We start from the raw sequence: 72,089 nt of genomic DNA on the forward strand, positions 1-72,089 counted from the left end.
AAGCACATGGGCCTCACTTTGAGGCCACGCGTGAGCATAAAGCACGTACTCCTTCAGTGCATTGGACTATCAATGTGGTCAAACGTGCTTTGACCCGAGCTAGGAAGGAAATTCCTTCCTTTTGATTTTTCCTGCCCGGCTGCGATTTAACCGGAGCAAGTCCGTTTGAAATAGCTATGGCCCACCATAAGAGATCTAAACTAAAGATCTGAGTAGTCCATCATGATCAGAGTAGTGGGCCGAACAAAACCCTGAAGTTCCTACGTGTGAACACATCCAAACGTGTGAACAATCTCATCTGCAAGCGGCGTTGCAAGCGACTGTTTTCTTAAACGGGACTTTTCTGTTTCTAGCACTATGAGTTGGCAAATTCGAGAACCTGTACTCAAATCCTGATCGTGCATCCCAAAAGACTCCCAGCCTTCTAAAATAGGTTTTTTAAAAAACAAAGAAAGAGAGAGAGAAGTTGTAGAAGGAATATTCCTTGTGTGTTGTTAGCATGATCCTAACCATCTGCTGACTCCTAGGAGTATTTGGATTCATCTCAAACATCCACATTAGGGCGCTCCTTAAGCTAAAGAAAACCTCGCCCGAGATCTCCTTGCGGCGCGAGTCATCTCATGGGCAATGGGAAAATCTCATGAAACCACTAGGATTTCATCATGGTCTTCCAAAATATGGGTCCCACAGTGTCTAGTGGCCCAATCAGAATCGTCAATGTGTAGCAGATGACAAGATCAGCCATTGAACGAAGATCCAACATTGGCGGGTGGATCATCTTCCTCAAACGATGGAAATACCCACCTTCTCTAAGTGGGCCCCACCTCCGGATCTGAGATGTTAAATGGGTGGATCAGGGTCCCATAAGTGCATCCCTGACTCTTAATTGAAGTCATGCAAGCTTGACCCAATTCCATGGCCATAAAATGCTATAGATTAAGTTAGCTAAAATCGTAACTAATCAGCCAATTAAGGGCCGATGTTTCTAGGCTTCTATAAGGCTATAAATAGCCACCTTCATTTTAAGAAAACATGCTCCAAAAGAGGAAAGTGAGAAAAGAAAGAGAGAGAGAGAGGGAGAGAGAGATAGAGAGAGAGGAGCGTCGTTACCGCACCAAGATGGGTCAACTTAGTTCGAGTCACGGCCAAGTCCAGCTTCCCATTCGGGCCTTCCATCAGAGAGAGAGAGAGAGAGAGGTAGAAGAAAGAAAAGAAAGAAGAAAGTCCAGAGAGAAACAGAAGAGGAAGGAGAGAAGAAAGTGAGGAGGAGAGGAGAAGTATAAAGAAGAAGACCTGTGAGAGAGGGCATGTTGGTGCCGCACTGAGTCAAGATGACTCCGCCCGAGTCTAGTTCGCATCAGAAAGTCTGCTGGACGTTCTAGCAGAAAAGAAATAGAAGGAAGGAAAAGAAAGAAAGAGAGAGAGAAAGAGAGAGATAAGGTCAGACTCTCTGACTCGATTGAGTCGCTGACTCGTCCAGCCAGTGAGTTATCAACTCATTGGATCTGGCTTGAGTCCGAGCTGTGTATAAGGCCCAAAAAGATAGAGAAAGAGAATGAAAGTAGAAAGGAAAGAAGAAGATGATGGGGAGTAAGAAAGAGAGGAAAAGAGGAAGTGAGGTGAGTCACCGAGTTGACTCGGTTGAAAACGAGCCGAGTCTCTGACTCATTGTCTGGTCGGGTCCGGACCCTAGTAGAAGTGCATGACAAAGTATGAAAGGAAGAAGAGTGGAAGAAAGAAGAAGAGAGAAGCTAGGAAGATGATGTGATGGTGAGCTGAGTCGACTCAACTGAGTCAACATACGTGAGTTGCCTTTCACTCTTTTCACAAATCAGATTCTTTATTAAATAGCTTTATTATTAATATCATTTAAAATTAATAGTTAGTATCATTTTATTACTATTGCCTAAGATTATAATTGTGGTTACAAAGCTATATTAGGTTGTATACTAACTAGTGTTATTATTAGTAATCTTCGTTGATTATAACCTCTACTACAAATTTTCATCTGTTGCACAACCTAGATTTTAGAATTCCTAAAATGGATAACCTTAAATGTAGGTTGGAGATCAAAGCCTGAGGTTAGATCTTAACCATAGATGGCGTGTGGAACTTAGATCTAAACCATCCAAGTTGGATTCGTGCTTTGGAGAATTCATGTTGTAACCACTTAACTTAAAGGTGAGGATTACATTCAAGCTTTTTCTACATCATAATAATTATCTTAGTTCATGTATTCCATTAATTACTTAATTGATTTTTTGGTAAAAATGATGATGCATGCTAGTTTATGTTTGAGTGAATTCTTCCTAAATGACTAATTATTGGATTTACATTCAAGTATCTGCACATGTTATAGATCATAATTATCTCTATCCTGGTTTAAATATAACATTGTATATGAATACGTGTATTGAATTTGTTGTGGCTTGTTTTACCACTTGTGATTACTGTATGGATGCTTGGAGATCCTCGTGCTAGTGGCTATTTCGTCTTATAAGTCAAATGGAGTTTTTGTTGTGGAATTACCATCTTATGGACCATTTATTGCCTAAGAGGCTTTTGAGATAATCTTCTTTTATTACATCCTTAGGATGGATTATTTGCCCTGTGTAGCTTGTATTTGCCCTTGTGGCTTTGATTGGTTATTTGCTCTTTTCAGCTTTGATAAGCTATTTGCCCTTTGTGGCTTTGATTATGTAACGACTTGGGAAATTTTTGTGCTAATCTTTCCTTAAGTAGTTGTTTTTGGGGTAATTAGCGCTATACTCGATTGCTTGTGAAATTCGCATCAATCACTTTAAATTGTATCTGCATGACTCTAAACTTGTAGATTAGTTAGCGCTACGTTACTCTGAAACCTGGGATCCATCGCTAAATCTAGTTGTTCTAGGGAATTTTTAGAAGATCTGGATCGGACCGGGACCGCGCGTCGAAAGTCCGATAGCGATGATCTTAGGCTGTTGCGGTCACCGAGTTGGGCTTGACCATCACCTCGAAAATCAAGTCTATGTGATGTTCTGGGTCGATTTGTTTGAGCTCGGAGTGAAGAGTGTGAGAACGGTTGGATATTTAATATGTTTTTATGAAATCTGAGTCGTGTCGCTTGTGCGATGATTTTAAGCTATCTGACCGTTGGATTCTGACCCAATTTCTCCCTCTGATCAGGGAAGGTAGCCCAGGCATATCCTAGTGCTTGTGGACCTGATCGAGATTCCGTGACCGTTGAATTGAGTGTGGTCCGCCACGGCTAATCTGAAGAGCCGGTCGCTACGAAAACTCAGCCTGACCTAGATCCATGGTTAATGAGCTTAAGTCTGACCTTTCGTGGTTATCGGCCCACCAGAAGTGCTTCGTTGGATCACGAGAGTCGGGTTTTGGTTATACCCTAAGTATACCTTGACCCTGGGGTTATTTTCATCAATTTGAGGCCTATTTATAGTCCTTAAACCCTAGCTCTCTTTTCCATACGAATTTTCTCTAACCCTAGCTTGGAAAGAGAGTGGAAAGGAGAGAGAAAGTGAGAGAGATAAGTTGGTGAATCATCTTGGATTCTACCTTGTTCTTCTTCATCTTTGAACCTTCACTTTGAATCGTTCTTTTGACAGTTCTGAGTTCTTTTTGGGGTAAGTTAATCTAACCCTAACCTATGTTAGAGCTTAGATTAGTCTTGGTGTTGTTGTATCTCATTTCTATCCTTGTTTTAGGGTATTCTATCGCTGTTGACGAAGACAACTCGTCTAAATCAGTTCGGTGGTTCTTTCCTTGCTTAAGGTGCGGACTTTAAGTGTATAGGTTATGGTTTTCAAGGCTTTCAACGCCAGTTAGTGATTTATTCTTGTTATGGATGAGATTTCACATGCCAAATGTTGTGTTTACGTTGCTTTCCTGATATGCATGTGTTATATTGAGATTTGTGTATTCTATGTGTATTTATAAAGTACCGTATACGTATAAAATATGCACTTGTGTTTGCCATGATTATTTGTCATGTATGTATGCTAGATGCATGTATGACAACTCCTTGGTAAAAGGAATTGTCTAAATGCATGTATTTCAACATACGTCATGTATGTTGTTCCATGTATGCTAAGTGTTTGTAGAAATGCATGAATGATCTAAAGTGTGACTTATTACACTAATTGCGGGCGTTGAGAAGTGATTCTCAACACTCCTATTGTTGCGCATGATTTCCTTTATGCAAGTTACATTCCATGTTATTTAAATTCAAGCATTTCATATGCTTACATTTATGTTAAGTTGAGATTCTTCAAATGTCTATGTACCATGATTTGAGTTATTGTTCCATTACTGTTTTACATTCAATATGAACATCTGTAGTAGTGTAATGTGTTTGGGATTATGCCTTAGTCCCGAAAATCGGTAATCGACCCTATGTTAGTGGCTGAGATTGCTTTCACCACGTAGGACGTATTAGATGAACCCGAGTCGTATTAGAGTTGTCGGCAGTGGTTTGGCCACGCGGAGTGTTTGCGCACTCTATGTCGCTCAATTCAACGTGCGCTCGTGCTAGTCGAGTTCGTCAAGTAACCCGATTGTCCGTTGTGTGTTCAACATGTATGGATGCTACCGCTTGAATCTAGGGTACCGAACTTACTAGTGAAATCCTAATAACCATGGTACCTTGATCCGCTAAGACTCATGAGCCGAGCATTGTGGTATGGGACACCGTGGTCGAGCTGTCAGCCTACACTGGGGTGACGAGCCTCCCCGTAGTGACCAGTGAGCAACCAAACTCGTGAGCCGATTATGGTGGTATGGGACACTATATTCGTACTGTCGGCCTACATTGATTGGTGACGAGCCCTTTGTAGTGACCTCGAGCATACCTGGATACCGCAAGGAGGTGACGAGCCGAACTGTGGTAGTAAAGGCATGAAAGGCGTGCATTGATTGGTGACGAGCCCTTTGCTACGACCTGAAACCATATGATCGTATGAGATGTCTAGGACTGACGACCCTAGAATGGATCACTGTTTGGATGGTAATATGGGGAAGGTATCTTAGCTTCCCAATCCTACTATATGAAATGGACTAATAACAACTTGGTAAGCATATCCATGCACCGCATTTGCATGTGCTTTATAGATGTGGGGCACTTTGAGGCGATGTCATGCGTAGCGTAAGATGAAGATGCTGAGGGTGTACGCGTGAGGGCATGCATCATATTGCATACATCCTTGCATTAACAAGAGTACTTAGGATTTATTTAATTGTTCTGCTTTATCATTACTGTTTGATTGAACTGATAACATGTTAACCAGTGCCTTATTGTTCCACTGAGTTGATCACTCACTCCCATGTTTCTGGGGCGGTGTTAAACACCCACCAGACTATCTTAGGTTCTGATGTTGCAGATGTGGATGCGACTTTTGAGGCAGAGCGGGAGATGGATGATGAAGAGGCTGCCTTCTCTTATATGCAGTTTTCAGACGGGTTCTAGCGAGCCTTGGTCTGATGCGCGGGATTATGAGATTATTTTTGGGAACTTAAATGATGTAACTTGATACTTATAATTTTGTTAAATAACACTTTCATACGACCTGGTTTGTATATGTACTCAGGGATTTACACTTGTACACATATTTTTCTATAAGTCTTCCGCTTGCTTTATTCACTTATCCCTGAATCATATCTGTGTTTTAGCGTAATATATTCCATGTTTTATGCACTAATACAGTCAACATACATCCATCATTAAATATGTTACATAAGTGATGTTTTGGAACTCGGGAGTTGAGTTATGCTCGACCCCCGAATTTCAGGGCGTTACAGATTAGCTACTTGCCTTTGCACTTTGATGAATTATTATTAAATAACCCTTTGATGCTAAGTTCCACTCGTCGAACTACGATTAGCCACTAGTTAAAGTGTTTACCCTTAAAACGTCTAAATTGTTAGTCTCATGAGCCAGGGATGGTGGAATAGGACACTATGCCTGAGCTATCGGCCTATGTTGGGTGACTGATTCTCCTTGGGCGATCTATATATTATGTTCTTTTCCAGGTGGCTATTTCTCCTTGGGCGTACCTTTGTATACTTTTCAGGTGACTAGTTCTTCTTGGGCGATCTATATTTTATGATCTTCTCTAGGTGACTAGTTCTCATTGGGCGTACCATTGTGTACTTTTCCAGGTGACTAGTTCTTCTTGGGCGATCTACATATTATGGTCTTTTCCGGGTGGATAGTTCTCCTTGGGTGTACCTTTACATACTTTTCCAAGTAGTTAGTTCTCCTTGGACGACTTTTTACCAGCTATATGTGCATCACCAGGTCTGTGAGCATGTGCATGCATCCATGCATTTAAACAAAATTATCTTATGTGATTTATTTAATGAATGCATGTCTGATGAACCTTATCTGATTTCCATGATAATCATTGTGTAATATTTGTTATATACTATCTCTGATATCTATGCTTAATTATCTTAATGATACGATAAATCTTGGGGGTTATACATCACTGGATAGCCATTGACACTGTCAAACCGTACTAAGTGTGCAGGTGACACAGACGACACGCATGTTGGCGTTCATATGGAATTGGAGGAGCCAGATGATCTCGCAATTCTCTATTCCTGACTTCATTTGTATTAAATTGTACTGTCATGTTTTGTAAAATGTTAAGACATTAGTTTGTATACATTTACAGGCAACCACTCGAATATTTGATTTTTGTATATTTGGACTCCCTCTTATACTTGATTATTCATATTTTGGTAGATTACTACTCTGATAAAAAGAAAAAATGTACGTGATATTTGAGCCACCGTGAAGGCATAACACGGGTTTTTGGAAAATGAGTAGTGTACTCGGGTTATGGGAACCGGGGTGTTACAATGTCCAATATTTTTTTATGTGGCTAAAATTTTTATCTCAACTCCTCTACGTAGATTCTGTCCCACTTCCTACAACTAAAGTCCTTTGTATATTTACTATTAGGAATGGAAGGATTGTAGATAATATGTTTCATTAGAGGATTTACATTTAGTTTGAACTTTGAATATATCCTCTGCAGAAATAGAGAAACTAGAAAGGAAAAATTGCCTTTGTATAGAAGGTAGGCCAAATCATGTAAATGCTCTTAACTATCCTAAAGCCAACTTCAAAATTAGATCCAAAGACCCAATCGGTAACCAAAAATGATCAAAAAATTAGATACCAAAATCCACATCCACTGTTTGGGAATGGAGGTGTCGTGTCATTTATAAAAACCTTACTTAATACCAAGCTGGTAGAATGGGTTTATCTTATGGAGATCTATTGTATAAAGCATCAACGGAGGTGTCGTGTCATTGATTTGGCCAAATACTTTCAATGGTTGTCTTATTTATGGAATGTATTTATGATGCCACTTGAAACAATGGATCTACTTGTTAGGAAGTGCCAATCTTGCTATGCTAGATTTCAAAAATATTTGCATTGGATTTAAGAAATTCACAAAGGCCCTGTTCGGGATCAAGGAAATGAGACTGGATTTGATAAATCTGTGAGCTAGTCAAATTCATGAATTTGCATTGGATTTGGATTTGACAAATACCAAAATCCACATCCACTGTTTGGGAATGAAACTTCAAATATTTTGATTTGTGAACATTTACGGCAATGTCAAAGCATTTAATGCAATGGAATAACTTATATTGCTTTTAAGCATGTCTCTCCTTTTGTGGATTTGCTAAGTCTTTAATTTTTTGGGGGATTTGGATTTGGGAAATCCATGAGTTTGACAAATCCTCAACAAAAAACAAATAAGAGAGGCTTGAAATTCCTAGCCTTCACAAATCCTTGAAATTCCTAGACTTCACAATTCTGTAGGAGGTTAATATGAATCATAGTAAATGAGTCCATATCCGTAACATCAGCGTATCTTACAAGTTAAGTTGTCTAGACGATTGTGATTTAAGTCATAAGTCACAACACCACCATTTTAATGGGGCCATGCCCATTTTTTGTCATCTTGTAGACGGTCCTACCATTGTTATAAAGAGCAACATTTAGTCTTGGTGGATCCCTTGTTCTAACATCTATATCCATCCCTGTTATGGGCACATTTTTGCATGTTGGGCACTAGGACATTGCAAATCATGGAATCAGAAAAAGGTTAGGGATTTTATGAACTTTTCCTTTTTCCTTGCTGTAATTGCGGGTAGGTCCGGCGAATGTTTGGGTGTAGGATGAGCTGGCTTTATGGGTTGTTTATATATATATATAGATCTAGGTAGAAATCTGGGATGGATTTGGCTCAAGTTATGAACAGTTTATGGTTGGAATCTGGGAAAGGTTTTTGGTTGAAATGTGGTACAGTATGGGCTCTTTTGGGGGTAATTGATGGGATAGTTTTGGGGACTGATTACAGTGCAACTTATCTGGACTGTTCTAGTTCAGTGAATTGGACTGCAATGGGCAGAATTGTGGGTAGATTTTCAGACAGATTTCCAAAGCAGTTGGTTACAGTTTTGAGGCTTAAAATTCAACAAGTCAAGAAATTATTATTTAAAAAAAAAAAAAGAGGTCACACTTAAGAGATGTTTGAAAGCAAAGAGACAGATTTCACATGGAAATATGTGGTTAACGATCCAGATTCGCAATAAAAAAAACTCATAGGAATTATGCATTTTGTAAATTTTATCATTTTTTCTATTATTTTACTTTAAAAATATTAAATATCATGTAGCTTATGCTACACACCATAGAGGCCAAACACTACACTATATGCTATGTGCTATTTAAAACACTGGGTTCACCTTTGAAGCCTAGTTGAATGAGTAGGAGGCAAGTTCCTATCAACAAGAGAGACATACACCTTTAGTCCCAAGGCATTTTTTTCAAGCTGATGTGCAACTGAAGTGCATTGGTAATTACAATTGTTACATTCAGTATATCAAATTTGTTGCAATTATTTGGTTCTCATTCTACAAAAAGAAAAAGTTGCACGATAGTTTCAAATGAAGATATTGGGCTAACAGGTATGTGGATCTCAACCAGATAGGCAATGCAGGTGGATCCTCAACCGCCAAATAAATCCATTACATTTCCAGGTATGTGGATGTTGACCAGATAGGCAGTGCTAATGATTTCATTATTTATCTATTTATTTGAAAAAAAATATATGAATATAAGCAGATTGTTCTAACTCCTGATATTTGTGTAGGCCTTGGCACGCTTTCAGGAAGTCACCAACAAATATTGCTAAGAAAAGAAATCTATATGTTTTGATTTGCCCAACATCTTTCCATATACATTGTTTTATAAAGCATAATTGTATTAGAAATTGGAGTCTTAATTTAGTATGGAGTCCTGATGTCACTTGTGATTATCATTTGGTTCAAACCAGAAATTAAATAGGAATTCGAGTTGTTAATGGAAATGTGCATTTAGATATTGCTTGCCTATAACATTGGACTTGCTCTGGTACAGACATTGTGCCGAATGTTTATCATCAATGTTGGCCTTGGTTTTAGGCTATCGTGGAGCACAATGATGTCTTTTATCGATCCAAAAACCACTTCAAAGATTCATGTACTCTCAATGAGACTTTTCTTCTATTTGTATTTAATTAATTAATGTTGTCTTCTAGAAATACTGTGACAATGTGTCCACCAGTAGTTTTTGACATGCTTCTCTAATTTGTAAGGGTAGGGTTCTCAGAGTTTGATGAATATGTTCCCATGGTAGACAAAGCTGTGGATTCAAGCTAGGAGGAAGAAGTGTCCCATCAAAAGCTCCCGTCTTCTAGAAGTATGCAAGTATATATTAGATTTCATTAGGGACTTGCAGGCTTTTGCAAGTCAATGGTTATATGTTGTTATATGAGGTATCATATTTAGTAGATCCCATTTATGTGCATGTATTTATTATATGAGGTAACATATAATGCTTTGGCAGGGAGTTTTTTATTTTCAGTATGCTTGAACTTTTTAGTTTGATGAATAGGATTCTTATTAAACAATCATGTGAATAAGATTTATTTTGTGAATGGAATTATAATTAAATAATCGTATGAATTATTTTTTGAATGACTATCAGGTGTAAGATTCAAAAATAAAAAAAAATAAAAAAATCTAACGATATTTTTTTATTCACAGATATTTTAGCGACGGACCAAATCCGTCGCTAACTTCTGAACATTGAAAATCAACGATAGATTTATCTGTTGCTCTCATCATATTAGCGACGGACCTTATCCGTTGCTAATATTTTTAATGACTAATAATTCAGGTGGGTTTTTTCAAATTTTAGCGACGAATTTTTTATTTTTGTGACAGATCTTATCCGTTAGTAATCTACAATGAACCTTATCCATCGCAGATTAACGACGGATTTTATCCGACGCAAAAAAAACGACCTAGCAAACAACCATGAACCAAGCGATGGATGAAATCCGTCATTTGGTTTTATGACGGATTTGGTCCGTCACAAATTCGCGATTTGTTAGTCACCTCTCTCATCCTTTATGCAATCTACTTCAGAAGGATTTACTATACGAGTGGACTGAACAATGTCGAGAAGCTTTCACTAAGCTCAAGGGCATGTTGACTACCACACCTATCATGCAGCCACCTGATTAGAGCATTCCTTTTGAGATTATGTGTGATGTGTCTAACTATGCTATTGGGGTGGTGTTAGGCTAGAGAAAAGAAAAGAAGCCCTATGTTATTCACTATGCATGTAAAACTCTAAATCTTGCCCAAGTGAACACTAATACGGAGAAGAAACTCTTAGTCGTAGTGTTTGTTTTGGACAAATTTAGGTCCTACTTGATCGGATCCAAGATCATCATCTACACTGATCATGTGGAGTTAAAGCACCTTCTCTCTAAGAATAATGTTATGCCCCGCTTGATAAGATGGATCCTCCTACTTCAAGAATTTGATTTGAAAATACGGGACAAAAAGGGAGTAGAACGTAGTGGCTGACCATCTTTCGAGACTTGATCTCCCCAATTTCCTTGAAACGCCACCTATAAACGATATATTCCCTAATGAACAATTGTTTAAACTCTCCTAATTACCTTGGTATGCTGACATTGCTAATTATCTTGCCATAAGTTTCACGCCGACCCATTGGAATGCGCAAGATACGAATTTATTCTCAAATATTGCCCAGACCAAATTGTAAGGAGAAGTGTACCAGACAATGAACACCAAAGTATCATCTCCTTCTGTCATTCGCAGGCCTATAGTGGTTACTTTTCTACTAAAAAGACCACAGCTAAAATTCTGCAGTGCGGCTTTTACTGGTCCAATGTTCAAGGACACTCATGAGTTTTGCAAAGCTTGTGAGTGTTGTCAGAAATAGGTGCATTTCCTATCGAAATATGATGCCTCTGAACCCCATTCTTATCATTGAAGCATTTAATTATTAGGGCATCGATTTCATTGGGCCATTCCACTAATCCTTTGGGAATTTGTATATTTTGCTAGCAGTAGATTATTTCACTAGGTGGGTCGAAGCGATCCGGTGCTGGAACAATGACCATCGTACGGTCATTCAATTTTTAAAAGAAAATATCATTTTCCGATTCAGAACGCCTCGGGCCATCATTAGTGATGGAGGTTCACACTTCTGTAATAGGCCATTTGAAAACTTAATGAAGAAATATGGCATCTCTCATAAGGTGAGCACTCCATACCACCCAAAGACAAGTGGGCAAGCTGAGATTTCCAATAGGAAAATTAAACACATTCTGGAGAAAACGGTTAACCCTGACCCATAAGGATTGGTCAATCCATTTGACCAATGCTTTATAGGCATACTGTAGAGCTTTTAAGACCCCCATTGGAATGTCTCCCTTTAGACTCGTTTATGGGAAAGCTTGTCACTTTCCTATAGAGTTGGAACATAGAGCCTACTGGGCTATCAAAATCTGAACTTCAATTTGGACAACGCCGGTTCATTGCACAAACTACAGCTGAATAAACTTAAGGAAATTCGGAACGACGCATACGAGAACTCGAGATTTTATAAGGACAGGATGAAGGTGTTCCACAACAGGAACACCCTTCGAAAATCAATCATAACTGGTCAAAAAGTCCTTCTATACAATTCTCGGTTACACCTTTTTCCGGGTAAACTCTGATCTTGATGGACTGACCCTTTTACTGTTAGTAATGTCTGTCACGCCCCGAACTCGGAAACCGGGCTCACAAAATTCCCGATCGCCGAATCCGGCGCCGACAGCCTCCGTAGAACCCCATTCTCGGACCCCGGCACCCATTCACCAAGTTCCGATCCTGGGAGACTACAAGGAGGGTTTCAAATCATCAGTCTGAATCATAATGAGCATAACAAAAAGCATAACCCACAACAATAACCACAAGAACACCACCACAAAATCCACTATGATCAAAAACTTTTTAGTACAATGCGACTGAAAGGGGAAAATACAATGTAATAAAAGAAACAAAACTCCAGAAGCTCGGCTGCACGCTCCAACTATAGCGAGACTATGGCTGCGACTGCGTCCTGGCGTCACCTGCACGCATCAATCGTGCATAAGCTTATGGAAAGCTTAGAGGGTGGTGTAAGTGTGTGCGCAATATAAACGTGCTCAAAATGCAAGGTCAGAGTGATGCGGAATCATGGTGATGAGCACATGAATGCAATCAGCCGTACCAAGGCTATGCGGTGCAAGATATGAATGCTATCGGCCATAACACAGCCATGCGATGCGAGATGCAACTCAAGCATGCTAATCCTCATCATGTATCAGTACAGTTCTCATTCTGGATAATCACCGGGGTTCAATACACTCCAAATGGCACTGTCGCTCTCCTAGCCGCACAGTCCAAATGAGCGTAAGAAACCTCACTATCCGCTTGACCAATAGTCTGCCAATACCTATCCGGCACGTCGATAGCGGACCCATTCGCGAGCTGGTCAAACTCAGCCTAGTATTGCCCCCTACCCTCGGGCGAGTAAGGCCACACTCCTTTCTAACCGACCACGACACAGTGGGAGACGCGACCTCCTGGTATTTGGCCCTCATGCGCTCGTATATCCACTCGGTCTCGACGTTGGAGTCATCCTCTGGTACCATCGGGTTTAGGGATTTTCACCCAGGGACATCTATGGCGCTCGTATGCTAGAACCAAATATTTTCGGTATCCAACCCAGCCATCCGCGATGTGTCTGTGGAGGCTATGGCCCTGATGTCGCTAGGGCATACAGTAACTACAATCACACAAATGCAAGTGCATGAGTCACACTATCAGTCATGCAACAATCCTGCGTGTACCATGCACTTATATGAGGCAACTTCGCCTATCAGGGAGCCCATAAGCAGTCCGCCCAAAGGCATATGATATGATCGGTCACTCCTCACATCAGGCATACATATGATGCGGATGATCATGAATCATGGATCTATACAAAACATATATAAAGAGATGAGCTCTGTGTATAACGGAGATGGGCCTAGACGGCCTACTTACCACAAGTATGGGCCTATCAGTGGGCCTTAGGGAGAGTTATAATGCGGACATTTAACCAACATTATCAATGTGGACGTCAAACCAGCATTGCTCCCAAGGCGTGGCCCGTTACAGAATCAATACATATACCATGGTGGAATTACACTACATTGGGCCTTATGTATGTCCTATTGGGCCTTGACCTGTGGGCCTCCAGTACATTAAATGGGCCTCATAATATGGGTCTAATACAAATCAAGGTGGGCCTCAACAAGGACCACTAATACATGAAGATGGGCCTCCACAATGGGCCTTAAATTATCTCCAAAACAGTTGGACAGTTGGATGAAATACATACATCATGATAGAGCCCACACTAATAGAGGGCGTGGTTTACAATACATACATAGGTGGATCCTAAGTAGGACTCACCATAATGCTTATTCTCCACCCAGCCTAGGGCCCAATATAATGTTTATTTTCCACCCAACTTAGGGCCCATTATAATGTTTATTTTCCAACTAACTGTTCATAGGGTCATGTGGACCAGGGTAGAGCCCACTGGAGTTTTTATTTATCATCCAATCTATCCATAAGGTCACGTGGGCCTGGATAGGGCCCACTATAATGTTTATTTTTCATACAAAATGGGCCCACTGTAATGTTTTTTTTTTATATACAAAATGGGCCCACTGTAACGTTTGTTTTCCATACAATCCGTTAATAGGTCGTGTGGACCAGGGGGCCCACCATACTACTTATTATTATTATTTATTTATTTATTTATTTTATTTTATTTTATTTTATTTATTTATTTATTTATTTATTTTGGCGAGGGAGTTCACGTGGACCAGGCCCACGGTGATGTTTACTTGCCATCCCAACCGATGAGGAACCACCCAAATCTGGGCCCACCGTGATGTGGTCCACGATCCAGCCCACCTATTTAGTGTGTCCCACTGGACTAATGGTCCAGACCAAATTTCAATAACATCCAAAACTCAGGTAGGCCCCACCAAGTGATTTTATATGTTTTGGCATGTCTTCACATGATTTTAAATGGTGTGGCCCACATGAGTTCCGTATAAAGCTGATTTTTGGGGTGGACGTGTGGACTGAGGGGACCCATCAAATGCACGGGATAGATGTTCGAAACGTATCACGGTGGGGCCCACAGCTAGGGCAGTGAGCCCCAGCTCGTCCGTCCGTCGTAGGCCAACGCCTGTCAGTTGCAGCAGCAGCGTCAGCGCTGCTTGCTCCCTTGCATTAGTTTTTTTTTTTTAAAAGAAAACAGTTTTTCTACCGATTCTCCATGGTAGGGCCCACATCAGCAACATCCACTCCGGCCATGGGTACCTGTGACTTGATACAAGCCTATAGAGTCCAATATTGGGCTATTTTTGATATACAGGAGCATCAGGGAGTAAATCGAAGGTAGGAATACTGTTTCCTATGGTATGGCCCGCCAAGAAAAGGGACCAACTTCATTTTTCGGCTCAACGCCTAAAATGAGATGGGGAATAAAATGGACGGCTTGGATTTGACTTATACATCAAGGTGGGGCTTGCATGAGAGGTCCACCACTTCTCCCTCTCTTTTTTTTTTTTTTTTTTTTAAGGTACACACACATGCCAGTTACTCACTGTTTGCAACGTCCAGCGTCCAGGGACGCTGGACGACTTACATGTTCACAACATTGAGGTGGGTCCCACGTGGACGTGGCCCACCAATATATATACATATACATATACATATAATATATATCTTATATTATATATATATATATATATATAAATACATATTATATTATATATTATATTATATAAAATATAACATATATATATAAAGATGCATTGGGCCCATCCAAACAGTGGATGATGTGGATCATCACCTGTAATAGAGTGGGCCACACCGTCTGATGTAGATGGACGGGGTAGATGTAACACATATTGGTGGGATCCACACCATTACAAAGAAAGAGAGAGAGAGAGAGAGAGAGAGAGAGATAGAGAGATATACGGTGAGATAGAGGAACCCCGCCACTATGGGCCCTCTTGATTAAATCACATACATCCAAATGGGTCCCACCAACAAGTGGGCCCTAAAATTTAAAATAATGGCAAATCACCCACCTTATCTTCCTTCTTCTTGGTCCCTTAGACTCCAATGCTCCTTAGCTTCAACTTTGATGGAGGTTGATGGAAGATTGATGGTGGGGATGAGAGATGAGAGGGTGTAGATGGAAGATGGAAGGTGGGCCACACTTGAGAGGGAGAGGAAGCTTGGACGTTTGAGAGGCTTGAATTGCTTGGAGATTTTGAGAAATGAGAGAGAGAGAGGTGATATGGATGGGTGAGGTGAGGTGATGGAGTGATGGGTTGGGTTGAAAAATTGTAAAAGGTGTATGGTTGTTGTTGAAATTTGGAAAAGAGGAGTGGTGAGGTGGAAAGAAGGTGGACTTTTGAAAAAGAGGGAATGGGTATGGATACATTTAATGGTTGATTGATGGGATTAATTGTGTAGAGATTCCCTCGAAATCCGCAACGCGCGGTGTTTCTTCGGAATAAACGCTGATCGGCATCTTCTTACCTGGGTATCGGTTCGGTGCGCAAGTCACGACGTTGGAACCGCGGCGACGACGCGGTCGCTATGATACAACTTTCGGATCAAGCCGACGTCGGTACGCGGGACCTAGCTTAGGATCGTGTGCAAACACCGAATACGGTGCGAAGGTTGCGGGAATTTGACCGGAAGGACCGCGGAAGCTAACGGAACAGTACGGACTAGGACACGGATCTTACAGCTCTCCCCTCCAAATAAAAATTTCGTCCTCGAAATTTAAACAATCATCACAAGAAAATATAAGTCATAATAGAAGAGGAAGCAAGGCATCGCTATATAAATATCAGAGACAACATATAATATACAACATACAATCAATCATTAAAGAGATGAGGATAGCGCTCTCGAATCTCAGCCTCGTGCTCCCAAGATGCCTCATCCACAGAATGGTGGCCCCACTGAACCTTCACCAAGGGAATGACCTTGGTTCGGAGGACCTGCTCCTTCCGATCAAGGATACGAACTGGCTGCTCGATGTAAGAAGCGTCCTCACGAACCTCCAACGGCTGCCAGTCAATAACAGGAACTACGTCTGACCCACATTTCCTCAACATAGAGACGTGGAAAACGTTGTGGACGCCAAACAACTGAGATGGTAAGGCAAGCCGATAGGCCATAGCGCCAATGTGCTCAGTGATCTCGAAAGGTCCTATAAATCTCGGGGCAAGCTTGCCCTTTGTTCCAAATCTAACTACGCCCTTCATGGGCGAGACCTTGAGATACACATGGTCCCCTACATCAAACTCCAAGGGACGACGCCGGCGATCGGCAACACTCTTCTGCCGGCTCTGAGCTGTGCGCATCCTCTGCTTGATAATATCAATAACCTCTGATGTCTCCTGCACAAGCTCGGGACCTAGGAGACGCCGCTCTCCAACCTCGGTCCAACAACTCGGAGATCTGCACGGTCTCCCATATAATGCCTCAAAAGGAGCCATGCCAATGGTTGCCTGATAGCTGTTGTTGTATGCGAACTCAGCCAATCACAGATGCTCATCCCAGCTACAACCGAAGTCAATCACGCAGGCCCGAAGCATATCCTCAAGGATCTGGTTGACCCTTTCGGTCTGGCCATCGGTCTGCGGATGATACACGGTACTAAGCTGCAAATCAGTGCCCATAGCTCTCTGAAAGCTCCTCCAAAACTGAGACGTGAATCTCGGATCTCGGTCAGAAACGATCGAGACTGGTACACCGTGCAGCCTCACAATCTCCTCAATGAATAACCTCGCAAGCCGGTCCAAGGGCCAAGTCACACGAATCGCAAGAAAATGTGCCAACTTCGTCAGACGGTCCACAACAACCCAAATGGCGTCATGACCGCGCTGAGTCCTCGGCAAACCCATAATAAAATCTGTAGATACGTGCTCCCACTTCCACGTCGGGATGCTCAACGGCTGCAATAGTCCAGGGGGTCTCTGATGATCGGCCTTGACACGCTGGCATGTGTCACACTCGGCCACAAAACTGGCAATCTGGCGCTTCATCCCTGCCCAGTAATACTGCCTCCTCATATCATGGTACATCTTCGTCGAGCCAGGATGGATGGAAAACCGCGATCGATGTGCCTTGGTCATAAGATCTCTACGCAACTCAGGAATATCCGGGACACACAATCGGCCTCTGAAGCGAAGTCCACCATCAGCACCAATCTGCCAATCTGTCTGACTCTCAGATGTCGCCTCAGCTCGGTAATCCTGTAACGACTCATCTACCTGCTGAGCCTCGATCACCCTTGCAACAAGAGAGGGTTGAATCGACAGGCTCGATAACTGAACGATAGAAGACTGCAGACCAAAATCAAAGTCGTACTCTGCTATATCCTCGAGCATCTTCCACTCCTGAATCATCATATGTGCCACCAGGCCTCGTAGCTGACGGCTGAGGGCATCCGCCACCACATTTACCTTGCCTGGGTGGTACTGGAGGTCAAAATCATAATCCTTCAGAAGCTCCATCCAGCGTCTCTGTCTCATGTTCAGCTCAGACTGAGAAAATAGATACTTCAAGCTCTTGTGATCAGAGAAGAGCTCGAACCTAACCCCATAGAGATAGTGTCTCCACACCTTCAGTGCGAAGAAGACTCCTTACGGCTCTAAGTCATGCGTGTGGTAGTTCAGCTCATGAACCTTGAGTGACGAGACGCAAATGCTACAGGTCTACCGTGTTGGATAGCACCCAACCCAATACGCGAAGCATCGGTAAATACCACAAATCCATCACTCCCGGAGGGAAGAGTGAGGACAGAGCGAATGTGACGGTCCTTCAGCTCCATAAATGCTCGCTCACAGGCGTCACTCCAAATAAACTCTGCGCCCTTCCGAGTCAACCTGGTCAACGGGGCTGCAATACGGGAGAAGCCCTCAATGAAACGCCGATAATATCCCGCTAAACCAAGGAAACTGCGGATCTCGGACGCAGTCGTGGGCTGACCCCACTGACGCACTGCCTCAACCTTCGAGGGGTCCACTGCGACACCCTCCCTCATCACCACGTGACCGAGGAATCTCACCTCCTCCTACCAGAACTCACACTTCTCCAGCTTCGCATATAGCTGGTGGGCACGGAGGGTCTGCAAGGCGATCTCCAGATGCTGCATATGGTCCTCACGGGTCCTCGAATATATCAAAATGTCGTCGATGAAGACCACAACAAACTGATCGAGATATGGACGAAAGACCTCGTTTATCAACTGCATGAAGACCGCGGGTGCATTGGTCAGTCCAAAGGACATGACCTGAAACTCAAAATGACCATAACGCGTCCTGAAAGCTGTCTTCGGGATGTCCTCCTCTCGAACATGAATTTGATGATAACCAGAACGCAGGTCAATCTTCGAAAAGAACTGTGCACTTTGCAGCTGATCAAATAAATCGTCTATCCTCGGGAGCGGGTATTTGTTCTTAATTGTGACCCGGTTGAGCTCGCAGTAATCCACACAGAGCCTCAACGAGCCATCCTTCTTCCTAACGAAGAGTACTGGCGCTCCCCAAGGCGAACTGCTCGGACGAATGAATCCCAACTCACGCAACTTGTCCAACTGACGCTGCAGCTCACGCAACTCCATCGGTGTCATACGGTACGGGGCCTTCGAGATAGGCGCGGTACCAGGCACAAGGTCTATCTGGAACTCGATATGACGGCGAGGAGGCAATCCTGGAATCTCCTGAAACACGTCGGGGAAGTCGCAGACCACCGGCAACCGATCAATATAAATGACAACAGGCTCCTCCACAGCGTAGGACATCAAGCAAGATAACGGCTCTCCTTGGGGCTCAGCGATGAACTGGAACTGCCGCAAGCCTGGTATGCAGAATGTGACTGTCCTTGCAGAACAGTCTAAGATAGCGTGGTACTCGGTAAGCCAATCCATGCCCAAGATAACGTCGAAATCTGTCATCGGCAGCACAAACAAGGCAGCGGGCAAAAAGATATCACCGACAAGAATCGGACAAGATGGACAGAAACGGCCCAATACTGTGGTCCTCCCCAAGGGCGTCGATACGGTCAACCCCTCACTAGCAGACTCTATCGGTAATCCAGTCGATCGGCAGAAATCCTCAGACATGAATGAGTGAGAAGTGCCAGAATCAAATAATACTCGAGCAATACATGAAGAGACAGGAAGTATACCCTCGACAACTCCTCCGGATGACTGCGGGTCCTGCTGAGCTGCGTAGAATCTAGCCTAAGCTGGCTGGGGAGGTGCCTGTCCCCTCTGAGGTCCCTGGTGCTGCTACTGCCTCTGCGGCGGCCTATACTGCTGCCTCTGCTGCTGCTGAGGTCTCGGCGACTGAGGTGGCTGTGGTCGCTGCTGATGGGGTCGCTGCTGTGCTGGAGGCTACTGCTGAGGTCGTTGTTGTGCTGGAGGCTGTTGTGGTGCTCTCGGCAGATGTAGGTGAGGCTGCTGTGATCCTCTCGACTGCTGCAAATGAGGGCGAGGGCACTCAGACAGGCGATGCCCTGTCCCACCACATCCAAAATAAGTCCCTGCAAATGGCTGCAGGGGTGGCGCTGGAGGTGCTGCTGGTGCTCTAGCAGGTGGGTGGCTCCTGTACCTCTGTGGTTGTCGCTGCTGCTGGGAGCTACTGGAGGGGGTCTGCCTCTTCTGTCCCCTCCTCTGATCTCTGTCGGCCTACGCGCCAGCCCACTCAGTCTCGTAGATCTGAGCCCTCCGCACTACAGCCTGAAAGGTCGGAAGCTCGTGCCCAATCACACGGCCTCGAAGACCGTAACGTAAGACGCTCTCGAAACGGCGGGCCTTCCGCCCCTCATCATCAACCATATATGGCGCAAACCTCGATAGCGCCACGAAATGAGCCGCGTACTGAGCCACGGTCATGTCTCCCTGTACCAGAGTCTCGAACTCTAGTGCTCTCTGACGTCAAATATGGTCAGGGAAATACTGCTCCTCGAATCGATATACAAAATCATCCCATGTCCAGACGTAGTCAGGTCCTGCGACGCAGGTAACCGAGGTCCACTAGTGCTCGGCCTCGCCCTAAAAAAGAAACACTGTCAACCAAACTCGCTGCTCGGTGGTGCATGACATGGTATCGAAGATCTTCTCCACATCGGAGCGCCACCTCTCAGCTACTGTCGGATCTGGCTCGCCCTGGAAACGCGGAGGGTGAAACTGTCGGAACTCTCGAAGTAGGGCACTCGCACGCTCCTGCTCTGCCTGGGCCGGTGAAACAACCGGGTGTCTGCTCTGCCCCTGAAGTGCGGCCGTCACAGCCTGCAGCATCTGCTGCAACTGGGAGGCACTCACGGATACGGTCGGGTCCGCACTAGTCTCTGGTGGAGAAGCAGTAACCTCAGGATGGGCGGTATGAATCTCTGGTAGAGGGGCAACATCCTCAGGCTGGGCAGTAGGAATCTCTGGTGGTGGAGGAGGGGTCGTAAGTGGTAATGCGGGAACCGCAGGTGGTGGAGCTGAAGTATCCGGTGGTGGTGCGGGAGTCGATCGGGTCACTCTCCTGCGCGTCATGTCCTACAGGAAAGAGCGAAGGTGCCTATCAACTTAAAGGCTCGCGAAGGCACGCACGTTAAGGGTCTGTAATAAAAGATCGCTAGGCTATCCGAACTTAGGACTTAAATCATTCATAGCAGACATGTAATGTTGTTCTTGGTTATTCCCGAGTTATGCTCTGATACCAACTTCTGTCACGCCCCGAACTCGGAAACCGGGCTCATAAAATTCCTGATCGCCGAATCCGGCGCCGACAGCCTTCGTAGAACCCCATTCTCAGACCCCGGCACCCATTCACCAGGTTCCGATCTTGGGAGACTACAAGGAGGGTTTCAAATCATCAGTCTGAATCATAATGAGCATAACAAAAAGCATAACCCACAACAATAACCACAAGAACACCACCACAAAATCCACTATGATCAAAAACTTTTTAGTACAATGCGACTGAAAAGGGAAAATACAATGTAATAAAAGAAACAAAACTCCAGAATCTCGGTTGCACGCTCCAACTGCAGCGAGACTATGGCTGCGACTGCGTCCTGGCGTCACCTGCATGCATCAATCGTGCATAAGCTTATGGAAAGCTTAGAGGGTGGTGTAAGTGTGTGCGCAATATAAACGTGCTTAAAATGCAAGGTCAGAGTGATGCGGAATCATGGTGATGAGCACATGAATGCAATCAGCCGTACCAAGGCTATGCGGTGCAAGATATGAATGCTATCGGCCATAACACAGCCATGCGATGCGAGATGCAACTCAAGCATGCCAATCCTCATCATGTATCAGTACAGTTCTCATTCTGGATAATCACCGGGGTTCAATACACTCCAAATGGCACTGTCGCTCTCTTAGCCGCAGAGTCCAAGTGAGCGTAAGAAACCTCACTATCCGCCTGACCAATAGTCTGCCAATACCTATCCGGCACGTCGATAGCGGACCCATTCACGAGCTGGTCAAACTCAGCCTAGTATTGCCCCCTACCCTCGGGCGAGTAAGGCCACACTCCTTTCTAACCGACCTTAAATTATCTCCAAAACAGTTGGACAGTTGGATGAAATACATACATCATGATAGAGCCCACACTAATAGAGGGCGTGGTTTACAATACATACATAGGTGGATCCTAAGTAGGACTCACCATAATGCTTATTCTCCACCCAGCCTAGGGCCCAATATAATTTTTATTTTCCACCCAACTTAGGGCCCATTATAATGTTTATTTTCCAACTAACTGTTCATAGGGTCATGTGGACCAGGGTAGAGCCCACTGGAGTTTTTATTTATCATCCAATCTATCCATAAGGTCACGTGGGCCTGGATAGGGCCCACTATAATGTTTATTTTTCATACAAAATGGGCCCACTGTAATGTTTATTTTTTTTATACAAAATGGGCCCACTGTAACGTTTGTTTTCCATACAATCCGTTGATAGGTCGTGTGGACCAGGGGGCCCACCATACTACTGATTATTATTATTTATTTATTTATTTATTTTATTTTATTTTATGTATTGATTTATTTATTTATTTATTTTGGCGAGGGAGTTCACGTGGACCAGGCCCACGGTGATGTTTACTTGCCATCCCAACCGATGAGGAACCACCCAAATCTGGGCCCACCGTGATGTGGTCCACGATCCAGCCCACCTATTTAGTGTGTCCCACTGGACTAATGGTCCAGACCAAATTTCAATAACATCCAAAACTCAGGTAGGCCCCACCAAGTGATTTTATATGTTTTGGCATGTCTTCACATGATTTTAAATGGTGTGGCCCACATGAGTTCCGTATAAAGCTGATTTTTGGGGTGGACGTGTGGACTGAGGGGACCCATCAAATGCACGGGATAGATGTTCGAAACGTATCACGGTGGGGCCCACAGCTGGGGCCATGAGCCCCAGCTCGTCCGTCCGTCGTAGGCCAGCGCAGGCGCTGCCAGCGCCTGTCAGTTGCAGCAGCAGCGTCAGCGCTGCTTGCTCTCTTGCATTAGTTTTTTTTTTTTAAAGAAAACAGTTTTTCTACCGATTCTCCATGGTAGGGCCCACATCAGCAACATCCACTCCGGCCATGGGTACCTGTGACTTGATACAAGCCTATAGAGTCCAATATTGGGCTATTTTTGATATACAGGAGCATCAGGGAGTAAATCAAAGGTAGGAATACTGTTTCCTATGGTATGGCCTGCCAAGAAAAGGGACCAACTTCATTTTTCGGCTCAACGCCTAAAATGAGATGGGGAACAAAATGGACGGCTTGGATTTGACTTATATATCAAGGTGGGGCTTGCATGAGAGGTCCACCACTTCTCCCTCTCTTTTTTTTCTTTTTTTAAGGTACACACACATGCCAGTTACTCACTGTTTGCAACGTCCAGCGTCCAGGGACGCTGGACGACTTACATGTTCACAACATTGAGGTGGGTCCCACGTGGACGTGGCCCACCAATATATATACATATACATATAATATATATCTTATATTATATATATATATATATAAATATATATTATATTATATATTATATTATATAAAATATAACATATATATATATATACATATAAAAAGATGCATTGGGCCCATCCAAATAGTGGATGATGTGGATCATCACCTGTAATAGAGTGGGCCACACCGTCTGATGTAGATGGACGGGGTAGATATAACACATATTGGTGGGATCCACACCATTACAAAGAAAGAGAGAGAGAGAGAGAGAGAGATAGAGAGATATACAGTGAGATAGAGGAACCCCGCCACTATGGGCTGTAAGACCTGTATCCCAACCCGTACCGTTCTGTAGACTTCCGCGATTTTCTCGGTCGAATTTCGGTAACCTTCGACCCTTAACCGGTATTTGCACGCGACCTTAAGTGTCATCCTGTAATTTCGAGTCGGCTTGGCCTAAGACCTATGTCATTGCGACCGCATCGTCGCTGCGGTTCCAACGCCGCGTCTCATACGGCGTTCTGAGTTGTACATCAAAGGATATAGGTTGCGCTCTATTTGGACCATTGATTGTGTTTTGGTGGGGCCCACCTATCACATTGGCACTTTTTCCAAGGCTAGGGTGACATCACCCTAAGCCATCCATAAATTCTAGTCAAAGCAATAATGACCCTAGCCTATACTTACTACCTTTTTTCCAAAGCATTTATTACCTAGCTAAGAGAGAGAGAGAGCTATCATCATTACTCTCTCTCCTTCATCTCTCTCCTCCCTTTTTCATTCTCCATTTTCCACCATGGTAGCAAGACCTTGGACGTCCCAAGCTCTCCAAATTCCTAGCCCTTTTCCCACCTTAGATCCCCCATATCCTGCCATCAAAAGCTCATCTCCACCATTGAAGGAGCCCCATTGGAGCTTTGAAGCATCAGGGAGGAATAAGGTGGGTGCTCCTTTCTCCCTCTCTCTCTTCCCTTATTCTTTTGTGATGGTGTGATCATGTGACCCACTTGAATGGACCCCACCACAAGGCATGTATTCTATCCAAACCATCTACAGGTGGGGCCCACTTTGTGTGTATTGTACCTGCACCATACTCCGTTTGGTGGCCCACCTAGCCGGGCCCACCCTGTGTACAGGCGTTGCTCAGACCGTCCAGCGTCCCTGGACGCTGGACGTCAACGGAAAGCATGTATCAACTTTGATTTTCAAAGCTTTTGGGAGTGTTACTTATGTAGGCCCCACCTTGATGTATGTATTCAATCCATGCCGTCCATTCCTTTCTCAAGCTCGTTTTAGGCGTCGATCCGAAAGATGGGACCAGTCAGACTTTCAGACGGGCCATAACATGACAAACAGCGGGTTTACCGTTGAAATATCCCCTGTTGTTTCTACACACCGAAACAGGCCCAATATTGGACTTGTTTTGTTTGTTTTGAACCATAGAGGGCCATTGAACGGGTTAGATTTACCTAATGTGGTCCCCACATGAGCAACCCTTAGAAAAACCAGAAATCAAATAAAAAAAATCTCACAAGCAGCAGTTGCTGCTGTTGTCAGTACGGCAGCACGGCAGCAGTGTTGCGTGCGGGCGCTGGGCGAGCGGGCAGAAACCCACGGCTCTAGCCGTGGGCCCCACAGTGATGCTTGTATGACATCTAAACCGTTCATGAGGTGGGTCCCTGCTTGACGTGGGCCCCCTCTAAAACTCAGGCCCATCCCAAGCTCAGATGGCCCACATCACAGGAAACAGTGTGACTTGAACCGTCTGCCATTGAGACCCTTGTTGGGTCCACAGGGGCTTTGGATCAAAAATGAAATTTGTTCTTTCCCTTTCATCCAGGTACTGGCGACCCTACGGATGGGTTGGATGGAAGATAAACGTCATGGTGGGCCCCACAGGGATGTGTGTATTCCTTTTTGCACCGTCCACTGACTGTGGACGGTGGCAACCCACCAAATGTATGGATCTAATCCACACCATCCACGTGTACTTGGATGGTGGGACCTAATGTACGTGGGCCACACTGTCATGTATGTTTTGATCCACCCGTCCAGCCGTGGTACTCACCTTGACTTATGTATTTAAGCTGCACCGTCTAGATGCACGGGAAGGTGATACCACCTTGCTGGATGAAGAGCAAACAAAAATATATCAACTTGAATCACAGTGGGCCACGTGTGTATGGGACCCACACTTTATTTGTTGTATTCCCACAGTCCACACGTGGGACCTACCTAATGCCTGGCTCATCCTCACCGTTCAGCATTTTTGGACGGTGGAAAATCCACAAATGTCAGTCATATTCACGGCTGAGGTGGGACACACGTGTGAACCCACCTCTGACGAATGCGTTTAATCCATGAGGGAAGCAGTGATGAATGAGCCTTATCCAGACCGTCCATCCACCAGCCAGAAAACTGCTGGATCGACATCTGCAGTTCTGTGTGGCAGATCATATGGGATGCATCACATCCAACCGTTTATCGGTGGGCCATCTCTCAAGTGGACCACACTGCAAAACAGTGAGGATTGACGTCAGCAGGTTATGTAGGATCCACCTCGCTGTGTATCCACATTGTCCATTTGGACGGTGTGATGTGAGTCTCACCGTGCTCTGCAGCCACACCTCCCATCTGACGTGTGCTAGGTGGGCCACCATGACGTGTGGGTTTGATCCACACCGTCCAGTTTATTGGATGGTAGGACCCACCTTTGATGTATGTCTTTCATCCAACCGTCCATCTGGGCATGGGCCACCTAAATGTATATCTCTACCGCCCACTGCCATATGGGGTCCAGAATGACGCATGTCTTTCAGCCAGATCATCCGTCAGGGGCCCTGCTCATGTTGCAATTCACACCGTCCACTGTTTGGGACAGTGGGACCCACTGTAGTGTGTTTTATCCTCGCCATCCGCCCAGACTGTGGGACTCCACCGTGATGGTTGTATTGCACAGCGTCCATCTGTGGGGCTAGCTGGGATGTATTTGTTATCCATGTCGTCCAACTATATAGACCCCCACCAGCAATTCACTTGTGGTGTCAACGTCAGCAAATTTTGCCTGATCATGGGTATGTGTTATGTCCCAACCGTCGGTCCACATGGACAGTGGGTCCCATGCTACATGATGTCAGCAAGTTATGTGGGTCCCATTTGATGTATGTGTTCTTCACATCGTCCATCTGTTTTGCCAGGACCCACCATGTTTCATCCACATCGTCTAGGGGGTCTAGACGGTGTTGGACAATGTTCGGATAGTGCTGATTTACATGGACAATGTTTGGGCAGTTCTGACCATCGCTGGTGCGTCATGTGCTAAATAGAATGATAGTGTATAATGATACACATGTTGCACCTGTCACTATTGAAATGATTTTAGATGTAATCCAAGCTCTCACCCACATCCTAGTGGGACCCATCGTGATGTATTTGTTATCCAGGCCGTCCTTTGACTGGACCGTTGGTAGGCCTAGCTATGATGAGTAGGCCCACTAGCTGTATGTACAAGGCCCACTTGTGATGTATATTTGAGGCTCACCTGTTGTGTATTTGAGGCCCGTGTGATGAGGCCCATATGATGTATTTAAGGCCCAGGTGCAGGGCCCACCTATTGTGTATTCATGACTCTCTTTGGCGTGGTCCATTTAGCTATATCTGTGGCCCTTGTGAGGTGTGTTGGGCCCATTAGTGCGGCCCATGTAATGCAGCCCATGTAATGCGACCCGCTTGATATTCAAGGCCCATGGGCGAGGCTCAAAGTGATGTATTCTAGGCCCATGGGCGAGGCTCAAAGTGATGTATTCTAGACCCATGGACGTGGCCCATTGTGATACACTCGAGGCCCTTGTATGAAGCCCAATACGATGTATGTGGGGCCCAATGTGATGCATGTATATCCGCTGCGTTACGTATAAATCCCTTATGTGGGCCACTCCTTGGGAGCAATGTGGGTTAGATGCCCACATTGAGGGGCAATGATGGTTAGGCGTCCTCATTGTGACCTTCCCTTAGGCTTTGTTAGGCCTGTTCTCTTCGTGGGTTAGCCCAAATAAGTGGGCCCCATTCGCCACAAACGGATGACTCTTTGCTATCAGATTTGATATAACCACGGCCGAGTGTCGATCTTTATACTATGGTTAATCGGCTGATCACCTATGGACCCCGCTTTGTTTATCTACTGATTATCGGTGCCAATTATCAAGGCCGTTTATCTTGACCGATTGTCGATTAGCAATCGAGGCCGTTTATCTTGACCGATTGTCGATTAGCGATCGAGGCCGTTTATCTTGACCGATTGTCGATTGGCGATCGAGGCCATTTATCTTGACCGATTGTCGATTAGCGATCGAGGCCGCTTATCGTGACCGATTGCCGATTAGCGATCGAGGCCGTTTATCTTGACCGATTGCCGATTAGCGATCGAGGCCGCTTATCGTGACCGATTGCCGATTAGCGATCGAGGCCGTTTATCTTGACCGATTGCCGATTAGCGATCGAGGCCGCTTATCGTGACCGATGTGCTGATTCCGATTATTGACCGATTTCAATTGTCGAGGCCGATTATCGAGACCTATATGGTGTATATGCAACTCGTAGTTGAGGCCCCTTTGTGATGTGTGTTGGGCCCATGTGAGGGGCCCATCGTAATGTGTATTAAGATCTTGAGTGAGGCTCATGGTGTTGTATATTTGTCCCTTGTGTGAGGTCATGGGTCCATTATATGTTAGGATCTATGAGGGTCATTCCTCGGGGGCAATGATGGTTAAATGTCCACATTGTTGAGATCGATTGTCAATGCCGGTCATTGATACCGATTATAACAGCATAGCATCACGATACATGCCCATACGCATCATTTGCATGTTTGTTATGAGATGTGATTGACCATTGGATTGTCATTGGGCGTGTTGTTATGAGACTCCCTGGTAGGCGGAGATTGTCTTACTTGAGTACACGGTATGCGTAGGATTGATGCATGACTGGATTGTATGACTCATGCATCTTGCATTGTATGTTGTGATTACTGTACGCCCTAGCAACATCAGGGTCGTAGCCTTCACGGGTATTTTGTGGATGGCCAGATGGGACACCGAAAATCTGTTCTACATGGGGTGCTATAGATATCCCTAGGTGAAAGTCCCTAAACCCTCTTGGTTCCAGAGGTTGCTCCAACGTCTAGACCGAGTGGATGCATGAGCGCATGGGGGCCGTATACCGATAGGCCGCGTCTCCCACTGTGTCGTGGTCGGTTGGAAAGGGGTGCGGCCTTACCTGCCCGAGAGGAGGGGACAATGCTAGGCTGAGTCTGACCAGCTCGAGGAATGGGTCCGCTATCGACGAGCTGGGCCCGATATTGGCAGGCGGATAGTGAGGTCTCTTTCACTCACCTTGTTGCGCGCGATGGGGCGGCAGCCTGGTTTGGAGTGTAATAGACCCCGGTGATTTCCCAAAGAGTAACTATACTGATATGTGGACTTATTGAGCAGGAATTGTATATTCATTCATTCATTCCTTCACTATCCACTCGGGCTAGTGGTGCGTAACTATTTGTTACGTGTACCTTCGCATGACCAGGATTTCGGTTGGGCGCGCGACTAACCTGAGGTTTGGAGTTTACCACATTGAGTCTGACTATTCAAATTTAGGTATGGGACTGATTTGGATAGAAGTCCTTTGTGGTGGACCCCGTAGTCTGCGATACTATGTACTATCATTCCGACTTCACACTCCAGCATGGTCATTACATTCACACCGTATATTACATTGCATCCGCAGTACTTAGCATTTTAAGTTACTATATTTCTGCATTATATGGCCTAGATTCGACTGATGGTATTCATGGACTAATCAGGATTTGTATATTGCATTGCATCAGCGGCATCTGATATTTGGCGTATTATCTCGCATTGCATAGTTGATCTACATTACTTCATCGATATGATATTGTTTTCATTATATTGCTACGTCGCATAGCCTGGATGACTGATGATATTTATGGGCCTATCGGTATGTTTTTGCATTACTAGATTACTCCGATATTGCTTACTTGGCACCTACCTTATGCACACACTTTCACCACCCACTAAGCTTTATAAGCTTATGCACGAGAGATGCGTGCAGTGATGTTAGGTTGTAGCAACATTGGAGCGTACAGCGGTCTTCTGGAGCTTTGATTTATTTTATATATGTTTTTCCCTTTCAGTATTGTACTCAAATAATTATATTAGTGGATATATGATGATGATGTTGCCTTTGTGATTTGGGTAATCTTGTGGTTATGCTCATTACGAGATAAATGTACATTGGAAAATCCTCCTTGTAGGATCCCAGGATCGGAATCTAGCATATATACGCTGGGAGCCGAAAATGGGGTACTACGGAGGCTGTCAGCACCGGATTCGGTGATCGGAAATTTTGTGAGTCCGGTTTCCAAATTTGGGGCGTGACATGGGCCCTCTTGATTAAATCACATACATCCAAATGGGTCCCACCAACAAGTGGGCCCTAAAATTTAAAATAATGGCAAATCACCCACCTTATCTTTCTTCTTCTTGGTCCCTTAGACTCCAATGCTCCTTAGCTTTAACTTTGATGGAGGTTGATGGAAGATTGATGGTGGGGATGAGAGATGAGAGGGTGTAGATGGAAGATGGAAGGTGGGCCACACTTGAGAGGGAGAGGAAGCTTGGACGTTTGAGAGGCTTGAATTGCTTGGAGATTTTGAGAAATGAGAGAGAGAGAGAGGTGATATGGATGGGTGAGGTGAGGTGATGGAGTGATGGGTTGGGTTGAAAAATTGTAAAAGGTGTATGGTTGTTGAAATTTAGAAAAGAGGAGTGGTAAGATGGAAAGAAGGTGGACTTTTGAAAAAGAGGGAATGGGTTGTTGTACTTGAGGTATGGATACATTTAATGGTTGATTGATGGGATTAATTGTGTAGAGATTCCCTCGAAATTTGCAACGCGCGGTGTTTCTTCGGAATAAACGCTGATCGGCATCTTCTTACCTGGGTATCGGTTCGGTGCGCAAGTCACGGCGTTGGAACCGCGGCGACGACGCGGTCGCTATGATACAACTTTCGGATCAAGCCGATGTCGGTGCGCCGGACCTGGCTTAGGATCGTGCGCAAACACCGAATACGGTGCGAAGGTTGCGGAAATTTGACCGGAAGGACCGCGGAAGCTAACGGAACAGTACGGACTAGGACACGGGTCTTACAATGTCTATCCACATTGGACTGTTGAGATAAAGAATCTAACAAATGGCTATGTTTTTAAAGTGAACGGACAATGTTTAAAACCATTTGTTTAGAAATTTGACTCAGAGGACATGTCCATGCCTTTGATTGATCCTGTGTACCAGGATTGATCTCCTAGTCTGATGGAAGTGTAGTTAGCTTTATTGCTTTCATAGGATTTAGGATTAGGATAGTTTGCTTTCAGTTTGTTTAAGTGTTTGTGCTAACTCATCTTCACGTTGAAAACCTTGGAAAAGCTTCAATCCCCCTTCTTTAGGTACTACCTTTCCATCACTTCTCATTTCTTTTCATTATCTCATATGCATTGCATGCTTTTTTTTTTACATCGAAGATAATGTAAACTTTAGGTTGGGGGTGTGGACTAGGTAAACTAATCAGTGTTTTCTTAGTTCTGAGCATTTTTTTTTTGAAATTTTCAATGTTTCAAGTTGAAATCTGTTTAAAAAATGATAAATTGTGTATGTAAATAATGTTTTGAGAATGATGATAAGATTGAGATTGAATTTTGAATTGTTGGAGTTTGATCAACTAAGTAATCTATTACCTACAGTTCTTGCATTTAATTGATTAAGAGAAAGTTTGAATATCATGTTAATCTAAGTCACAAGACACGTTCAAGTTGCTTTCTGTGAATTATGCTAGAATTTCTAATTGTTAGTATGTGAAGCATTAATAGATGATTGTAAATTATGTCTGGAGAATTTTATCCACCTTAAAAGATGAAAAGAACCAGTTAAAAAAACAGTGAGATCAACAAAAAGATCATATATGATGAAAAGACTGGAAAAGAATGAAAAGATTGTAAAAGAATGAAAAAGAATGAAAAGTCTGAAAAGAATGAATAAATAAAAAGAAATCGTCGATATAAAATCAAAAACTGGAAAAAGAAGGAAAAGGGGATAAGTTCAGAATCAGTACTTGATTATTAAATTAATCTTGAGGTGATGATCATGGCTAATATTATGTGATGATAGTATACTTTTATGGAAAGCAAATTGAAATTCACTAAGCACATTGGGAAAACTTGATATATGAACTTTTACTCTAGATTGAATGATGAAAAATCTATTTGATTGATTGCTCATTTGATTCGGCTCTAGGTTTACAAATTTTCATTCTCACTTCTTTGGATTATACTCATTCATACTTGTTTACACAAATAATTATTTTCTTGAAGAACTTTAAACATTGAGAATTGAATATCACTTCACACATGTTTTGCTCGGGACTAGCAAAATGCTAGTTAGGGGGTGTGTTGAGTGTGAAATATTGCATATTTCTCTCTATTTATACATTGGTTTTATAAACATGATAGTGCTTAATCCATTTAATTATACATGTTTTCATGTGTGAGGTGATTTCGAGAGCTTAAGGTAAAATTAATGCCAAAAGGAAGATTTATACTCAAAAGATTACTAAATGAAGATTTGGAGATTTAGAAGTCATTAATGAAAAGAATCAAAGATTTGAAGTGAAGAAAATGAATCCTGAAATTGCCCTGAAAATAAACATATCCCTAAGATTGTCCTAAAAAAGTATATTCTGAAACTTTGAGTCTATTTTATTTGTATAGTGTGAAGTATATTTTGAAAAATTACGCAGAGTGAAGTTTAATTTAGCAAACTATGGAGAGTGCATAAATTTGAGGCGGTTTCTAGATTTTTCCAACTAAGTGCAAAAGTTGGAGTTCCATAACTATAAATAGGACTCCCTAGGATGCTCCAAAGCATCTTTTAGGGTTTGGAAATGTCTTAAGGAGCATAACAAAGGGTGGAGCATCCATTAAAGAGTTTTTCTTCTTCCTTAGTTTATTTTTCATGCTTCATTTAAGAGATTTAGTTTCAATCATGTCTATGGTTGACTAAACCTCTTATCTAAGGTTAAAAGGTGAAGCATGTAATGTGTTGGGATGTTTATTTTTTTTATTCTTATTCTTATTGAACTTCATTGATTTCTAGTTTAATATTAAAAGAATATTTTCAGTTTTTTATGGTTTATTGTGACTCAAATTACAATAGATGCTGTGATAACTTTGAATGTCTTCTTTTCCTATTTTAAGATAGTGAGATTAGTAAATCTCATTATTCACCATCATCTCCTAGGCATGGTAGGGTGATGGAATCCCTTCCAATCTTCACAATTCTCCTCCATCGAGAATTAGGTCAATGAAAAGTTTAAATTTGATTTAAATTGTTTTATCTTCCAATTGGATATGATAGGACTCTAATTCCAATTGTGCTTATTGAATTAAGCAATGTAGCATCTTAATAGCTACAAGTGGATCCTTGGCACCCTAGTTCCCACCTTTAATTGATAGTTTAAACATTATTCATAATTACTCTCTTTTATTCCAAAATTCAGATTTAGATCTTCTTCTAGTTCTAGTTCTAGTTCTTTTTAGAATACGTACAAGTTTAGTCCATGTGGATTCGACCTCGTTCTCACAAGTTATTACTACATTGTGACCCTACACTTGGGGTTGTGAACAAATTGTCATTTGCGTATCTTTTTAATTATGCTCATGTGTTTTAATGCTTAATTTTATATGTATGATGAGATGAATACCTTGGATTAATAGGTAGCATATTTCATACACACATGTTCACAATGCCAGAGGCTAGTCGCTTTATTCGCATATCTTGAGTAGTCTATGTGATTGGATCCGTTATTGTGGCTTGGAGGCCTTTAGAGTTATATTGTTTTGATTAGTTTAATTGTAAATTAGTTTAAGTTAGGCAATGAAGTTTTTAAATTAACATAATCATTGGAAAGACCTATTCACCCCCCTCTAGGACTCTTAAACTATTCTATACTTCTACTATAGCAGTCTAAACTGTAATTTCAATTGGTATCAGAGCCGAGTTCGTCTTAAAGGGTTTAACAACCTAAAGGGAGATCCTGACAAGAAGTTGAAACAATGACCAAAGGAGAAGGACCATCTGTCTAACGACCTCCCATCTTTGATGGTTCAAATTATCCTTATTAGAAGTCTAGGATGTTTTATTTTCTACAATCCTTAGATCATGACGTTTGAGAAGTTGTTGAGAATGGATATGTACCACCAACTGAACAAGTGGTACTTGAAAACAACACAACTGTCTCTAAATTGAAACTAAAAGAGAAATGGACTCAATATGATAAAGAAATGAAATCACATGAAGCTAAAGCCATGAATGCTATTTACTGTGAAGTTTCACAAGAAGTGTTCAATCAAATTAGCATGTGTGGAACTTTAAAAGAAGCATGTGATTTATTGCAAATAACCCATGAAGGAACCAACACAGTAAAAAGATCAAAGCTACAACTATTGACATCTCAATTCGCAAATATAAGGATGGAAGAACATGAGATATTCATGGATTTTATTCACAAAGCTGAATATCATATGTAATTCTATGGGGGGACTAGGGGAGAAAATTTCGATACCTAAAATTTATAAGAAAATCTTAAGATCCCTACCGAAACGATTTAACTCCAAGTCACCGCAATAAAGGAATGTAGGAACATTGATGAAATGAAAGTTGAAGAATTAGTGGGTTCTTTAAAAACACTTGAATTGCATTTCAAACCACCCACAAAATCAAAACACAATGTCCTTAAAACTTCTAAAACTATAATGGAGGAAGAGGAAACTGAAAATGAAGATGATGATGAGGAAGTGGCTCTCCTGGCTAAACGGTTCAAAAGATTTTTCAACAAGAACTGTGGAAAATCATTCAACTACAAGGGGAAACAATGGGACAACAAACGCCAAATAGGTAAATCTTTTAGGAAGTCCAAAGAACCCTAATGTTATAATTGCTAAAAGTATGGACATATATATGCTGAATGTCCAGCCAGGAAATCAAAAGGAAAAGCCATGGCAGCCACATGGGATGACACAAATGACTTCAATTCTGAAAACAGTGAGTCCGAAAATGATGATGGCCAAAAGTCACTAAAAATACTTATGACATCTACAACTACAGTCATTCCCAAACTGAAGAACAAGATAGAGGATATGCATACATGGAATGAAGGATGAGAGCCAAATGTGCAATCTATTGGCTCACACCACAGCATCTCCTCAAAACTTTTGAAAAGCGACCCCAGGGGTCCACTTGAGTTGAATTGGTATAGTTGAGGATCATGCCTCCGATATAAGCATTATTGGTAAATTAGAGGAATTTTTGCCTCATATTTAAACATAGTTAAATCAAAGGATTGAGCCTTATAATTGGTCTAAATGTTAGATCTGAGGATTTCTTTAGCCTCTATCCATTTTGGTAATTCCATGTAAGATTTTCGCTCTTTCACAAATCATGGAATTCTACCTTAGAACACAACATATTTATTAACATAATAGGAAAATATGCAATACCAAATTTTTGTGTTCTAGGGATATTTCAGTGGCACTAAACTTATCTTCGATGCGACCAAAATCAAACCGCGGCCAGTTATTTAAATCTCTCACTACCCAGTTCTATTTAGACTGTCACTTCTTCTATTTCTACTCAAGTTCGGCTAAGAGGACTGGCCAACCGAAATCAGCAAAACCAAAGGTATCTCCTAGTTCCTTCTCTCAAATCCCAAATACTAGTGTTCATCCTTCTTCGGTTTGCCTCCTTCTTGATAGGTTTTTACCATTCCACTCTGTTTTCCCAAAATGGAGTCACCTCCTCCTAAAGAAAGCCGATCCAAGAAAAAACATGACATTGAAGAATCAACTGGAACTAGGCAGAAACTCTGTGTTCCAAAGCGAGGGTGATCATTTAGCCAAACCTATAGACCCTCATCTTCTTCAAACTCTAATTCTTCTAGGCCCATTGTTGCCAGATTTTTTAGGAGAAAGATTGTGTGTGAAAGAAGTGTGGATGTGAGCTATCTTGAAAAATTTAAGGTACAGGAAATTCTATCTCGCCAAGGATGGCTACTAGTTCTATCCTTTGGGGGGCCAATAAATGAAAATTTGGTCTGATTATTTTTGTCACATTGCACACTATCTAGGGGTTTTGAAGTTGATTGCAATGGTCAAATAGTTAAAATCACTCTATACTGCATATCAACTCTTATAGGGGCACCACTGTGTTTCAAACAACCCACTGAACTACACTTACCAATAGAAGTAAAAAGGATTATTCGGACCAAATTCTTGTGTAATGGGCACAATGTACCTTGGCATCATGGGAATGCGCCAATATGTCCCATGATTACCATATACTCCATCTCATCTGTATTTCAAACATTTATCCTAGATGCGGAAATCACACAGAACTCACACTATTCATGGCGGAAACCCTCTACAACATCAGCAAGGGAGAACCATTATGTTTGCCACTCTAATATACGATCAAATTATCTCCAGGTTCGAGTCAAACTCCACAGCAATACCATTTGGGCATTTGCTATGCAAATTGGCCTGTCAGTATGGGTTTAGAGAACCTGAAGGTGAATCTCTATCAGCCTCAAAATTCACTGTGCAAAGTATCAGGAAGATGAATCTTTTCTCTATACATGAATCTGGTGGTTCGATATCAGAAGAAGAAGGTATTCAGGAAAAAGGGGACTGCTGCTGAGGAAGCTACGGACACTCAACTGCCACACACTGCACCTATAGCCCCTGCCTCTATGGATGACACTCTTGCATGCATTAAGGAGCATCAGGTGCAAATTCTAGAGCATCAGTCCTGACTTGAATAGATGGTGCAGTTAATGGGCGAGGCAATCTATTCACATTAAAGGATGGTATAGTAGATTGCGACACATCTGTCCTATCAGTAGGATGATGTTACGGAGCATGGCCAATCTCAATCAATTTAATGATTAAGACTCTTCTTATGTATACAGTGGATTTTTGGATGTTTAGATTTACACCTGGAAACATATTTTTGGTATAAAATGCATCAATCATTTTTCTTTTTGACAAGCTGAAATTACAATCTATATAAGCAAATCAGAGGATTCTAGCCGCATGTTGTGTATGATTGGTAAATCTAAGGTTTAAACCTCACCTTAGTGTTAAAGTAATCTAAGCTTTAGAGATGTTGCTCTTTTCAGTACATGTTTTAGCTTAACCTATCTTTGGCCACTCATGTTTTCATTGGTATATCTATTGAATGACCTTCAATTATATGTTCCTGCTTTCATGTTAGTATAACCTTTCATTTTTGAAAATCTTTATCTCTATCTATTGTTAAAGTTGCATATGCATGGTTTAATTCTGGATGAAATATCCCACTTTCTTTTATTGTTATATCTGAGAATTTGGAGCCTCATATTTTGTGCCTAATGTATACATTTTCTTATTCTCTCTAATACATGGTTTCAGCACAACATGATTAAGGACAAAGGCAAGGCACATGCAAGAGGAGCAACTTCCTCTACAAGAATTAGAAATCGTTCTCCTTACCCAAATCCTATTGCCATGGCTATGGCAAATGAATTTATCTTTGATCATTTTGTCAAACCTCTTCTCATAGAACCATATGGGGTAGACATTTATCTAGGATTAATTAGGTGGGATAACATACTTTACTTAGGAGGAGAGATTCAATATGACGTCATCCATCAATTCTTGAATTCTTGACATGATAGTCAGGATGATCATCCATCAATCAGCATCAATTACATGAACAAAACTAAGGAGATCACTCCTTTGATGCTGAGCCAACTTGTGAATCTTAGAGTCACACATATCTCACCAACTGAACGCTCCTTAAATCATTTAAGTGTATGGGGAGTAGTGACCAGAACCCTGTGTGATGACTCAATGATTCCTAGGAACAAAAGAAAATATCTACCTTCATCGCATTTGGACTCAACCATAAAAGTGCTCTATTGAGGGTCAAATACTGCATATTATCCCCCATTTATATCTTGGTTTTATGAACATGATAATGTTTAATGTTTTATTTTACTCATGTTTATGTTGCAAGGTGAATTTAAGAGCTTGGATTGAAAAGGGTGCTAAAAGCATGGATTTAATGCTCAAGAATCACCAAGGCAAGGGATGGATCTTAAGAGACCAAAATTGAAGAATTCACATGCTAAAGATTTAAGGAAACCAAGTGATGAAGGAAGAGAACCAAAGATTTGAAGTGAAAGAATCCTGAAAACTGTCCTGAAAAATAATAATCTAAAATTCCAGGCCCAAGAAACATAGTTCTGGAAAAATTCCAGAATAAACTTCGATTCTATCGAAGACTGTTAGATATTATTGAAGAACATATCGAAGACACTTCGATAGAATTGAGAATTTCGGGGTTTCAGGCCAAACTTGCTGGACAGTTCTGGACTGATCTTCGATTCAATCGAAGACTATTTGATAGAATCAAAGGACATATCGAAGACACTTCAATAGAATCGAAACTGCATAAATTTGAGGCGGTTTCTAAATTTTTCCAAGTCGGTGCGAAAGGAGGTGTTGAACAACTATAAATAGGAGTCCCTAGGGCATCCCTGGGTATCATCTAGGGTTTGGAGGAGTGAAGCACAAGAGTAGAGAGCCGTCGCCAAGCATTTTTCTTCTCTTTCTCCTTAGTTTTTCATGCTTTCTTCTAGGGTTTTATATCCAATCATGTCTATGGTTGGCTAAACCTCTTAGCTAGGGCTAAGAGGTGAAGCGTGTAGTGTGATGGGATATTTTTATTACTTTGATTCATGTTTATGTTGAACTTACTTTGATTCTAGTTTGATATTTAAGGAATACGTTCAGTTTTTAATGGTTTATTGTGACTCAAATTACAGTAGATCTGCAATAGCTTTGAGTATCTTCTTTTCATGCTTTGAGATTATGAAATTAGGAAATCTTGTTGTTCACCATCGTCTCTTAGGGATGGTTGGATGATGGAATCTTTTCTAATCTTCATAATTCTCTTATGTTTGTGGAATTGGTATATCCTGTTGTTTGTCATTGTCTCCAGGGCATGGCTAAGTGATGGAATCACTTCCAATCCTCACAACTCTCATCCATTCAGAATTAGGTCAAAGGAAGTTCAGATTTGGTTTTATTGTTATATCTTTCAACTGGATAAGATAGGACTCTGATTCCAGTTGTGTCCTTGAATGTAGCATAGTATCACCCTGATTGCTACAAGTGAATCCTTGAAAACCCTAGTTCCCACCTTTAAATTTATTAGCTTTAATTACTCTAATCACAATTACTCTCTCAATTCATTCAGAATTATTTTTACATCTTCTTGTAGTTCTACTTCTAGTTAATTTCAGAAACGTACAAGATCAGTCCCTGTGGATTCGACCTCGGTCTTATTGAGATTATTACTACATCGCGACCCTACACTTGGGGTTGTGAACATGCTCCACAATATACTGAGTACCAATGCGTATCCATGTGAAGTTTCAGGAGATATGCTCTCTCCATTTGTTCTAAATATACTATATGATATCTATTGGAGAGTTGAAATACACCTACCCACTCTCATTTTGAAACAATTGACCCTAGTTGTGAAAGGCATTCACCGTACCAGCCTTCCGTTTCCAAGCATCATCTGCAAACTCTCCAAACTTCTAGGATTACCACCTACCCATGATACAGTATATCCTGCAGTGTGCTTTACCAAGGAGACTTTAATCCAATTAAATGTGTTTGCAACAACATTTGAAGATAACCATGACTGCGAGAGTGAAGAAGATGTTCAAGACACTCCAATGGCCACTGCTCGGGGCCAGAATGATCCAATTCATCTTCTTCTTGAAGGACAACCTAATATGGAAGCTCGCCTCCGGCAGTTCGAAAATTGGCTCTCCGGGATTAAACTGCGCCTTGATGCTCTTCAACACACTAGGGAGCACATCACAGAGCTACTTCTCACTCGCTTCACTCATATTCCTCCCTATTAGGGTGGATCTTCAAGATGATGCTTCTTCAATCTATGTCGTTGTTGGATCATGATATTTTCATTTTGGATCCTATGCCCCTAAGGGCTTGACATTTTTTTTGGATGATGAATTTTTCTACCCAAGTTTGAGGTAGTTATTTTGATGAAACTTTAAGGTTTAAATGTTAATATATTCTCTGCTTATGTCATTTATTTTGCTTCATGGTTATATTTTTCTTTTACATGTGCTCTTCATATAATGCTTACATATTCTCTGCTTTTGCATTCTAACATTATGCGATTTATCTACTCTCCCTATTAACTACGTTTCATTATAAATTGTTATTGACTTACTTCATCATATATCCTTTGTCAATGACTGACAAAAAGCAGGAGAAGAACCTACCCACCAAAATAATCCATTGTCTTCTGCAAAGATTGCTTTTCCCTTATTACAAGTTAATCATGGAAGAAATTAGGGGGAGCAGCATTATTGTGTTACATGTCTATTTTTTATTTTTTACTTTTTTTTAGTTGTAAATTGGTATATTGATATGTAATCCTTTATTGTTTTGGTATGTCAATGGTATGGACCATGACAATGTCTTAGGTTAGTTTGTTTTGTCACATAATTGACAAAGGAGGAGATTGTTAGTGCACTCACTTTGCACACTTGTTTGTCATTCACATGACGCATTGTGTCATGAAGTCAAATGAGTCCTTAGAAAATGAAGACCGACGATGCAACTAGAGCAGAAGCATCAAGCAACATTCACAAAGTAAAGAGATGATCCTACGATCCTGATCATATCTGTAGATAATCCTGACCCAAATAGGAAACTGTACTTAGATCATCTATCCAAAGCCACTTTCAGTTCATATTGTTCATTCCTCTAGATTTGGCTTCAGAAAGTTCAAAGTTGTTGAAAGAATTATAGGACATAAACTTAAAAACAGGAAAATCTGTCTCACCTTCGGTTGGAGTAGGAGCCACCGAATGGCACCTTTGGTGCGACTGAAAGTGACCAAAATAGTCCAGCAACATTTGGAATTAATTCGGTCCCACCGACATGAATTTCGGTCCCACCAACTCCCACCGAAGGTGAGACAGATTTTCCTATTTTTTAGTTTATGTCTTACAATTGTTTCAATAACTTTGAACTTTCTAAAGCCAAATCCAAAGGAATGAACAATATGAACTTAAAGTGGCTTTGGATAAATGATCTAAGTAGGGTTTCCTATTTGGGTCAGGATCATCTACAGATATGATCAGGATCGTAGGAGCTTCTCTTTACTTTGTGAATGTTGCTTGATGCTTCTGCTTTAGTTGCGCCATCGGTCTTCATTTTTTAAGGACTCATCCGACTTCATGACACAACGCATCACGTGATTAACAAACAAATGTGCAAGGTGAGTGCACTAACAATCTCCCCCTTTGTCAATTACATGACAAAACAAACTAACCTAAGACATTGTCATGGTCCATACTAATGACATACTAAAACAATAAAGGATTACATATCAATATACCAATTTATAACTTTAAAAAAAAAAAACACGTAACACAATAATGCTGCTCCCCCTAAGTTTCTTCCGTGATTAACCTGCAAAAAGGGAAAAACAATCTCTACAGAATGCAATGGATTGTTTTGGTGGGCAGATTCAACATTCGGTGCCACTAAAAGTGACCAAATTCATCCAGCAACTTCAAGACTTAATTTGGTTCCACCAAGATATAATTCGATCCCACTGAAGATAGTTCGGTGCGACCGAAGGTTCCCTTGGTAGGACCGAAAAGTAGCCATTATAAATCCATTAAAAGTTTTTCTCTATAAAAGAAGCTCCTAGAACTTTGTGAAAATGTGGATTAAGGCATTCTAAAGTCCCTAGTGCATCCCAAGCTCAACCCACTCATCCTAAACTCTATCCACATGAGATTCATGTTCTTTTCATTGTGATTCCTCACTTCAATGAGCATTCAAAACTCCTATTAATGAAGAACATGATCTCGAGCCTTCTCTAGAGTATTGAGACCAAACTTAATGGCAAATCCTTAGTCTCCATGATACTCTAAAGCATCCATCAGTTGAATCCCTTAGGAAATCTATTCACCATCTTTTATAGGAGATTCAACCCACTTCCATTACCTTGGTTACGCTAATAGGAACATCATATGCAAGGTATTTGATCGTGAACCTGAAACAATAGGAAAATCACAGCATTGTGATTGGGGGAGCATCGAGGAGCTGATTGAAGCATGAAAGAGCAAAGATCTATTAACACAAGCAGAGCTACAAAAAGGAACTCAATCCGACAAAGTAAGTGTCAGTGTTAAGAGTCCATAATTTAGTCTCTATCCTCTTCTAAGATTGAGGCTAAGAGTTTGCTATCAACAAACTCGGCTAGGTGCTTAATGTGGGACCTTGGCCAGTGTGGCCTAAACATTGGTGCCTAATGTGGGACCTTGGCCGGTGTGGCCTAAACGTAGGTGCCTTATGTGGGACCTTGGCTGGTGTGACATAAACGTAGGTTCTTAGTACAGGACCTTTGCTCGTGTGTAGGGCATAAATTGTAGTGTCCTTTGTATAGGGCTATAAAGGTTTATGCTGAACCTGATTTAAAACCATTGATAGTGAAATCCAGCACACTCTAGGAGAGAGAGCGTATACCAGGAGTGGAGTAGGCACGTAGCTGAACCGCTGTACAGCTAATTATACTCATGTGTTTTAATGTTAAATTGTAGTGTCATTTGTGTTTGGAATTGTCATTTGCGCATCTGTTTAATTATGCTCATGTGTTTTAATGCTTAATTCTATATGCATGATCAGATGAATACCTTGGATTAATAGGTAGCATATTTCATACACACATGTTCACAATGTTAAAGGCTAGTTGCTTTATTTGCATATCTTGAGTAGCCTATGTGATTGGACCCTCTATTGGCTTGGAAGCCTTTAGAGTTATATTGTCATCCTTAGTTTAATTGTGAATTATTTTAAGTTAGGCAATGAAGTTTTTAAATTGGCATAATCATTGAAAAGTCCTATTCACCCCCCTCTAGGACTCTTGAACTATTCCATACTTCTACTATAGCGGTCTAAACCATAATTTCAGCTAGAACTTCCAGCAGCTCCTTTATCAAGAACCAGATTCAAACACGACTCGATCCATGACTCGGCCTAGTCCACCCGATGTGGCAAGAAGCTTCTCTCCCTCCTTTTATTTCTCTTCCTCTTCTCATTTTCTCTTGCCATCTTCTTCTATCCTGGATGGTCCATCACAGGGCATTAGACCCGGCTTGACCCAACCCAGTTCACCCAAAAAGAATCTAGACTCGACCCGAACTCATGGACTCGGACCGAGACTCGGTGCGGCATAGCAACACAAGCACACTCACTCTCCCACTCATCTTCTTCCTCCTTCTTTCTCTCTTATGCCCAACCTTCCCTCTTTCTTCTCTCTTATGGTTAGGAAGGCCACGAAATGTTGGACTCGACCCGATCTTGTAGTGACTCGGATTAAGTCAGCGCAACTCAGTGTGGCAACAAATAGACAATGCTCTCTCTATTTTCTCTCATTCTTGCTAACTTTTAGGGTGTCTTTTGGTTATTACCCAAATTGGAAATGGAGCTTTTATAGCCTCCGTAATTTCTTCCAGAGGCTTCGGACATAACTAATCTAAGATTAGTTATTAGGTTCGTGAGTTAATCTGCTTGCAGACTCAAGGTTTTGTTAAAACTCATTGCCTATATAAAAAATTAATGACATGATTTGATCCTCCTTGATCAACGTGTTTCTGGGTAAGTGGATCTCTGTATGATCATCTCTGATTTGGATTTATGGCCCATGATCAGATGGTGTATTTTCCTAGTCAATCGAGGAAGATGATCTGAGCAATCATGGCAGAACTCAATCAGGTGGCTTATCTTACGATCTAATGTTTCTGGACAAACTAGATTCATCTCAAGGAACTCGTGGGACCCACCAATCATCAAACCATTCTCCATGTTTAATGGGTTCCGAGTTTTTCAGTCGTGGCCGGATTTCTCGCAACAAGGAGATCTCGTGCGAGATCTCCAAGCTAGAGGCTTGAGAATGCCCTAGTTTTTAAGGTTAGGATGTATTTGGGGAGGTTTCTTAAAGTGGAGATGTATACGATCTCACCACAACACGCAACTGAAAAGATTCACTCCCATGCTCTCTCAAATATTGTAGAAACTTTAGGGTAGTCTAAATGTGAATGAAAGGCTATGATTGTCTGCAAGTGGACGGCTAAGATAGATGGATTCTCGCGCACGAGGAATTGCCAGCAAAGCAATGGCTTTTCGTTTTTGAAAATTTGTCGCAACTATCCTACGCGTGCTGGAATTTGTGTGCATGCGGGTGGGTTTTAATTCATGAAGTTAGGTGGGGTTTGGTCAGATTCACCAGTGCATCACAATGGATGGTTCATATTTCTTGAGTGATCGCTGAAGGTGGGTCACAACTCACACATAAAACCAACTGGGTTTAAATGGTTTCGGGCCGAAAAATGTAGAAAGAAGGAAAGAGGTTTCCTTCTTTAGGGACTTGTCAAGTCAAACTTGGTTTGACCTGACTCCAAGTAGGATGCACAGTGAGTGTACGCAATATTCATGTAAGGCCCATATCCTAGACCATACCATTCCTTAGACTCCCACGGTCCTCCCCATCGAATTCTGGTGACCCGTGACATGTAAATAGAATTTGCGCACAACCCTGAGTCATATCCCATATATCTGAATTGACTCGACCCGAGACTTGTACCCTAGGAACCGTGCCGTCGCCATGGTTCCAACACCGTGTCTTGCGCACTGATGCGATACCCAGGCCAAGAGTTGTGGGCCCACGTATATTCTGAAGAAACATCGCTTGTTGCGAATTCTGAGAGAATCTCTATCCTAAAGATCAAATCAATCAATCACCTCAAGCAAGTACCTAGCCCATCCCTCTCCCATTCTCAAAGTCAACTCTCTCTCTCTCTCCACCCATACCTTTCCATCCCATCTCTTGCACACCACCACTCCACCCATCACTCACACATCACTCACCTATCCCTTTTCATACCATCACCTCTCTCTCTCTCTCTCATTCTCAACCCATTCCCCAAGCAACCCCAAGAGAGAACCAACGTCCAAGCTCTTCCCAAAGAGAGCCAAGTGTGGCCCACTTCCTACCTCCCTAATCTCCCATCTCCACCCTTCAATCCTCATCTTCCTCCATCAAAATCAAAGCTATGGAAGCCAAGAGACCAAGAAGGAGTGCAATCGGTGGGTGATTTTAGGATATCCACCGTTGATTTTCATTTAAGGGCCCACTTATGATGGGAACCATTTTAATGTGTGTTGTAATCAAAGAGGGGCCCATAGTGGCGGGGTCCCTCCACTACACCGTCTCTCTCTCTCTCTCTCTCTCTCTCTCTCTCTCTCTCTCTCTCTCTCTCTTCCTTTTATATGATGATGATGATGATGAGGTGTGTGGCCCACCTGGTGTGTGTGTGTGTGTGTGTGTGTGTATGGCTCACCATAATGTGTTATATCCATGCCATCTACCTATGGGGCCCATCTTGCTGGACTGTCCAGTGGACGGGCTTGCTACCTGACCATCTAGATGGGCCTAGATGAAGAGAAAATGCAAATATCAGCTTGTCCCAGAGCTGGTGGGTCCCACACGTGTGGACCCGCCTATGATGCATGTTCCTTACATCTACACCATCCGTCCAGCGTCCAGACCCTGGACGCTAGACATTTTCAAAAAAATTAATATAAATATAAATATAAGTAATATATTATTATATATGTAAACATATGATATATATATGTATATGGTGGGCCCCACGTGGGACCCACCTTCCTAGAAGTGATTGGTTGGTGCGTCTCACACCAGCTATATAATTATTGTAGTGACATGTGTGGGTCTCATCCACACTGTCTGTCCATTTTTTGGACGAGTGGGGCCCACCTTGCTAACATGTTATATATCCTAACTGTCCATTCATCTGGACATGGCCCCCCACTCCAGCTATATAGCTACCGCTGACGTCAGCAGTTTGTGGCTCTGATATGAGATATGTGTTATACCTGAGTCATCCATCTGCTGGACTGGCCCAGCAATCCAGCAGCTGGATAGCTACTGTATTGACGATAAAAAGCTCTATGGGTCCATCCATGATGTATACGTTGATCCACACCGTCCATATGTGGGGCCCACCATATGATGTATGTGTTACATCTAAAACATTCATCTGGATGGTGAGCTCATCTTAAGGCTTGAGACTAAAAATAAGACAGATCTATTTATCAAATAGACCACACTACCAAAAACAATGGGGATTGAACGTCTACCATTGAAACCCTTTTGGGGTCACGAAAGTTTTGGACCAATATGGAATTTGTTTTCCTCTTAATTCAGGTATTTGTGACCTTATGAACAGATTGGAAAATAATTGTTTCGATGGGCCTGTGATGTATTAACAGTGAAAATCATTATCTCCACTGCTATCTGTGGTATGGTCTAGATGATCTTCCATTATGATTCATTTTTGGATAATATTATAAAATGATCTCTAAATATAGATGCATGGTGCAGATAGTTCACCTAGAATGGTAGGCCCGACTTGATGTATATAAGGCCCATTGTTGAGGCCTATGTGATGCAGCCCACTTGATGTATATGAGGCCCATATGATGTGGCCCACTTAATGTATATGAGGCCCATATGATGTGGCCCACTTGACGTATATGAGTCCCATGAGATGTGACCCATTGTAATGTACGAGAGACCCAGATGGTAAGGCCCATTATGATATATATGAGGCCCATATGTGAGGCCCCAATCTGTAGTATATGAGGCCCATATGATGAGGCCCGATGTGATGTATATGAGGCCCACGAGTGAGGCCCAATGTGATGTATTTGAGGCCCATTGTGATCTGTGATTCCACCATGGTATATGTAATGATGTTTATGATTCCCATTCATCTTCCTAGTTGGATCTAAATGGGCCATGCCTTAGGAGCAATGATGGTTTAAAGTCCACATTATAAGGGTAATGGTGGTTAAATGTCCGCATTGTTACCCTCCCTAAGACTCATTGTTAGGCCCATTATTAGGTCCATTCTCATCTTCCCTTAGTGGGCTAACCCAAACCGTTGGGCCCCCATGATCGTTAGGCCCATTTTTTATATGTGTAAGCCGTCTAGGCCCATCCTTGATATGTGGAGAGTATATCATCATCATATAATATGCTTAGTATAGCTTCACGATCCATGCCCATGCGCATCATATGTATGCTTGATATAAGGAGTGATTGATCATAGTATATGCCATTGGACGGATTATTATAGGACTCCCTGATAGGAGTTGTCCACATGAGCACACGGTATGCGCAGGATTGCTGCATGACTAGATAGTATGATTCATGCATCTCGCATTTATATGATATGATTTCTGTATGCCCTAGCAACATCAGGGTCATAGCCTCCACAAGCATATCATGGATGACAGAATTGGACACCGAAAATACTATTACTAGCATTGGGGCCTCATAGATGTCCCTATGTGAAAATCCCTAAACCCGATGGTACCAAAGGCTGACTCCAACGTCGAGACCGAGTGGATACATGAGCGCACGAGGGTCGTATACTAGTAAGCTACATCTCCCACTGTGTCGTGGTCGGTTGGAAAGGGGTGTGACCTTACCTGCCTAAGTGAGGGGGTAATATCTAGGTTGAGTTTGACCAGCTTGAGGAATGGGTCCACTATCGATGAGCCGGGCCCGATATTGACAGGCGGATAGTAAGGTATCTTCACTTACCCAGTTGTGCGTTCGGATAAGGGCGACAAGCTGACATAAAGTGTACTAGACCCCGGTGATTATCCAGAGTGAGATCTGTACTGATATTTGTGCTCTAGTGATGAGCTGCATTGATATATGGACTCGGATGAGGATTTGTATGCTTGAGTTGCATTTCACATCGCATGGCCTTAATATGGCCGATAGCATTCATGCCTTGCATCACATAGCCTTGGTATGGTTGATAGTATTCATGGATTCGCCAGCATATTCTGCATTACTCTGATACTGCATTCTAAGCACGCTTATAGTGCGCACACACTCTCACCACCCTCTAAGCTTTCTATAAGCTTATGCATGATTAATGCGTGCAGGTGATGCCAGGACGCAGCTGTAGCTTAGTAGGAGTAGGAGCATGCAGTCGAGCTTTAGGAGTTTTCATTATTATTATCATTGTGTTTCCCTTTATGTGCATTGTACCTTAAAGTTTTTTTATCATAATGGATTTTGTGATGATGTCTTGGTTATAGTTCGTGGGTTATGCTTATGGTTATGCTTATTACGAATCAAATTCATGTTAAAAATCCTCATTGTAGGATCCAAGGATCGGAACCTGGTATATGGGTGTTGAAAGCCGAGAATGAGGTATTATGGAGGCTGTCAGCGCCAGATTCGGCGATCGGAAATTTTGCGAGCCCGATTTCCGAGTTTGGGGCGTCACAGTTCATGTGTGCTCGAGTTAAAAGTGGGGTCCATTGTAATTTTCAGTGAAATCCACTCCATCCATTCCCTTTATATCTACTATAAGGGTTGACAGTCCAAGGACGATGCAGATCTGAAGCTCGGGTGGGCCATATCAAGTATTTCCTTGTCTTATTCCATTAATTCATATCATTCTAATGGTTGGATTGATTTCAATTCAAACTCCAATGGTCAGAAGTCTCAAGAAGCTGTTCGAATGGTCAATACGCCTCATGGCCCATAATGTATGGTTAGATGATAAATCTAACGGCTAGACGAGCCTGATGGGTGATTTGATGGTTAAACTCATCATAGAGTGATGTAAGGTCTTAGTCTAATGATTGATCTCAATTGATTTTCAACCTTCAATGGTCGGAACAGTCCTGAATCTTAACATCAGGTTTCGAAGCGTTGCTGACTCAATGTAAAGGAATTTTAATGATTGTTTTCAACTATAATGGTTCGATTGTTACCAACAGTTAATCAATTGGTAGATTAAGTACTTTGGGCTTAAAGAATGGTGGACTTGATGATGTGACAGTCCATCTTGAAAATTAGTGGATGGATGGCTTGATCCATAGATGAAGATTACTTCTAACCGTCAGATTTAGGCTGGAATGAAGATGAGTGGTTCCATAATTTAGGTTATCAAGTAACACCTGAGTACTAAGAAGCACAGGGTGTTATAATCTACCCCCTTAAAGAGAATGTCGTCCCCAAAATTCAACACTTCTATCATGAATGGGGTCGAAGACTATCTATTTTGTAGTATTTCTAAGGATTCGTTATATTTTCTATTTTCATCAATGTTGTATGTTTGCATAGAGGTATTCAACTTAACAACAAAAAGATAAAATAGGGTTGTTACAATAGCTCACAGGGCGTTGAGAAAGGGCCGACCGAGGATTGCATTATAGATAGATGGGCAATTCACCACCAAAAAGTCAATCATTGTGGTTACTTTGTCACGCCTGAAACTTGGAAACCGGGCTCACAAAATTCTCAATCACCGAATTCGGTGCCGACAGCCTCTATAGTACCCCATTCTCGGCTTCCTACGTCCATAGGCCAGATTCCGATCCTGGGATCTTACAAGGAGGATTTTAACGTACATTTGTTTCATAGCAAGCATAACCACAAGTTTCCCCAAATCACAAAGACAACATCATCATCACATATCCACTAATATAAACATTTGAATACAATACTGAAAGGGAAATACATATATCAAAAATCAAAGCTCCAGAAGACCGCTACACACTTCAAGCTCAATGCTGCTGCAACCTAACATCACCTGCATACATCTATCGTGCATAAACTTATAGAAAGCTTAAAGGGTGGTGAAAGTGGGTGCGAGGTACGTGTTAAGCATATAGATATCAGAGTAAGCAGAAATACTGACCAGTCTATGAGTCATATAATATCAGAGTACGGAATGCAGATCATAATGAGCCAAATATCATATGCCAAGGATGTAATACAATATGCAAATCCTGACGAGCCACGAATACCATTAACCTCATCTAAGCCATATAAATGCAAAAACATAGTAATCCAAAATGCTAAATGTTGCGAATGCGATGTAATATGCGGTGTGAATGAAATGACTAAGTTGAAGTGAAGTCGGGATGATAGTATGTAGTATCGTAGGCTATGGGGTCCATCACAAGGGATTTCTATCCAAACCAGTCCCATACCTAAATTTAGATAGACAGACTCAATGTGGTAAACCCCTGATCTCAGGTTAGTCACGCGCCCCAACCGAAATCCTTGTCATTACAAAGGTACACAAAATTAGTTACGCACCACCAGCCCGAGTGGATAGTGAATGAATGAATGAATGAGTATGCAATTCTTACTCAATAAGTCCACGTATCAGTACTGTACATCTTTGGGATCATCACCGAAGTCTAGTACACTCCAAACCATATTGCCGCCCCATCACGTACAACCAGGTGAGTGAAAGAGACCTCACTATCCGCCTGGCCAGTAGTCAGCCAATACCTACACGGCACATCGATAGTGGATCCATTTATGAGCTAGTCAAGCTTAGCCTATTTTGCCCACTACGAATCGGGCGGATAAGGCCACACCCCCTACCAACCAACCACGATACAATGGGAGACGCGGCCTACTAGTATTCAGCACTCGGGTGCTCATGTAATCCACTCAGTCTAGATGTTGGAGCGTCCTCTGGTACCAAGAGGGTTTAGAGATTTTTACCTAGGGCCATCTATGGCGGCCTGATGCTAGTAACAGATTTTTGGTGTCCCATCTAGCCATCCACGACATGGTTGTGGAGGCTACGGCCCTAATGTCGCTAGGGCATACAGTAATCACAACACACAATACAAGATGCATGAATCATACAATCCAGTCATGCATCAATCCTACGCATACCATGCGCTCATGTGAGACAATCTCCGCCTATCAGGGAATCTCATAACAACCTACCCAATGACAATGCAATGGTCAACCACATCTTATAACAAACATACAGATGATACGTATGGGCGTGTATCATGATGCTATGCCATCACATACTCATAATCGGTATCAGATGATATACTCATATTTGGTATCAATAATCGGCCTCGACATTCGGAATCGGCCTCGATAATTAGAATCGGCCTTGACAATCAGAATCGATAATCAGCCTAACAAAGGGCCTAAGGGAAGGTCACAATGTGGACATTTAACCATCATCGTCCATCAATGTGACATTTAACCATCATTGCTCCGAAGGAGTGGCCCTCATAGAGCCAAACGTATCGTGGGCCCATGGCCTCACATAAGGACCTAATACACATCACTATGGGCCTCACTCATTGGCCGTATATGCATCACATTGGGCCTCGCTCATGGACCTCATGTACATCACAATGGGCCGCAATACATGGGCTCTATATATGTCGAATGGGCCGCAATATACGGGACGGAAAATACATCTCATTGGGCCTTACCAAATGGGATGGAAATACATCACAATGGGCCTTATCATATGGGCTAAAAATACATCACAATGGGCCTCATCAAATGGGCCAGAAATACATCACAATGGGCCTTATCATATGGGCCAAAAATACATCACAATGAGCCTCATCATATGGGCCGGAAATACATCACAATGGGCCACATTCCATGGCCTAATACACACCACAATGGGCTTCATCACATGGGTCGCAATTGCATCAAGGTGGGCCTTAACGGATGGGCCACAAATACATCAAGATGGGCCTCATGGATGGGCCGCACCAATGGGCCTCAAGTATATCACATGGCCATAAATACATCACAATGGGCCACATACCTGGGCCTAATACACATCACAATGGGCTGCATAACATGGGCCCAATACACATCACAATGATCACAATGGGCTACATGACATGGGCCTATATTCCTCAAGGTAGGCCGCAACACATGGGCCGCACCATAAATGGCAGTGGATCGAAAGATCATTCGGACTATACCACAAATAATAGTGGAGATAATGATTTTCACCGTTTAAATTTGTAGAGCCCACCACTTTATTTTCCATCCAACCTGATCATAAGGTCACAAAGACCTAGATTAAGAGGAAAAAAATAAATTTCATATTGATCCAAACTTCCTTGACCCCAAAAAGGGTTTCAATGGTGGATGTTCACTCAACACTGTTTTCTGCAGTGTGGTCCACCTGACCATCAAATCTGCTTCATTTTTAGTCTCAAGCCTTAAAACGAGCTTGTCAAATGGATGGACGGTTTGGATGGAACACATACATTATAGGAGGGCCCACCGTCCCATCTGGATGGTGCGAATAAAACATATATATTATGGTATGGCCCACCGTCCAACCATTTGGACGGTGTGGACCATCACATACATCATGGTATGGCCCACGGAACTTGCTGACTGTATACAGTAGCTATACAGCTGGTGTCAGTGTACACCAGCCAATCCGATTTCCCACTGTCTAAGATCTTGACAGTGTGGATAGCAGATACATCAAAGTGGTCCCCACCGTCCAAGCTCTGGACGGTGTGGATAGACCCATACATATCAGTGGGACCCAGTTGCTGACGTCAGTACCTCAGCTAATGGCTGGTGTAGGTACTCCAGCCAATCCGTACCACATGGGTGGGTTCCACGTAAGGCCCACCATCATATTTATGTAAAATATATTTATTTATTTATATTATTATTATTATTTATATTTCAGCTGTCCAGCTTCCGATGGTTGGACGCCCATCCAATGGATGGTCTAGATTTACATACATCTAGGTGGGCTCCACATAGCACCGTCCAGATCTGGACGGTGCAGACATAGAATGCATGCATTAAGGTGGGGGCCCACGGCACTTGTTGATGTCACAATCATCAGCTGTTAGCTGGTGGGGTCCACATCAATGGACGGCCACCACATTAGGACCCCACCGTCCCTAGGTGGACAGTGTGGATGGCATAGATGAAACACATACATCACAGGTGGGCCCTAGAGACGGAAGGTGTTGATAAAACACTTGCACCACGGAGCGCAGCACCACTGCACTGTCCAAACACTTTAGCACCACCTAGATCATCTAGACGGTGTGGATGGGACAAATACATCACGGTGTGGCCCACATAACTTGGTGGTGTCAGTCCAGCAGCTATTGCTGCTGGCCCACCATCCAGATGATGGACGGTTGGAATATAATACATATAACACGGTGGTCCCATGCTGGCCAAAACAGATAAACGGTTTAGATGTCCGGACACATCAGGTGGGCCATGCACCACTACAAGAGAGAGAGAGAGAGAAAGAAAGAAAGAAAGAAAGAGGGAGAAAGAGAGAACGGTGGAGATGGGAGGGACCCCGCCACTATGGGTCCCTCTAAATACAATACATACATCAAGTGGGTCCCATTACAAGTGGGCCCTAAATCAAAAACTGAGATGATGAACACCCACTGTTCGATCTCCTCTTCCTTCTTCCGCCAATGCATGCTAGAGCTCCAAGGAAACAATTTCAATAGTTGAGTTGATCTTTGGATGGTGGAGATGAGAGGTAGGAAGGTGGGCCACACTAGCTTCCCTCATGGAAGCTTGGACGTGGCTTGCTTGGAGAATAAGGGAGAGAGAGATGAGAGTGAGAGGTTGTAAGAGAGAGAGAGAGATGGGTGAGTGATGGGTGTACTTAGTTGTAAGAGAGAGAGTTGACTTTGGGAGGGTGGTTGTACTTAGGGATGGGTGTTGTACTTTGACTAGTGATGTGATTGATTTGACATGTTTCTCTTGAGTTTGCAAATATGCGGCGTTTCCTCGAACTGAACGCGGGCCCACATACCTGGCTCGGGTATCACCTCAGCGCGTGAGACGCGGCATTGGAACCGCGGCGACGACACTATCGCAAGGGTATAAGTCTCAAGTTGAGTCGACTCTAGAATATGGGATATGACTCAACGCAACTGCTATCTACGCATCGCGGGTCATCGGAATTTGACTGGAAGGACCGTGGATGCCTACAGAATGGTACGGGCTAAGATACAGGTCTTGTCATGCCCCAAACTCAGAAATTGAGCTCACAAAATTTTCGATCGCCGTTGACAGACTCCGTAATACCCCATTCTCGGCTCCCAGCGTCCATACGCCTGATTTCGATCTTAGGATCATACAAGGAGGATTTTCTTCCAATGTACATTTAACTCGTAATAAGCATAACCACAAGTTTACCTAAATCACAAGGGCAACATCATCATCACATATCCACTAATATAAACATTTGAATACAGTGCTGAAAGGGAAATACATATGTCAAAAAAATCAAAGCTCCAAAAGTCTGTTGTACGCTCCAAGCTCAACACTGCTACAACCTGATGCCACCTGCACGCATCTATTGTGCATAAGCTTATAGAAAGCTTAGAGGGTGGTGAAAGTGTATGCACAAGGTAAGTGCCAAGTATGCAGTACAATGTCATAAATCATATAATGGAATAAACGGAAATACTGACAAGATACGATATCAGAGTAAATGGAAATATACTGGTAAGTCCACAAGTCATACAATATCAGAGTACGCAATATAGATCAGCTATACAAATGAGGAGTCAAATAGAGCCAAATATCAGATGCCGAGGGTACATGCAATATGTAAATCCTACTAAATCTGTCTAGGCCATATAAGTGCAGAAACATGGTAACTCAAAATGCTACATACTGCAGATGCAATGTAATATGCAATGTAAATGAAATGACCAAGCTGGAGTGAAGTCGGGATGATAATACATAGTATCGCAGGCTACGAGGTCCACTATAAGGGAGGGGTCTACTACAAGGGACTTCTATCCAAACCAGTCCCATACCTAAATTTGGATAGTCAGACTCAATGTGGTAAACTCCTGATCTCAGGTTAGTTGCGCGCCCAACCCGAAATCCTTGTTATGTAAATGTACACAATAATTAGTTGTGCACCAATAGCCTGAGTGGATAGTGAATGAATGAATGAATGAGTATGCAATCTCCTACTCAATAAGTCCACATATCAGTACGGTTCCTCTCTAGGATCATCATTAGGGTCTATTACACTCTACGCCAGCTTGCTGCCCCTAACCGAGCTCACAACTGGGTAAGTGGAAGAGACCTCACTATCTGCCAACCAATATCAGGCCCGGCTCGTCGATAGTGGACCCATTCCTCAAGCTAGTCACACTCAACCTAGAATTACCCCCTCACTCAGGCGAGTAAGGTCACACCCCCTCCCAACCGACCATGACACAGTGAGAGACGCGACCTACTGGTATACGGCCCTCATGCGCTCATATATATCCACTTGGTCTCGATGTTAGGGCGTCCTCTGGTACCAAGTGGGTTTAGAGATTTTTACCCAAGGCCATCTATGGCAGCCCGATGCTCGAACCAATATTTTCGGTGTCCCATCTAGCCATCCACGATATGCCTGTGGAGGCTATGGCCCTGATGTCGCTAGGGCGTACAGTAATCACAACATACAATGCAAGATGCATGAATCATACAATCCAGTCATGCATCAATCCTGCGCATACTGTGTGCTCATGTGAGATATCTTCCGCCTATTAGGGAGTCTCATAACAACCTACCCAATGACATATGCAACGGTCAACCACATCTCATAGCAAACATGCAGATGATGCTGATGGGCATGTATCATGATGTTATGCTGTCACATACTCATAATCGGTGTCAATAATCAACATCAACAATCGGCCTCGACAATGTGGACATTTAACCAACATTGCTCCCAAGGAATGGCCTACATAGAGCCTAACATATAGTGGACATATGGCTTTGCACAAGGGCCTAATATACAACACCATAGGCCTTACTCAAGAGCTCAATACACATTACAATGGGCCTCTCACATGGGCCTAAGGTACATCACAATGAGCTCCATCGCCTGGCCCTCAAATGCACCACAATGGGCCTCATCACATAGGTCTAATATACATCTCATTAGGCTTCACAATCGAAATCGGCCTCGACAATCGGAATCAGCCTTGACAATCGAAATCGGAATCGGCCTCATCAATTGGACTCGGCCTCAACAATCGGAATCGGCCTCGATAATCAGAATCGGCCTCGACAATCTGACTTGTCCTCAACAATCAGAATAAGAATCGGCCTCAATAATCAGCACCAATGATCGATAATCGGCACCGATAATCAACACTGACAATCAGCATCAATAATCGACACCATAATTAACATGTAAACAAGGCGAGGTTCATGGAGGAACAGCCGATCAACCATAATATAAGGATCAGCCCTTGGCTGTAGTTATGTCAAATCTAATAGCACGAAACCATCCGTTTATAGCGAATGGGGCCCACTTATCTGAGTTAACCCACTAGAGAATGATGAGAATAGGCCTCACAAGGCCTAAGGGAAGGTCACAATATGGACATCCAACCATCATTGCCCATCAATGTGGACATTTAACCATCATTGCTCCCAAGGAGTGGCCCACATAGAGCCAAACGTATCGTAGGCCCATGGCCTCCTATACATCAAGTGGGCCGCATCAGTGAGCCAAAAATATATCACAAAGGGCCTCGTATATATCAAGTGGGCTACACCAATGGGCCTCATAAACGTCAAGTGGGTCACACCAACGGGCCGCACCAATGGGCCTCATAAACATCAAGTGGGCAGCACCAACGAGTCGCACCAATGGGCCTCATAAACATCAAGTAAGCTGCATCAACGGTTCACACCAATGGGCCTCATTAACATCAAGTGGGCATCATCAACGTGTCGCACCAATGGGCCTCATAAACATCAAGTGGTCCACACCAACGGGTCGCACCAATGAGCCTCATAAACATCAAGTGGGCCGCACCAACGGGTCGCACCAATGGGCCTCATAAACATCAAGTGGGCCACATCAATGGGTCGCACCAATGGGCCTCATAAATATCAAGTGGGCGGCATCAACGGGTCGCACCAATGGGCCTCATAAACATCAAGTGGGCTGCACCAACAGGTCCCACCAATGAGCCTCATAAACATCAAGTGGGCCACACCAACGAGTTGCACCAATGGGCCTCATAAACATTAAGTGGGCCGCATCAACGGGCCACACCATCTACACCATTCATCCATTTTAAGAGATCATTTTAAAATATTAACCAAAAATGAATTATATCAAAAGATCATCTGGACCATGCCACAAATAGCAATGGAGATAATGATTTCCACAGTTAAATTCCAATGGGCCCCACCATAGTATTTATTCCCCATCCAATCTGTTCATAAGGTCCCAAAGACCTGGATTAGAGGGAAAACAAATATCATATTGGTTCAAAACTTCTGTAATCCCAAGAAGGCGTTTCACTAGTAGACGTTCAACTCCACTGTTTCTATAGTGTGGTCCACCTGATAACTGGATCTGTCTTATTTATAGTCTCGAGCCTGGAGACAAGCTCACCAAATGGATAGACGGTTGGATGCAACACATGCATCAGAGGGTGGGGCCCACCATCCAGCCATCTGGACTGTGCGGCTACGACCCATATATCAGGTGATTCCCATGAGATGGGATGGACGGTTTGGATGTGATACACCCATCGGTGGTGGGCCCCATCTGCCACCATCCAGATGGACGATGGATAAAACATATACATTTACGGTGGATCCCACCCATCCAGCATGCTGGATCGTGGATAACACCTTATAACAACGGTGGGGTCCACCACTTGCTGACGTTAAGGGCCCCAGCCATGAAATATTTTATATATATATATATATATATGGTCATATACACCTGGTGGGTCCCACGTGGGCCCACCATAAATTTATGTATATAATATATATGATATTACATCATTGTTATATATATTATTTATTATTTTTTTATTGCTGGTTAGTACACCACTGTCAGTTCACACCACAAGGTTGGTTGGCACGTCCAGTGTCCAGATACACTGGACGGCCTGGATGTAAAATACATGTATACAAGGTGGGCCCCATCCCACACGTGCTGCACATGTGGGGTGGGCCACACAGCTGCCAAGTGGACGGTTGGATAAACAAGTATATCATGGTGTGGTCCACGGTCATTGGACAGCAGACACATCAGGTGGGTCCCATGTAGGGCCCACCATAATACAATGCTATGCTATATTATAGTATAATATAATATAATATAATACTATAATAATATAATATAATATCAAAATGCCCAGCCACCGAGCATTGCTGGTGTACTTACAGCAGCTGCATAGCTAATGTGAGGTACACCACCCAATCCTCTCCCATCGTCCATAGATTGGACGGTGCGGATACAACCCAAATAAATCAAGGTGGGCCCCACGTCCTTGTGGACGGTGAAGATAAAACCCATATAGCATGGTGGGCTTCCACAGAATTTGCTGACTTCAAATACTGCAGCAAGCTACTGTTGGAGCTAGGTCATCCATCAGATGAACGGCTGGGATCTAACACATTCCTCATGATCAACCACAGCTTGGTGACGTGGGTCCAATAGGCTGCTGGCCCAGGTGAACAGACAGCGTGGATTTCACCACATAAATTATGTGGGCCCCATGGAACTTGCTGATGTTTCAATAGCTATAAAGCTGCGTGCCGACCCACCATCCATTAGATGGATGGTCTGGATGAAGGACAGATGGACGGTAGGGGTATAAAACATACCACACAGTGGGGCCCATAGTGTGCTGACGTCAATACATCAATTGCATCCCATGTAAGCCACATATATGATATATATATATATATATATATATATATATTACAATATATATATATAATATTTATTTTATATATACCTGCCAACCTCCAGGCCCTGGACGGACGGCCTGGACATTGAACACGTACAACGTGGTGGTCCCCACTGCTGCAGGTGGGTCCCATGGATGAATGGTGTGGGGATAACACATACCGCGTGGGTCCCACAGCTGCTGGATGTCAGTCCAGCAGCCTCCCCTGATGGTCAACATAGGTAAATCACATATTTCATCGTGGTCCCACGAAGCTTACTGATGTTATTCAGCAGCTATTGCTGCCAACCCACTGTCCAGATAATGGACGGCTGGGATCAACAGATACCTCACGGTGGCCCCACGTGCTGCACTCAGCATGTCATCAAGGTGGGCCCCATGGATCATCAACACCAACAAAATAAGAAAAAAAAAGAGAGAGGGAAAAAGAGAGAGATCGGTTGTGGGAGGGGCCCCGGGCCCCTCTATACATACATCAAATGGGTCCCACCACATGTGGGCCCTCAAATCACGAATCAAATAAATAAAATCACCCACCTTTGATCTCCCCTTTCTTCTTCCGTCAATGCATGTTGGAGCTCCAAAGGTACAATTTCAACGGTTGGAATCCATTTTGGAGGGTGGGATTGGGTGGTAGGGAGTGGGGCACACCTAGCTTCTTTCATGGAAGCCATGGACATGGGTTGCTTGAAGAATGAGGGAGAGAGAGATGCGAGAGAGAGAGAGAGGTTATAAGAGAGAGAGGGAGATGGGAGATGTGAGTGATGGATTGATGTGTACTTGACATGTAAGTGAGAGAGTTGACTTAAGGGATGGGTGTTAGTACTTGGGGATGGGATGTTGTACTTGATTGATGGGATATTTCATAGAGATTCTCTCAAAATTGCAACACGCAATATTTTCCTCGAACCGAACGCGAGCCCACATCTCCTTGCTTGGGTATCGCCTCGGCGTGTAATACATGACGTCGAAACCATGACGACGGCGCTGTCGCAAGGGTACAAGTCTAGAGTCGAGCTGACTCTGTTATACAGGACACGAATTAAGATCACGAGCAAACGCCAATAACAAATCGCGGGTCATCGACCGCAGAGGCATATGGAATGGTACGGGCTAAGATACAAGTCTCACAGGTCTCACATTGGTCCTATCCGTCCTCGGCGGTGAGTGGAAGCTGTATTGATCCTTTGGGCATAACTCTGCCTCCTAAGAATCCGAGCAAGGGAGTCTTGACAGCTCGGAGTCGAGATCGTCTGACCCCCATCTTGTAGCGCGAAGAGGATGTCGGCCGAGGATTCGGTATCCATTAGGATCCAGAATACCTTGCAATTAGCTATGGTCATTGTAACCATGAGCGCATCGTCATGTGGATGGTGGACTCCTCGGGTGTCCTCTTCGGTGAAGGTCAAGCTGCATGTTGCTATCTTTTGTTCTTTTGAAGGTCTGATGGTGGTAAGGATTTCTCATTCTGAGTCGGAATGACTGATGCTCCTTACGTGGGCTCTTCGAGCTCGGTTCAAATCTCCTCCACCAGCAAGGCCTTCAAAGATGGTGTGAATTTCCCTGGTTGGCTCATTGTTGATGAGTTGTTCATCTTTTAAAACAGTCCGATCTTCTCTCCAATTGACGTATTCCCCAAGATGCCCGTTGTGGATAAGCGCTTCGATCTCCTCCTTGAGGTCGAAACAATCACTCGTCAAATGGTCGTGGTCCTGATGAAAATAGCAATATTTATTTTTACTCCACTTGCAAAGTTTGGATTTCATCTTACCCGACTATTTTAGGATGCATTTGTCATGGATCTCCATGTAACGCCCTGAAATTCGGGGGTCGAGCATAACTCAGCTCCCGAGTTCCAAAACATCACTTATGCAACATAATTAATGAATGATGTATGTTGACTGTATTAGCACATAAACATGGGATAGATTAAGCCAAAACGCAGATATGATTCAGGGATAAGTGAATAAAGCAAGCGGAAGACTTATAGTAAAATATGTGTACAAGTGTAAGCCCCTGAATTACATATACAACCAGATCGTGTAAAAGTGTTATTTATCAAAATTATAAGTACAAGTTACATCATTTCAGTTCCCAAAATAGTAATCCCATAGATCCCGCGCAACAGACCGAGGCTCGCTAGAACCCGTCTGAAAACTGCATATAGGAGAAGGCACCTCGTCGTCATCCGGCTCGCTCGCCTCGTACGTCGCATCCACATCTCGCAACATCGGGGCCTAAGACAGAGTCTGGTGGGTATGAAACACCGCCCCGTAACGTGGGAGTGAGTGATCAACTCGGTGGAACAATAAGGCAATCGGTTAACATGTTATCGCTCAATCAAACAAGAATGATAAAGCAGACAATTAAATAAATCCTAAGTACTCTTATTAATGCAAGTATGAATGCGGTATGATGCGTGCCCTCACGCGTACACCCTCGGCCGTCTTCATCTTACGTTACGCATGACATCGCCTCAAAGTGCGCCACATCTACAAAGCACATGCAAATGCGGTGCATGGATATGATTACCAAGTTGTTATTAGTCCATTTCACACAACAGGATTGGGAAACTAAGATACCTTCCTCATGTCACCATCCAAACAATGATCCATACTAGGGTCGTCAATCCTAGACATCTCATACGATTTTATATTTAAGGTCGTAGCAAAGGGCTCGTCACCAATCAATGCACGCCTTTCATGCCCTTACTACCACAGATCGGCTCGTCACCTCCTTGCGGTATCCAGGTATGCTCGAGGTCACTACAAAGGGCTCGTCACCAATCAATGTAGGCCGACAGCACGAATATAGTGTCTCATACCACCATAATCGGCTCACGAGATTAAGTTGCTCACTGGTCACTACGGGGAGGCTCGTCACCCCAGCGTAGGCCGACAGCTCGACCACGGTGTCCCATACCACCATGTCCGGCTCATGAGTCTTAGCGGATCAGGTACCATGGTTATTAGGATTTCACTGGTAAGTTCGGTACCCTAGATTCAAGCAGTAGTGTCCATACATGGTTAACATACACTGGACAATCAGGTTATTTGACGAACTCGACTAGCACGAGCGCACGTTGAATTGCTCGACATGGAGTGCGCAAACACTTCGCGTGGTCGAACCACTGCCGACAACTCTAATACGACTCGGGTTCGTCTAATGCGTCTCACGTGGCGAAAGCAATCTCAACCACGACCATAGGGTCAATTACCGATTTCCTGGACTAAGGCATAGTCCCAAACATCCTACACTACGACAGATATTCATATGGAATGTAAAACAGTAATGGATCAACAACTCAAATCATGTTACATACACATCTGAAGAATAATCAACTTAATATAAATGTAAGCATAGGAATGCTTGAATTTAAATAACTTGAAATGTAAATGCATAAAGGAAATCATGCGCATCCATAGAAGTATTGAGAACCACTTCTCAACGCCTGCATTTAGTGTAATCAGTTACACTTAGGTCATTCATGCATTTCTACAAACACTTAGCATACAAGGAATAACATACATGACGTATGTTGGAATACATGCACTTAGACAATTCCCTTTACCAAGGAGTTGTCATACATGCATCTAGCATACATACATGACCAATAATCATGGCAAGCACAAGTGCGTATTTTATACGTATACGGTACTTTATAAATACACTTAGAATACACAAATCTCAATATAGCACATGCATATTAGGAAAGCAATGCAAACATAACATTTGACATGTGAAATCTCATCCATAACAAGAATAAATCACTAACTGGGATTGAAAGCCTTGAAAACCATAACCTATACACTTAAAGTCCGCACCTTAAGCGAAGAAAGAACCGCCGAACTGATTTAGACGAGTTGTCTTCGTCAACGGCGCTAGAATACCCTAAAATAAGGATAGAAATGAGATACAACAACACCAAGTCTAATCTAAGCTCTAACACAAATTAGGGTTAGTTTAATTACCCCAAAAGAACTCAAAATCGCCAATGGAACTATTCAAATTGAATGTTCAAAGTTGAAGAAGAACAAGGAAGAATCAAGATGATTCACCAACCAATCTCTCTCACTAACTCTCTCTTTTCCACTCTCTTTCCAAGCTAGGGTTAGAGAAAATTCGTATGGAAATGAGAGCTAGGGTTTAAGGACTATATATAGGCCTTAAAAGGATGGAAATAACCCTGGGGTCAAGGTATACTTAGGTTATAACCAAAGTACGCCTTTCTCGATCCAACGAAGCACTTCGGTGGGCCTATAACCACGAAAGGTCGGACTTAAGCTCACCGACCATGGATCTAGGTCAGCCGAGTTTTCGTACCGACCGGCTCTTCGGATCACCGTGGCGGACCACACTCAATTCAACGGTCACGGAAATCTCGATCGGGTCCACAAGCACTAGGATATGCCCGGGCCAACCATCCTGATCGGAGGGTGAAATTGGGTCGAATCCAACGGTCGATAGCTTAAAATCATCGCGAAGCGACACGACTCAATTTCATAAAAGCTTAATAAATTCCAACCGTTCTCACACTCTTCACTCCGAGCTCAACCAAATCGACCCGAACATCGGATCGACTTGATTTTCGAGGTGAAGACCAAGCCCAACTCGGTGACCGCAATAACCTAAGATCATCGCCATCGGACTTTCAACGCGCGGTCCAGTCCGATCGAGATCTTCCAAAAATTCCCTAGAACAGCTGGATTTAGCGATGGATCCCGGATTCCGAGTAACGTAGCGCTCACTAATCTACACGTTTAGAGCCATGTAGATACAATTTAAAGTGATTGATGCGAATTTCACAAGCAATCAAGTAAAGCGCTAATTACCCCAAAAACAACTACTTAAGGAAAGATTAGCACAAAAATTCCAAGGTCGTTACAATCTACCCCCCTTAAAGAAAATTTCGTCCTCGAAATTCATACCTTCATATAATCCTCGAGGATCAGAGGGTAGGTCTTCCTGACCTCAGCTTCAGATTCCCAAGTAGCCTCTTCCACACCATGATGCGTCCATAGCACCTTCATAAGAGGGATAACCTTGCTACGCAATACCTGCTCCTTCATATCCAGAATACGCGTCGGTCGCAGTACATAAGTGGCATCCTCACTCAACTGCACTTGCTCCCAACTGATAATATGCGAAGGATCAGGAACGTACTTCTTCAGCATAGAAACGTGAAATACGTTATGCACGCCCGCAAGAGGTGTGGGCAAAGCAAGGCGGTAAGCTACCGCTCCCACTCGATCCAGAACTTGAAATGGACCAATAAATCTCGGCGTCAGCTTCCCCTTCTTACCGAACCGCAAAACTCCCTTCATAGGAGAGACCTTCAGAAAAACATGATCTCCCACTACGAACTCAAGCGGTCGACGCCTCGTATCCGCATAACTCTTATGCGCTGTGCTGCTAGAAGTCGACGTCGAATGATGTCAACCTTCTCTCAAGTCACCTGCACAACTTCGGGCCAAGCAAACTACGCTCACCAATTTACGCCCAACAATGTGGTGCTCGCACGGCGACCATACAACGCCTCGTAGGGAGCCATGCCGATACTACGGAAACTATTATTATACGCGAACTCTGCATCAAGACAGTCATCCCAACTGTCTTTGAAATCCAAAACACAAGCTCGCAACATATCTTCCAGGACTTGATTCACGCGCTCCGTCTGCCCATCTGTTTGCGGATGAAACGCGGTGCTGAACTTCAGTTTCACACCCATTGCTTCCTGGATACGAGTCCATAAGAGAGATGTAAAACGCGTGTCTCTATCAGACACAATCTCCAGGGGAACTCCATGCACACGCACTATCTCCTTGATATACAACCTAGCCAACTCGTCTGCAGAGTAAGTGACTCGATCGGTAAGAAATGCGCCGACTTCGTTAATCGATCGACGATCACCCAAATAGAGTCAAATCCCTTTCTCGTCCTCGGCAACCCGAAATAAAATCCATAGAGATGAAATCTCCACTTCCATTCAGCCATGGGTTGCAGCAACCCAGAGGTCGGCGATGCTCTGCCTTGACCTGGCACGTGAGACAACGAGAAACAAATTCAACCAAACTGGACCTTCATATTGTCCCACCAATAAGACCTCTTCATATCTGATACATCTTCGTGCTACCTGGATGCATCGCCAGTTTAGAACTATGGGCTAACTCGAGAACCTCACGTCTCAAGTCAGGGATGTCGGGAACACATAACCGCCACGAAAACGTAGGCCCCCATCGAACTAACACTCCGGTCGGAGCTCTCATCTGTACCAACCCGCCGCCTCATCTTCACCAAAAGCTCATCATCTGCATGAGCCGCAACGATCCTCTCGTCGATAACGGCGGCCGTACACGAATGTGTGCGATAACCTCATACGGCTCCACCACCGTAAGCTTCCGCTCAAAATCGCGCACGAACTCCAACATCTCCCACTCTGCTATCATCGGAGGAGCAAACTTCAAAGCCTTCTTGCGACTCAACGCATCCGCCACAAGGTTCGCCTTACCAGGATGGTAAGAAACATCGAACTTGAAGTCCTTCAATGTTTCCATCCATCTGCACTCTGCCTCATATTCAAATCACGCTGCGTGAAGATATACTTAAGGCTCTTGTGGTCGCAAAAGAGCTCGAACTCCTCACCATAGAGGTAATGTCTCCAAAGCTTTAATGCGAAGATGACATGTGTTATTCCATGTCGTGCGTAGGGTAATTCTCTTCGTGTTTCCTTAATCGACGCGAAGCATAAGCAATCACCTGTCCTTCTGCATAAGGACACAAACCAGACCAACGCGAGAGGCGTCAGGATATATAATATACTTAACCCCTTGCTCGCAATACTAGCACAGGGGCGGACGTCAACTTGTCCTTGAGCTCCTGAAACTAACTCCGCCCGCTCACTCCAAGCAAACTTCAAATCCTTCCGTGTCATTGCGACAACGGTCCGGCAATCTTCGAGAAGTCCCGAATAAAGCGTCGATAATATCCTGCAAGGCCAAGAAAACTCCTCACCTCAGTAACTGAACCAGGCTGCTACCTACCTTGGCAAGATCGACGGCTATCCCTTTCTTGGACACCACATGTCCCAGGAACTTGACTTCCTCTTTCCAGAAATCACACTTCTTGAACTGTGCGAAAAGCTGATGCTCCTAAGAGTACCCAAAACCGCTCTTAAGTGCTCCTCGTGCTCTGCCGGCTCACCGAATAAATCAAGATGTCATCAATAAATACAATGACGAATCGAACCAGGAATGCGAAACACCCTGTTCATCGATCCATGAACACGGCCGGTGCGTCCGTGAGTCCGAACGACATCACAAGGAACTCATAATGACCGAAGCCGGTCCTAAAAGTCTTCTGCACGTCTCCATCCTTGGCGCGCAACTGATGAACCCTGACCGCAGATCAACCTTCGAGAAGTACCGTGCCCCCTTCAACCGATCAAACAGATCTCAATCCTGGGCAAGGGTACTTATTCTTCACGATTACCAGAAGTTCAACTGCGATAATCAATACACAATCGCAAGGATCCATACTTCTTCTTCACAAACATAACAGTTGCTCCCCAAGGAGACACACTGGGCCGAATAAAACCCAATTCTAGCAAACCATCTATCTGCTTCCTCAACTCCTCCATTTCACTCGGAGGCATCCGATAGGTGGGTAAAGAAATGGGCGCCGCACCAGGCATAAGATCGATAGCAAAATCAATCTCACGCTGAGGAGGTAATCCAGGAATCGACTCAAACACATCTTCAAACTCCTGAACTACCAGCGTACTAACCAACGCCGACTCGGCCGAACTCTCCAACAGAGAAGAATAAAAATCAATACGAATAGGGTAACTGACCTGAACTGGGAAAGTAACAATCTCGCCCTCAGGTCCATGGATCGTCACTGATCTCGCTTCACAATCAATCTCAGCTCGCATCCTCGTGAGCCAATCCATACCCATAATAACATCGTAGTGATAAAGCGGTGCGACTAGCAAATCAACACGGATCGATCCACTTCCATGATCAATCACAGCACAACTCCAAAGACAAACAACATGCGTTCCATTAACCAAAATCGTCGCAATACAAGTAGTGCAGCAATACATGAATCACGACTAGGAAAGCATGAAAACAACAACATCTAACACTTCAAACAACCACAACAACTACAACCACTAACAGCTACAACACTACAACAACACCAACTACAAGCCAACAACGGCTACACACGGAAAGAAAAACACAACAAAGCAAAGACGGCCACGACGATGTTACTCGTCGGAATCAGGAGACGGAGGCGGAGCACCCTTATCCTGCAAGCAACACAGGATAGACTTCAAAGTCCGGGACATCTTCTTGAACTTGTGCTTAACCAAGCCTCGAAGATCAACCATCTCCTGGCGTAAAGCAGCTTGCCCTTCTTCAAGCCGTGTAAGACGGGCATCTCTGGCAACCTGCTCTGCGCCCTGCTCTGGCACCACAGGAGGAGAGCGATCACTCGAATCCTGTGCCTCAATCTCTTCCTCGTCTTGCTCTGCTTCTTCCTCAGACTCCGCACCGCCTTCAGCATAACTCTCATCATCACCACTCTCAGACCCGGCCTCACTCTCAGAGGCAAGCCGACCAGAACCAACCTCCATCAGCTTAAGGGTCCTCAAGTTGATATGGCGAACAGGAACCGGCTTCTCAGCTCCAAGCCTATAGCCAAACTCATGTGCGATCTTGCAAATGAGGCGGCCAAAGGGAAGAGACTCGGTCCGTCTACTCGAACGAGCGATGAGAATAATCTGACGCAGGACGTACGTCGGCACACACAACTTCGCATCCTGCCCCACCTGATATAGAAAATCTACCATCAGGCACGTATACTCGCTGCGGTTGCTCCACCTGATATACATTGAACGTAAAGATGTGGTGAAGCAAACGGAAGTCGTCCGTCATGAAAGAAGCCAGAAGACTCCTATTCGGTTGTCATTCAACCAGACGACCACACAAGGATCTGGTGCGACGATCCTTCTCACGCACACTGTCCACATTCTTCTCGTTGGCATGCACTTCCCCAAGTGGCACCTTCAAGAGTCGGGATATCAAAGCAACATTGACAATTCCAACTCGACCGCTACCACAGGGAATCTTGAACTGCAGAGGATCCAGCGAAGGCTCCAGAATGTTGGCATAGAAGGCCCAAACAGTGCTAGCATTCGCGCGATACTCGCCTTCGAACAAGGGACCCCAACCAGCCCCTTCTAGGCGCTCCAACAAGAAGAACTCACCAAAGAGCCGCGGATCAACATGAGCCTCAAAAAGGACTCTACGCCCCTCATAGACTCCATGCGACAATTCCGCCAACAAGGTCCTACTGACAGGAGCTCGAGGATCGAGGTCCCGCTTCGTCTGGAACTCGCGCGTGGCGGACGTGCTAGCGGCGGCACCTCTCGGCCTCCGTGCACGGGTTGGGCGGCTCGGCCCGGCTTCATCCACGGGCGCTCTCTTCTTCCCCATCAAGGAAAGAAGGGAAGAAAAGGAAAAGATGGCCATCACAATCTCAAAGAGGGCCATGAGAAATGAGAGAAAGAGAGAAATAGGAAGATGGTGAAGCTTCCACACAACTATGAGCCAAAAAGGGAATGAAAGGGCTCAAATGAGAGGGAAAGATGGAGAAATCAGCAATGGAATGGAAGATTTGAGAATGGGGTGATGGGTTTGCACGAAAATGGAAGGAAGATGAAGATTTGGGAGAGATTTGAGAGAGTTTGGAGAGGTTTTGGAAGAAAAGGAAAGCTTGGAGGTGGGTTTTGTGAAGGAAATAGATGAAAGGAGAGGTTTCAAAATGAAAACCGTGGAGGCGTGGGCCACATTGAGCCTAGGGACGATCGGCCCGCGTCGGCCAGGCCCGCCTGGCCCGCCGACCGGCGATCCCTCGCCGAACCGGCGATGGCATCGCCGGTCTCTGGACATATCGGCGATGCCTCGCCGATTTGGCGAGGTCCTCCTGGTCCTCCTTGGTCCAAATGATGTGGTTCCCCCCTGGGTCCCACAGAAAATGCCCCGATTGGCCCCTTGTGTAGTTTGAAGCCTATCGGGTCATTCTGACAGAAATCTGGTTCAACCGGCGATTTTTGGAAGGTTTAAAAATGAATAATGGGAAGATAGACCATCTACACTCATTAATAGAGGGTCTAGGAAAGGTTTCGGGTCGCTGTGTGTGATCAGGTAAGAGTACAGACTCAATCTCGGCAACGGTTTTCAAGAAACTTTCGCCGATAGAAACTACGGAGCACAAACACAAAGCGATGATAGACCCGCACCCAATTACACTATAGTGGCGACAACGTGCGGTGTGTGACCATAACCCAGGTCCGGTTTAATCCAGATCATGCTCTGATACCAACTTGTAACGCCCTGAAATTCGAGGGTCGAGCATAACTCAGCTCCCGAGTTCCAAAACATCACTTATGCAACATAATTAATGAATGATGTATGTTGACTGTATTAGCACATAAACATGGGATAGATTAAGCCAAAACGCATATATGATTCAGGGATAAGTGAATAAAGCAAGCGGAAGACTTATAGTAAAATATGTGTACAAGTGTAAGCCCCTGAATTACATATACAACCAGATCGTGTAAAAGTGTTATTTATCAAAATTATAAGTACAAGTTACATCATTTCAGTTCCCAAAATAGTAATCCCATAGATCCCGCGCAACAGACCGAGGCTCGCTAGAACCCGTCTGAAAACTGCATATAGGAGAAGGCAGCCTCGTCGTCATCCAGCTCCCGCTCTGCCTCAGACGTCGCATCCACATCTGCAACATCAGGGCCTAAGACAGAGTCTGGTGGGTATGAAACACCGCCCCAGAACGTGGGAGTGAGTGATCAACTCAGTGGAACAATAAGGCACTGGTTAACATGTTATCAGTTCAATCAAACAATAATGATAAAGCAGGACAATTAAATAAATCCTAAGTACTCTTATTAATGCAAGTATGAATGCGGTATGATGCGTGCCCTCACGCGTACACCCTCAGCGTCTTCATCTTACGTTACGCATGACATCGCCTCAAAGTACGCCACATCTACAAAGCACATGCAAATGCGGTGCATGGATATGATTACCAAGTTATTATTAGTCCATTTCACACAACAGGATTGGGAAACTAAGATACCTTCCTCATGTCACCATCCAAACAATGATCCATACTAGGGTCGTCAATCCTAGACATCTCATACGATTTTATATTTAAGGTCGTAGCAAAGGGCTCGTCACCAATCAATGCACGCCTTTCATGCCCTTACTACCACAGATCGGCTCGTCACCTCCTTGCGGTATCCAGGTATGCTCGAGGTCACTACAAAGGGCTCGTCACCAATCAATGTAGGCCGACAGCACGAATATAGTGTCCCATACCACCATAATCGGCTCACGAGATTAAGTTGCTCACCGGTCACTACGGGAGGCTCGTCACCCAGCGTAGGCCGACGGCTCGACCACGGTGTCCCATACCACCACGTCCGCTCATGAGTCTTAGCGGATCGGTACCATGGTTATTAGGATTTCACCGTAAGTTCGGTACCCTAGATTCAAGCAAGAGTGTCCATACATGGTTAACATACATCGGACAATCGGGTTATTTGACGAACTCGACTAGCACGAGCGCACGTTGAATTGAACGACATGGAGTGCGCAAACACTCCGCGTGGTCGAACCACTGCCGACAACTCTAATACGACTCGGGTTCGTCTAATGCGTCTCACGTGGCGAAAGCAATCTCAACCACGACCATAGGGTCAATTAACGATTTCCTGGACTAAGGCATAGTCCCAAACATCCTACACTACGACAGATATTCATATGGAATGTAAAACAGTAATGGATCAACAACTCAAATCATGTTACATACACATCTGAAGAATAATCAACTTAATATAAATGTAAGCATAGGAATGCTTGAATTTAAATAACTTGAAATGTAAATGCATAAAGGAAATCATGCGCATCCATAGAAGTATTGAGAACCACTTCTCAACGCCCACACTTAGTGTAATCAGTTACACTTAGGTCATTCATGCATTTCTACAAACACTTAGCATACAAGGAATAACATACATGACGTATGTTGGAATACATGCACTTAGACAATTCCCTTTACCAAGGAGTTGTCATACATGCATCTAGCATACATACATGACCAATAATCATGGCAAGCACAAGTGCGTATTTTATACGTATACGGTACTTTATAAATACACTTAGAATACACAAATCTCAATATAGCACATGCATATCAGGAAAGCAATGCAAACATAACATTTGACATGTGAAATCTCATCCATAACAAGAATAAATCACTAACTGGGATTGAAAGCCTTGAAAACCATAACCTATACACTTAAAGTCCGCACCTTAAGCGAAGAAAGAACCGCCGAACTGATTTAGACGAGTTGTCTTCGTCAACGGCGCTAGAATACCCTAAAATAAGGATAGAAATGAGATACAACAACACCAAGTCTAATCTAAGCTCTAACACAGGTTAGGGTTAGGTTAACTTACCCCAAAAGAACTCAGAATCGCCAAAGGAACGATTCAAAGTGAAGGTTCAAAGGTGAAGAAGAACAAGGAAGAATCAAGATGATTCACCAACCAATCTCTCTCACTAACTCTCTCTTTTCCACTCTCTTTCCAAGCTAGGGTTAGAGAAAATTCGTATGGAAATGAGAGCTAGGGTTTAAGGACTATATATAGGCCTTAAAATGATGGAAATAACCCCAGGGTCAAGGTATACTTAGGTTATAACCAAAGTACGCCTTTCTCGATCCAACGAAGCACTTCTGGTGGGCCTATAACCACGAAAGGTCGGACTTAAGCTCACTGACCATGGATCTAGGTCAGGCTGAGTTTTCATACCGACCGGCTCTTCAGATCAGCCGTGGCGGACCACACTCAATTCAACGGTCACGGAATCTCGATCAGGTCCACAAGCACTAGGATATGCCTGGGCCAACCATCCTGATCAGAGGGTGAAATTGGGTCAGAATCCAACGGTCAGATAGCTTAAAATCGTCGCGCAAGCGACACGACTCAGATTTTATAAAAAGCTTAATAAATTCTAACCGTTCTCACACTCTTCACTCCGAGCTCAACCAAATCGACCCAGAACATTAGATCGACTTGATTTTCGAGGTGAAGACCAAGCCCAACTCAGTGACCGCAACAGCCTAAGATCATCGCCATCGGACTTTCGACGCGCGGTCTAGGTCCGATCCAGATCTTCCAAAAATTCCCCAGAACAACTGGATTTAGCGATGGATCCCAGATTTCAGAGTAACGTAGCGCTCACTAATCTACACGTTTAGAGCCATGCAGATACAATTTAAAGTGATTGATGCGAATTTCACAAGCAATCAAGTAAAGCGCTAATTACCCCAAAAACAACTACTTAAGGAAAGATTAGCACAAAAATTCCAAGGTCGTTACACTCCATTAAGACTTGCTCAGGTGTCTTGTTAAGGGGACTATATGACTTGAACTTACTGTTAGGCCATTTGCTCGTACGCTAATTATGTCATGATTGGTCGTCCTTCCTTTTCTTGCTTCCACTGGCTGAGCTGGACTCTACCTTCGATGGTGGTTCTTTGGTCGTTGTTCCTTTACTCTATATGGCTTTTCGTAGGGTAGAGGCTTCTTCGGCATTAGAATACTTCTGTGATCTGTTTAGAAGGTCGACCATCGTCATCGGGAGGTTTTTGT

Source organism: Magnolia sinica, chromosome 2 (assembly GCF_029962835.1).
Source record: "Magnolia sinica isolate HGM2019 chromosome 2, MsV1, whole genome shotgun sequence".
Taxonomy (NCBI): Eukaryota; Viridiplantae; Streptophyta; class Magnoliopsida; order Magnoliales; family Magnoliaceae; genus Magnolia; species Magnolia sinica.